Source organism: Phyllostomus hastatus, unplaced genomic scaffold (genome assembly GCF_019186645.2).
Source record: "Phyllostomus hastatus isolate PE091 unplaced genomic scaffold, TTU_PhHast_1.1 phas_scaffold_78, whole genome shotgun sequence".
NCBI lineage: Eukaryota > Metazoa > Chordata > Mammalia > Chiroptera > Phyllostomidae > Phyllostomus > Phyllostomus hastatus.
In genome coordinates this window covers 83,358,587-83,415,710 of record NW_025334041.1, presented here as the reverse complement: position 1 = coordinate 83,415,710, position 57,124 = coordinate 83,358,587, and the positions used below count along the sequence as shown (strand labels likewise).

Here is a 57,124-nt window from a genome sequence, read left to right as displayed (position 1 = left end):
AGAAGAAAACTGTCCAAGATTAATACGAATGTGCTAACATTCCCCTTGTGGATCCAATAAGCTTCATATTCACTCTTATCTTTAACAAGCAGCCAGGCAATGTCCAGCTGCTCCTCGGGGGACCACTCTTGGAGTAGCGGGGACTGCTCAGCTATAGCAGCCAGAATACAAGTAGGATGAACTGCTTCCTTCCTCTTCCAAAGCTGCCTTCCCAGGCCAATTATCCCTGCCACTCAGCTGAGAAGGCTAGAAACTGAACAGACATAGAGGGCGCGTGGACGAGAGGTGGAAGGAGAATTTCCAGACTGAGGGAACAGCATGCGCCCAGGCCGCAGGCAGAAAGAGAGCTTCCACACAGTGAAAGCAGCTCAGAGTGGCTGTGCAGCAAGCAGCAAGTGCAGGGGACCAGAGCAGGTGATGGGCACACTTGCTCTGAGTTTGCATTTCAGAAGCCCTGACCCCCTCAGAAAGGCCCTCCCCAGAGAGGCGGTTAGGTGCCCTTTTGGTGTCCTACCGTGTGCTCAGCAGTTCTTCATCCCCACTGATGACAACACGTCTGCTCCTGCCCTCCTTATTCTCCCAGCCCCCACCCCACCCCTGGCCCGAAGCTCCTGGAGGTCAGGGACCACAACTGTCTGGAATCCATACAGCCACCTAATTGTTACTTTAAAGACCTTTCAAAGCCTCGGGGTCACTGTGGACTCCCCTGTCTCCCGGACTAGTGGTGCCCAGGTGGACCCCTCAAGGGACCCCCAAGAGCTGACAGAAGCAGGTCCCTGCCTCTTCCTGCCCCTCAGGGAGGATGGACCCTAGGCCCCGCCATGAAGTTTGAAGCTGGAGCACAACTAAGGGTCCAGAAGTTTGCTCTAAAACCCAGAAGTACAGGCACAGTTAAACAAGTGGTTTCCATGGTCAAGTTCTCTGAGAATCACGTGGGAGGGGGCAAGGCGCAGGCCTGGAGGAGGAAGACGGGTGGCAGAGTAGCCTGTGGGGTGGCTCCAAGGCCAGAGAGACAAGAGGCTGAAATGGAGGGATCAAGTTGAGGTTCGTGGTTTTGGGTGAGGGAAATAGGAATGTTGGAGCGGCACTGTGGACTTGGTTGGAGGGCTCCATTTAGCTGTAATGTGCTGAGTCCTACACAAGGTGGCAGGATGAGGCCAGGTTTGTGGCCTGGCTGACCCTGCAGGAGACCTAAAGCTCCCAGCAGGGGGCACAGCAGACTACACCAGGGCACAGGCGCTGCTGTGTGTCACAAATCCACCTGAGAGAGCACCTGGATTTCCAGCTCCTGAAAGTAGCCTCTGGGTGGGGGGACCCAGTGAGAGGCTCCAGACCACGTGTGGGACACCCATGCTGGTGGTGAGCAGGCTGGGAAGGGAGCACAGGGCTGCAGGCACCAGTCCTGGACCCCAGCTCCACCTCAGAGCTGGTCAGACGGAGGCTTGAGGGGATGAGGCCGTTGGGCCTGAGATATCTGTGAAAACCTCTGAGCATCTGGGGACAGCCGTGGGGTTCCAGGGGTGGCAGATCAGGGAAACTTGCCCTTTCTCTTCCAGGACACGAATTTCCCAGCCTCCCTTCAGACCAGTGGGGGCCACGTGACGGGGTCCCAGACAGTGGGATGTGGCTCTCAGGAATTCCACGTCTAGACCAGGAGTCAACATCCCACACTCTGTCTCTGGCTGCCTTCTTCCCCTCCAGCAGAGCAGCTGGGGGCCAGGCAGATGGAGGGCATCACTGGCCTCAGCCCTTCTCACCTGGAGTCAGCCCACACTCCTCTCCAAGTTCCCCTGCCACAGGGCTCCTCAGCTCCTCTCACTGAAGACGCAGGTCCCTTTCCTCTTGCCAAGCCTGGGATGTTAGCAGGTGTGAGACCTGCAAAGGCTTCAGGAAGCATTTGCTTGTTTGCTTTACTTTGGCTCATCTGCAATCACCCTGGAACCGTGCCTGAATGGCCCTGCTGGAACAGGAGAGAGCCCGCTCACTGTCCTTCAGTCAACACCATGCCACACGAACCAGCCACCACACCCAAGGTGAACAAGGCCAAACCCAAAGAGCTGCCCGGCCAAGCACAGGCTACACAGCTGACCCACACGCTGACAAACCGAGTAAATGTTTATTATGCTTTTGTGATTGACTTTATGCAATGTTTGTGTCACTAGATAAATGCAACAGTGATGACCCAAAAAGACAGAAAGGAGCAGAACCACCCCCCACCCGCCCCCCAGGGGCTTCGATGTTTACAAACAAAAGCTTTTACTGTTACAGTGAGAACTCAGTTAGCTTGTTACTGCTGCAGAGCCCATCCTGTCCTGACAGATGCACCAGGATGCAGATGACAGCTCCCCTTTCTGCTATGGTGCCTGAGAGACCTGAGCAGAAGGGACCTGGTAAGTAAATTCTAATATAGCAACAGCAATTAGTGCCCAGCTTTTGAAGAAGTGCTGGCCCGTCTTCCGGAAGCCCATGCTCTGGTAGAGGGCTATGGCCGAGTACTGCAGCATGGTGGTGCTGAGCACAACCTCACTGTAGCCCTGGTCCCGAGCAAACTGGAGGAGAGTCCTCACCAGGGCTTTTGCTATCCCCTGGCCCCGGTGCTCCAAGGACACACTTAAGTGAAACAGCTCCAGCTGCTTCTTCTGCAGGGTGGGCTTCTCCACAGGCAGAGCTCCCACTGTGCCCACCACCTGCCCCTCAGACTCAGCTACCCAGAAGCAGGAGCCAGGCCCACTGAGGTAGGTTTTGGTGATGTCAGACATGTCTGTGTGCAAAGCGTGGGCTACATACTCAGTCCAGGGGTATTTGGCAAGGAACCTCACAGCAGCAAGGAGGGTGAGGCCAGACAGCAGGGCCAGGACCCAGGACCCAGAGACCAGGAATAGGGCGAGGGGCACCCCAAGCAAGAACACAAGTGTTCGAGGCAGCTTCAGGATGTGGTGGAAGGTCGTGGGGACGTGCTGGACCATGCCCTGGGAGAACAAGTCCAGGACACGTTGGCGGTCGCTCTCCTGATATTTGCGGATGCGGTAAGGAGCCATGGAGACTTGGGTGTCTGAATCTCAAAGTCCACCAGAGAGAGGTAGGCGCCCCTGCACCCCTTCCAGGCAGCCCTGGGGAAGAGAGAGGAAGCCGTGTGAGAACCCCTTCTCTTCCACCTCCCGGGAACCAGAGACCCTGCTCACGGGCTTGTCTTTGTGCTTCTGCCTGGCAGGAAGTCGCCACAGCCATGGGAGAGGGGGGCAGGGTCAGAAAGACCTGCATGTGATGTGGCTCCATTCCTCTCTTGCTGTGTGACCTTGAGCATGTCACTTAACCCCACTAAGCCTCTGTTTTTAGGTCTGCACCACAGTGTAAAATCAAAACCTGCCTTCTGAGATTGTTTTGAGAATTTGACTGAACAACATATACAAAGCTCTGGTATAAAAAGTACCTTCCACCTCCACCCTCTGTCCTTTTCTCTCATCTCTTCTCAGCTTCTTGGTGTATCGGGGTGACACTGTGCAGCAGCCAGGGAGGGCATGTGTCCCCTACCCTTTGGTCCCTCTGCCAGGGTCCACACACTGCAGGAACCCTGTGTTCCCAGGCGTAGGTTTCAGCACAGGCTCCTTCCCCCTTGACTGCAACGTTTTAGGCTGCTGAGGTGGCATAAGAGCCAAACACCAAAACCAGCTCTGCCCTGAGAGCCAGGAGGGCCTGGGGCTGCAGGCCACACCCCAAGCACTGTCCCTCCACCCATGTCCTCTCACCTGTCACCCCCAAATTCTCCAATGTCCAGCGTGGCCTCCTCCCTCAGCACTGACTGGCATTCAGGAAGACTGTGCAGGACCAGCACTGCCTCTGGGAAACAGGCCCTGGAGGCCACCTCACTGGGTGCGTCCTGATTTGTTAATCATGAACCCCAGTGTCAAGGAGCTGAGCCAGGACAGGGCACCCAGAGCCCATTTTTGCATTCTTCTGATCATGCAAATTTAGCTGGGAGGTGTGGGAAGCAAGGTCTGGAACACCTTCCTGGGTCCTCACACTGGGGTCTGTCTGTACTCCCTTCTCCCATGGAGGTTCAAGCCCAGAACACCCCCACCTGGCACCTCAGTGCTCTCTGGTGTTCACCCTCAGCCCTTCATCATCGAGCCTCAGGATAGACCCTCCCCTGGTGCTCTGTCGTCCATGCCGGAGTCCCAGTTGCCTTGCTGGGCACACAGTGTCCTTCACACTGGGCTTCCCCCTGTTTAGACTTTACCTGGTCTGAGAAAAATGGATGACTTGCTGTTCCCTGCACTTGCTCACCCTGTTCTACCTCTGTTTATTCTTCTTCCTTCCTTCCTTCCTTCCTTCCTTTCTCTCGTTCATGACATTATTAAATAAGGTGCACCTACTATATGCCAGGCATCCCTTCCAGGTCTGAGCAATGTTGACACACAGCTGACGGGCACCATTGCCACTGTGCAGCTGGTGTGTGTTCTGGTCACTGGTCAGATTCTGTGCTATACAACTGTCAAATAATTTTCACTGAGATGTACCAATAACTGAAATAGGCAAAAAACAAAACAGATAAATCTCTTCTTTGTGGAATTATGTGCTATACAGAGTTGGGGGGATACTTCACTTCCAAAAATCAGCTGGCACCTCTCCCTGATGACCTCCCCTCACAGACCAGATGAGTTCCTAGCTTGATGTTCTCATGGTTTCCCGAAACCAGTGTCACAGTTAGACTCAATCTTTTGTTCATCATATTTATCTAATGTTTATTTGGGCCATGCACTGAGTGGGCACTTGGGATAAAGCAGAGACCCCGACTGACATGGGTTCTTTCACTCAAGAAGCTCCTCAGGAGCTCAGGAGTTGGGAGACTCTGGCCATCTCTCATACCTGTGAGGAGGGCTCAGGGAGACGTGTGCCAGCTGCTCTGAGAGAGGATAACGCGGGCTTCTGGGAAAGACCCTGTGGCAAAACCCTGAAGGAGAGGTAGGCCTAAGCAAGGTCAAGCCAAGGGGAGCTCTTCGGGCTGAGGTAAAAGAGGCGTGAAGACCCTGAGGCAAGACAAAGGCAAGGCAAGGCTTTCGGGGAAGACGGCCAATGCTGCTACCGAGGGAATGAGTGGTGAGGGCAGCCAGAGCTTGGCCATGCAGAGCCGATCTTCCAGACCAAGGATTTGGACTCCATGCAAAGAGCACCAGGAGGCCATTCATATGATTTTAGCTGGGAGTAACATAACCGGAGCACTGAGGCAGTGTGTGTGTGTGTGTGTGTGTGTGTGTGTGTGTGGTGTGTGGTCGTGTGAGGTGTGGGCTGTGGTGTTCTGTGTGTGTATTCATGTGTGTATGTGTTACTCTAGTTTTATGTGGACAATGGATTGGAAGAGACAGGTATAAAAAAATAATATAAACAAAGTCACTTTAAAATGGAGTTGGAGCTGCAATCCCAAAGGAGCTGCCTTGTACTTCTCACGCCTCAGACCTGTGAAATATTAAATGGGGCAAAATAACCTTTGGACTGGGCTTAAGGCAACATTGTGTACCAAAGAACTGTTTGAAAAGGTAACCAAAAAAAACCCCGACATTTTGATTAATGGACTGATGTCTACCAGACTGAAAATTAAAAATGTATAGAATTAGTTTCATTGTGTTAGCTTACTGGCGCCTATAGAAATGCCTTCCTTTATTGATGTGTTGTTCTCCTGATCCTTCTCATAACTACCTTTGCCCTTTGCCTCAATATTGGAAAACCATTTGGGTTTCTGTTTGAATTAGTGGTTCTCAAATAGCTAGTCTTTTTTTAAATTTCAAATGCTTGTTGCTGCTCATTTTCGATTTTTAGGTTAACATATTTGGAGTCAGAATTGGAATCTATGTGGTCTCACCCTCATGGATGCACAACCCTGGAACCAGACACAGTACCTACAGAGTCTCTTTTGTGCTGACCACTTCCATGTACTGCTGCCTTGTTGACTGTGAAGCCCTCTTGGGTTTAACGCTGCTCTCTCCTTTTTTGGTTGAGGTCAAATGCCTTGATTTGAGATTAGGAGTTTTGTTGAGGGGAGAGATTTTTCCCTCAAGGGGGTGGGCAATCGCCCCAGGGACAATTGTCCTGGTGCCAACATGTGGCAGGATACTACAGGAACTTTCTACTGTATGGGAAAGAATCTTTTTTCTTCAGGAGGGGCTTTTCACTCATGAGAACTACCCTAGGGAGTGAACCGCTCACAAGGTTTCCTTGATGAGTGAGTACTCATTTAGTTGCATGCTCTTTTGTTTCCTTTTCTCATCTTTGTCTATTATGTTGTCATAAGAAATAGATTTCATAAAGAAAGAAATTCAAAACTTTCTGTGACAATGGAATGTATTCTTCAGTTGATAAGCAGACACTTCTAAAAGACAAAACAATTTCTCTGCAAGAATCCTAAAACAAACTTTGGCCACCTTAGCAGGTGCTTAAAAAATTCTTATTGTTTGTCCTGCCTGAAACTTGACAAGATATTTCAAAGAATTTAATAACTCTATAATCAGAAATTTAGCAAAATTAGAAGTCTAATAGGATTTTTAAAGCCTTCTCAGCAACTTTCAAGGTCCTCTTACAGATAATCAAAAATATAAACAGAGGTCACAACTGCCTGAAACTAAACAAACTAAAGGATGGGAAAAGGAATCTTTTCTTTTAATAGCAGAAATTACTTAAAAGATGCCCTTTCCTGAGTAGCACCACCTGCCCCCACTCTCCTTAAAATTTTCTTATCAAGAACAAACACAAATCTTAAAAGTCAATTAAAATTGGTAAAAGCCTTAGCCATCTGAACAAATGCTAAACTTACCTTATTCCAACTGCTATAAATTATGGAGTTTTACCTGATTTTTAAAAATGAATTTATTGGGGAGACAATAAAATTATACAGGTTTCAGGTGTACAATTCTACAGTACATCATCTGTAATCGTATTGTGTGTCCACCACCCCAAGTCAAGTCTCCTTCCATCACCATTTAGCCCTCCTTTACCTCCCCTTACCTCTCTTTCCCTCTGGTAATCACCATGCTGTTGTTTGTGTCTATGAGTTTGAGGTTTGCTTTGTTTGTTTGTTTTTTGCTTGGTCCCTTCACCTTTCTCACCCAACCCCCAACCTTCCTCCCCTCTGGACAGCTGTCAGTTTTTTCCCTGTAGCTGTGAGTCTGTTTCTTTTTTGTTTTTTAGTTTATTTTGTTCATTAGACTCCACATATAAGTGAAATCACACGGTACTTATCTTTTGCTGACTGGCTTATTTCACTTACCATAATATTCTCCAAGGTCCATCCATACTGTCACCAAAAAAAAAAACAAAACCCTTCTTTTTTAAGGCCAAATAGTATTATGTTATGTAAATGTACCACAACTTTTTAATCCACTTATCTACTGATGCACACTTGAGCTGTTTACAGATTTGGCTACTGTAAATAATGCTACAATGAACATAGGGGTGTATATATTCTTTCAAATCAGTGTTTTGGGTTCTTTTAGATAAATTCCCAGAAGTGGAATTGCTGGATCATGAGGCAGTTTCCATTTTTAATTGTTTGAAGTAACTCTATACTGCTGTCTGCAGTGACTACAACATTCTGCATTCCCACCAATAGTGCATATAGGTTTCCTTTTCTCCACATCCTCGCCAACACTTGTTTGTTGATTTAGTGATGATAGCTGTTTTGACAGGTGTGAGGTGATATCCCATTATGGCTATCATTTTCATTTCTCTGATGATTAGTGATGTTGAGCATCTTTTCATTTGTCTATTGGCCATCTGTAATGTCCTCTTTGGAGAAGTACCAGCTCAGGTCCTCTGCCCATTTTTAAATTAGATTGTTTGTTTGTTGGGTACTGAGTTTGATAAGTTTCTTATACATTTTTGATATTAACCCCTTATTAGATGTCTTATTGGCAAATATGTTCTCCCATTCAGTGGGATGGTTTTTCATTTTGTCTATGGTTTCCATTGCTGTGCAAAAATTTTTAGTTTGATGTAATCCCACTTGTTTATTTTTTCTTTTGTTTCCTTTGCTCAAGGAGACATACCAGAAAAAACATTGCTGAGAGAAATGTCTGAGATTTTACTGCCTATGTTTTCTTCTAGGGCTTTTATGCCTTTGAGTCTAACATTTAAGTCTTTAAGCCATTTTGAGTTTTTTCTTTTATATAGTGTGATAAGGTGTACTCTCATTTTTTGCACATATCTGTCCAAGTTTCCTAGGATCATTTATTGATTACTCCACTCTATAGGTTTGCCTCCTTTGTCAAATATTAATTGACCATGTAGTCTCTAGTCTGTTCCATTGATCTCTTTGTCTGTTTTTATGCCACTAACATGGCCTTATAACATAGGTTGGTATCAGGTAGCAGATTCCTCCAATTTTGTTTATCTTTTTCAAGATTATTGTGGTTATTGAGTCTTTTGTGGTTCCATATAAATATTTGGAAAATTTTTTAGTTCTGTGAATATGCCATTAGTATCTGGATAGGAACTGTGTTGAATTTGTAGATTGCTCTGGGTAGTTTGAACATTTTAATGTTGTTAATTCTTCCTACCCATGAACATGGCATATGCTTTTCCTTATTTGTATTTTCTTCAGTGTCTTATAATTTCCTGAGTACAGATCTTATTTAAATGTATTCCTAGGTATTTTTTTTTACTTTTGCTTGTTTTTGAACTTTATTTAAATGGTATTATACACTATGTATTTTTGTGTCTGTCTTTTTTTCATCAAATTTTAAGCTTATGAGATTTATCTACATTTTTTAGTGAAGTTTTAGTTTCATTGCTCTGTAATGGTGTTTCTCAACAGCAGCACCATCGACATTTTGGGCCAGATAATTCATTATTGTGCAGGCTGTCCTGTGCATTTGGATTGTTTAGCAGCGTCCTTGGTCTTTACCCACTAGATGCCAGTGCCTTATGCCGTCCTAGTTGTGGCCATCAAAAATGTGTCCCAGCAATGCCAAATGTTGGTTAGCAGGCAAAATTGCCTTCATGAAAACCACTGCTATACAGTGTTGCATTGTATAATATACCATGGTAATTCTCTTATTTTACTATTCTGCTGTTGATGGGTAATTGGGTGGTTTCTAGTGTGGGGCTATTGTAAACACAGCTGCTGTGAACATTCTTGAGTTTATGTCTTATGTCTTATTCTTATGTCTTTAGTGAGCATATTTTTTAACCTTTCTTTAAGCATATTTTATTGATTATGCTATTAGTTTTCCCAGTTTTCCCTCTTTATCCTCCTTCTGCCCTGCACCCCCACCCCTCCAGTATTCCCCCTCTTAGTTCATGTCCATGGGTTATACATATAAGTTCTTTGAATTCTCTACTTCCTATACCATTTTTTACCTCTCCCCATCTATTTTATGCCTACCAATTATGTTTCTTATTCCCTGTACCTTTCTGCCCCCATTCCTCCCCTCCCCTTTCCCACTGAAAACCCCTATGGGATGTCTATTTCTTTGATTTTGTTCTTGTTCTAGTTGTTTGCTTAGTTTGTTTTTGTTTGTTTGTTTGTTTAGTTTCAGTTGATAGTTTTGAGTTTGTTGTCAGTTTACTGTTCACAGTTTTGATCTTCTTTTTCTCAGATAAGTCCCTCTAACATTTCATTAATAAAGGCTTGGTGATGATGAACTCCTTTAACTTGACCTTATCTGAGAAGTTCTTTATCTGTCCTTCCATTCTAAATGATAGCTTTGCTGGATAGAGCAATCTTGGATGTAGATTCTTGCCTTTTGTGACTTGGAATACTTATTTCTAGCCCCTTCTTGCCTGCAAGGTCTCTTTTGAGAAATCAGCTGACAGTCTTATGGGAACTCCTTTGTAGGTAACTGTCTCCTCTTGCTGCTTTTAAGATTCTCCCCTTATCTAGCCCTGGCTGGCATAGCTCAGTGGATTAAGCGCGGGCTGCGAACCAAAGTGTCGCAGGTTCGATTCCCAGTCAGGGCACATGCCTGGGTTGCAGGCCACGGGCCCCAGCAACCACACATTGATGTTTCTCTCCCTCTCTCTACCTCCCTCCTTTCCCTCTCTAAAAATAAATAAATCGATTAAAAAAAAAGATTCTCCCCTTATCTTTCATCTTGGCTAATGTAATTATGATGTGCCTTCGTGTGTGACTCCTTGAATCCAACTTGTTGGGATTCTCTGAGCTTCCTGGACTTCCTAGAAGTTTATTTCCTTTGCAAAATTGGGGAAGTTTTCCTTCATTATTTTTTTTCAGATAAGTTTTCAATTTCTTGTTCTTCCTCTTCTCCTTCTGGCACCCCTATTATTCAGATGTTGAAATGTTTAAAATTTTCCTAGAAGTTCCTAAGCCTCTCCTCATTTTTTTGAATTCTTCTTTCTTCATTCTCTTCTGATTGAATGTTTATTTCTTCCTTCTGGTCCAAACCTTCATTTGAGTCCCAGTTTCCTTCCCATCACTGTTGGTTCCCTGCACATTTTCCTTTATTTCACTTTGCATAGCTTTTACTTTTTCCTCTATTTTGCTATCACACTCAACCATTTCTGTGAGCACCCTGATTACCAGTTTTTTGAACTCTGCATCTGATGAGTTGGCTATTTCTTCATTGCTTAGTTGTATTTTTCTGGAGCTTTGTTCTGTTCTTTCATTTGGGCCAATTTTTTTGTCCTGATATACTTGTTACATAGTAAGGGGCAGAGCATTAGATATTCACTAGGGCAGGGTCACTGTGTTGTGGCTCTGTATGTGGGGGAGGGGTCTGAGAGGGAACAGTGTTGCTTGCTCAGCTCTTGGCGGGCTTTCAGCCACTTCCCACAAGCAAATTGGGCCCTTTTGGTGCTGATTCCTGGATGGATGGTTTTGTGTACGTTCTAAGACACTGTGAGTCTCTCCTCTAGCAAGAACTTCTAGGAGGATGCTGTAGAGAATCCAGACGAGAGAAAGATCATGGCTGCCCCTAAAGGTGCCATCTGAAGCCTTCCTATTCAGAAACCAGCAGCTGCCAGCCAGCACCCAGGCTGGCGGGTGGAGACTGCCGAGGCTGCACATCTTGGCACGCAAAAAGGCACAAGGTTAGAGCTTCACATGAAGTCTGGTTGGTGAGTCCATGGGTATTTGTCCCATTGTTTCCTGTACATTTTATTTATGTTCTACTTATTGATGACAGAGATGGAAAGAGAGAAAAAGAGAGAGAAACATTGATTTGTTGTTCCACTTATTTATGAATTCACTGGTTGATTCTTGTTTGCACCCTGACTGGAGCTCAAACCCACAACCTTGGCATATGCAGACTACACTCCCACCAGCTGAGCTCCCTGGCTGGGGCTTTCTGTATTTTTTAATATTTTATTTTAACATTTCAGTGTTAAGCAAAACTTGAACTAGAAATCAAAAGAGAACAGAGTATTCTAAAGTACAGTTGCATAGTCCTTGTGAGTCTGTTTAATATTAAATCTAGCAGTCAGTTGAAGGCCAGAGGTCAGTGCTGGCCCTGCCCTCTCACCTTTGAAACCTGTGTTCTCACCAGGCGTCCGTGCCTCGGGTTTCCCCTAAGCCCTAAGCCCTGTGGCCTCGGGTGACATTCGGGCTTTTTATCTGTCCTGACAGCCATGAACATTAAAGGTGTAATGACATGAAAAGGTTGTAAAAATATACTGCCAAGCAATAAAAGGTTACAAAACTGTATATTTTCATCATTTTTTGGAGTGCTATAACTTAAAAAGAATATGCAGAGGGCAAGTCTGAGTGGTGACAGCATGTGTTGGCAGCAGCTGCCTCCAGCTAGAGCACTTCCAGGTCCTGTGCGAGAGACAGAGTCTGGGTGTCCGAGCGCACGCCAGGCTCTCACTCTGCTTTCAGGCATTGAACCTGAGGCTCGGCTCTGCCTCAGCTGCCTCTGAGCACTGGCAGGGGTGTCTGCCCTGTGGGCCGTGGGCCTCACGCAGCCCAGGATGGCTGTGAATGTGGCCCAACACAAAATCGTAAATTTACTTAACACATTATGAGGGGTTTTTTATGATTATGTGGTGCAGTATATTTAATGCTGTGGTCCAAGACAACTCTTCTTCTTCCAGTGTGGTCCTGAGATGCTTCTACCCCTGGTAGAAGAACCCAGTTAATATTGTGAACTCCTAAGGGTAAGGTGGGTGTGTTATTCTATTGGTTTTTTTAAGTAACCATCTCAATTGTGTACAATTGAGTGGCACTTAGTACATTCACAGTGTTTTGCAACCCACCACCTCTATCTAGTTCCAAAGCATTTTCATCGCCCCAAAAGGAAACCTCTTGCCCAGGAAGCTCCTTTCTCCTTCTCCCCAGCACCTGGCAACCACTTGTCTGGGCTCTGTTTCCAAGGATTTACCTGTTCTGGATGTTCCATATCAATGGAATCCTGCAGTGTGAACTTTGACTTCACATCTTCAAGGTGCACCCGTGCCGTAGCACGCACCGGCACTTCATCACTTCTCACGGCGGGACAGTGTTCCGCTGTGCAGACAGAGGGCTTTTGTTTGTCCATCCATCCACCGATGGACATTGGGTTGCTTTCCCCTTTTGGCTGTTGTGAACAATGCTGCGATGCACACATTCAGGTACAACTACTTGTGTGAACACCTGTTTTCAGTTCTTTCAGTAGATACTTAGGAGCAGGATTGGAGGGCCATGTTTAACATCCTGAAGAATGCCAAACTGTTGTCCAAAGTGGCAGCACTGTTTTAGTTTCTTGTCTGCCTCGGCACCACTGCCAGTATGAACAGTACAGACAGCTGGTATTCATGGAGGAGTCTGAGGCCTGGCACTGTGAGAAAGGTATCTTCCTACGCTGTGCTATTGGACATTCACAACAGCTTAAGAGCTAAGGTTGCTATTAATGTCCCCATTTTGCAAATGGCAAACCGAGGCCTGCAAAGCTGAGATAATCCACCCAAGGACCACGGCACGTGGCAGGGTGGGAACTAGAGCCAAGGCACTCGGACTCCAAGGCCTGCTTGTTTGCCTTCTCGGTCCCTCATGCCGACCCCACCAGCCGGCGTGCCTGACAAGTGTTCGATGAACTGTGAAACAGTGTGCAGCGCTGTGTGCAAGGAGAACCAGCTCTGTCTGGTGGGTGTCAAATTCATCCCTCAAGCCCCACCAAGCCCATCGCACCACCAGTAGTCAGGCCACACTTGGCCAAAGTCCGTGCGTGACTAAGCTCTCATCTTTCTTCAAGATCCATTTCAGCACTACCTTCTCCGCCAACACATCTGACCACTCCCAACTGGACAGATCTGGTACCCCTCCCTCCTTTGAAGCCTTTGCACCTCTTATCAAGTACTTCTATTGCTGTCAAATTGATACTTACTTAACGAGCAACTATTAACTTATTGCGATTAATTTGACCCACCATTAACCTGATAAGCTATTTTATTCATCTTTCTACTGTCCATAGACACCTGAGTAAAACATCTTTCTTCCATCTTGCTCTCTCTCTATATATATATATAGAGAGAGAGACACTCATTTCACTGCACACATCGACAGTTCGTTCCTTCCTTTTTGTGCCTAGTAGTATTCCATTGCACAAATACTTTGTTTATCCATTCACCTGCTGATGGACACTGAGGCTGCTTCCAGTTCGGAGCTATTACCAAAAAGGCTGTGCTAAACATTTGTGTACAAGTTTTTGCATGGACTTGTTTGCATTTCTCATAGGTAAATACTGGTTTTGTGGAAGACAGTTTTTCCATGGCCAGAGGTGGGGGAGGCAGGGATGGGAATGGGAATGTTGCTCAGGCAGCAGTGTGAGCGACGGGGAATGGGATGAAGCTTTGCTCATTCATCCGCCCCCCACTCACCTCCTGCTGTGCGGCCCAGTTCCAAACAGGCCACAGACCCAGGTCCATGCCCGGAGATTGCAGAGCCCTGCCCGAGTGCACCAGCACAGCCCAGAAATGGGTCAGTGAGATGGAAGGTAGACAATCAAGTGGCATTACATACTGGAAGTTTCAGGAAGAGAAAAACCAATTCAAGTTCACTTAACTTAGGCTTCTGGAAAGAATACCATCTCCCCTGACCAGTCATTAGGGTCCCCATAACCCAACTGCGGTCCTTGCCATGCACTTTCCCTGAGTAAGAGGAGATGAGTAAGAGAAAATGATGGCAAATCATTGCGGTGGGGAAATAAGGTGATCCTTGATAAGATGCTCAGAAATCCTGAGACAATAATTCCAGCTCTAGAAAAAAACAAATTCTCTGAGAAAGAGAGATAATCTCAGGTCCTGACACTCAATTAGGTGATTCAAGCAGATTTGATGGGACTAGCCATGGAGGGGATGCAGGGTGGGACAGGAACCAGGAGTTCTTGCTCAGAGGCCTGAGGCCAGGTGGCGGGAGAAGTGACAAGAACCCAATCCAAGATTCGAGTAGAGTAAGCAGTCTTGTGAGGTCCAGGGACAAAGCCAGCCTTGGGGTCCTCGCAGGGAGGGGACAGGAGAGTAAAAACTCCAGCCTCACTTTTCCTCCCTCCTATCTCCTGCTAGCCTGCCCTCTCCATACGTGTGGCCAAACCCAAGCAAATGCCAAGAGGAAGGGAGACTCTTGCTGTTACATAAAACTTTACCCATCAGATCAAACAAATTACTAGCTGAAGAACGGGGAAGGGAAGTTTGGAGTCAGCATTCTGGGTTTTCCTCCTGCTGGGCTCGAGTCCCTGACCTGGAAAATCACCATGGCCCATGCCCTCCCTGCTTCCTGGAAAACTCAGTCTCCCACATCTGCCCCAGTGGGTCCCTGCGCAAATCACAGACCTGTCCGGTGCGGATGCCCGGACGCCCTGCCTCACCTCTGTCTGCATCCCAGGGGCTGGCAGGACCCACAGCCCCAGCCCGGTTCAGAAGCACCGCCGCCAGCACGTGCGCACACACACACACACACACACACACACACACACACACACGGGCGCACACCAGCAACATCCTTCCTCTGCCAAAGTTCCAGGCCCATAGGCGCCCATATGACTTTCAGACTCCTTGGGGTCGGTGCTTTTGCTCCAACCACAGAGAGACACAGATGCCCCAGGCCTCTCCTATGGGCGGCCTTGGGTTGAACATGGCGCCCCCTCCACACTTTGGTTGCGAAGGGCGGGCTCAGCGCAGCGGCACCTCTCCCAGTCAAAACCTCTCAACACCTTTGCTCTCCAAACTTTTCTATCCTCTTTTTGGATTAAGGGGCCAACTAACTCATCCTTTCTTTCCCGATTAAAAAAAAAATAGTATGGCATTTGCCCTGGCTGGTGTAGTTCTGTGGATTGAGTGCAGGCCTGAAGCGAACTGAAGCGTCCCTGGTGTGATTCCCCTGTCAGGCAGGGCACATGCCTGGAGGGGGGGGGCAGGTGCCCAGTAGGGGGCGTGCGAGAGGCAATCACACATTGATGTTTCTCTCCCTCTCTTTCTCCCTCCCTTCCCCTCTCTCTAAAAAACAAATAAATAAAATCTTTTAAAAATTATATAACACTATTTTTAAATGTTTGGTGGCATTTAGTGCATTCATTATGCTGTACAACCATGTATATTAAGTCTCAGAACTTGCTAATCACCCCAAAAGAAAACGTGCACACATTAAGCCATCAGTTCCTGTTCCTTGCCCCCCCCTGGCAACATTTGGGAACCCCCTACACTGTCTTGACAATCTCCTTTGATATTTCCACATTTTGGTCTTCAGTCTCATAGTAACATTTCTTGTATGTCGTATCTGGTGCTTCTGTCTGAAGCCCAGTTTAATTCCCGTTACCCTTAGCCCACCATCTTGGCCCAGTCATCGCCCTCCAGTTCACAGACAGATGCATCACTCGACAGCTCTGGGCCCCTCACATGGATCCTTCAGGAAAACACTGTTTAAAAAGTGGTGGTGCATACACAGTGGATTATTACTCAGCCATAAAAAAGAATGAAACCTTACCATATGCGCTGAACTGAATGGGTGGACCTAGAGGGTATTGTATTAAGTGAAATAAGTCAGAGAAAGACAAATACCATGTGATTTCACTTACATGTGGAATCTAAAGAACAATATGAACAAACAAAACAGAAACAGACTCACTGACACAGAGAAGAGACTGCTGGTTGTCAGAGGGGAAGGATATTGGGGGCTGGGTGACAAAAGTAAAAGGATGAAGAAGTACAAACTGGCAGGTACAAAATAGTCATGGGGACCTAAAGCACAGCATAGGGAACACAGTCAGTAATATTGTAATAACTATGCACGGTGCCAGGTGGGTACTGGAAACACCAGGGGGGATCACTTTGGAAACCATATGCTTGTCTAACTGATGTGCTGCACACCTGAAATTGATACAAGACAATATTGAATGTAAACTGTACTTGAAAAATAAAATTAAAAAAAGACTCCATTGGCAGTGAGTGGGGATTTGGTCTGGGGAACATCGGCCAAGATGTAACCAGCTTGGGCAGTCAGGCCTCTGTCCCCCCGAGTTGGGCTATGCCAGCCCCTCAACCCGACAACCAGGCGGGAGGTCAGGAGCGTGGACCAACAAGGATCCTCTGATTCCTCCGCCTCAGGCAGAGAGCTACAGGCTGTAGGAGGCTGGGGCCATGTTGCATTTAGAAGAAAACTGTCCAAGATTAATACGGATGTGCTAACATTCCCCTTGTGGATCCAATAAGCTTCATATTCACTCTTATCTTTAACAAGCAGCCAGGCAATGTCCAGCTGCTCCTCGGGGGACCACTCTTGGAGTAGCGGGGACTGCTCAGCTATAGCAGCCAGAATACAAGTAGGATGAACTGCTTCCTTCCTCTTCCAAAGCTGCCTTCCCAGGCCAATTATCCCTGCCACTCAGCTGAGAAGGCTAGAAACTGAACAGACATAGAGGGCGCGTGGACGAGAGGTGGAAGGAGAATTTCCAGACTGAGGGAACAGCATGCGCCCAGGCCGCAGGCAGAAAGAGAGCTTCCACACAGTGAAAGCAGCTCAGAGTGGCTGTGCAGCAAGCAGCAAGTGCAGGGGACCAGAGCAGGTGATGGGCACACTTGCTCTGAGTTTGCATTTCAGAAGCCCTGACCCCTCAGAAAGGCCCTCCCCAGAGAGGCGGTTAGGTGCCCTTTTGGTGTCCTACCGTGTGCTCAGCAGTTCTTCATCCCCACTGATGACAACACGTCTGCTCCTGCCCTCCTTATTCTCCCAGCCCCCACCCCACCCCTGGCCCGAAGCTCCTGGAGGTCAGGGACCACAACTGTCTGGAATCCATACAGCCACCTAATTGTTACTTTAAAGACCTTTCAAAGCCTCGGGGTCACTGTGGACTCCCCTGTCTCCCGGACTAGTGGTGCCCAGGTGGACCCCTCAAGGGACCCCCCAAGAGCTGACAGAAGCAGGTCCCTGCCTCTTCCTGCCCCTCAGGGAGGATGGACCCTAGGCCCCGCCATGAAGTTTGAAGCTGGAGCACAACTAAGGGTCCAGAAGTTTGCTCTAAAACCCAGAAGTACAGGCACAGTTAAACAAGTGGTTTCCATGGTCAAGTTCTCTGAGAATCACGTGGGAGGGGCAAGGCGCAGGCCTGGAGGAGGAAGACGGGTGGCAGAGTAGCCTGTGGGGTGGCTCCAAGGCCAGAGAGACAAGAGGCTGAAATGGAGGGATCAAGTTGAGGTTCGTGGTTTTGGGTGAGGGAAATAGGAATGTTGGAGCGGCACTGTGGACTTGGTTGGAGGGCTCCATTTAGCTGTAATGTGCTGAGTCCTACACAAGGTGGCAGGATGAGGCCAGGTTTGTGGCCTGGCTGACCCTGCAGGAGACCTAAGCTCCCAGCAGGGGGCACAGCAGACTACACCAGGGCACAGGCGCTGCTGTGTGTCACAAATCCACCTGAGAGAGCACCTGGATTTCCAGCTCCTGAAAGTAGCCTCTGGGTGGGGGGACCCAGTGAGAGGCTCCAGACCACGTGTGGGACACCCATGCTGGTGGTGAGCAGGCTGGGAAGGGAGCACAGGGCTGCAGGCACCAGTCCTGGACCCCAGCTCCACCTCAGAGCTGGTCAGACGGAGGCTTGAGGGGATGAGGCAGTTGGGCCTGAGATATCTGTGAAAACCTCTGAGCATCTGGGGACAGCCGTGGGGTTCCAGGGGGTGGCAGATCAGGGAAACTTGCCCTTTCTCTTCCAGGACACGAATTTCCCAGCCTCCCTTCAGACCAGTGGGGGCCACGTGACGGGGTCCCAGACAGTGGGATGTGGCTCTCAGGAATTCCACGTCTAGACCAGGAGTCAACATCCCACACTCTGTCTCTGGCTGCCTTCTTCCCCTCCAGCAGAGCAGCTGGGCGCCAGGCAGATGGAGGGCATCACTGGCCTCAGCCCTTCTCACCTGGAGTCAGCCCACACTCCTCTCCAAGTTCCCCTGCCACAGGGCTCCTCAGCTCCTCTCACTGAAGACGCAGGTCCCTTTCCTCTTGCCAAGCCTGGGATGTTAGCAGGTGTGAGACCTGCAAAGGCTTCAGGAAGCATTTGCTTGTTTGCTTTACTTTGGCTCATCTGCAATCACCCTGGAACCGTGCCCGAATGGCCCTGCTGGAACAGGAGAGAGCCCGCTCACTGTCCTTCAGTCAACACCATGCCACACGAACCAGCCACCACACCCAAGGTGAACAAGGCCAAACCTAAAGAGCTGCCCGGCCAAGCACAGGCTACACAGCTGACCCACACGCTGACAAACCGAGTAAATGTTTATTATGCTTTTGTGATTGACTTTATGCAATGTTTGTGTCACTAGATAAATGCAACAGTGATGACCCAAAAAGACAGAAAGGAGCAGAACCACTCCCCACCCGCCCCCCAGGGGCTTCGATGTTTACAAACAAAAGCTTTTACTGTTACAGTGAGAACTCAGTTAGCTTGTTACTGCTGCAGAGCCCATCCTGTCCTGACAGATGCACCAGGATGCAGATGACAGCTCCCCTTTGTGCTATGGTGCCTGAGAGACCTGAGCAGAAGGGACCTGATAAGTAAAATGAAATATAGAAATAGCGAGTAGCCTGCCACACATGGATTGGAAGTGCTGGCCCGTCTTCCGGAAGCCCATGCTCTGGTAGAGGGCTATGGCCGAGTACTGCAGCATGGTGGTGCTGAGCACAACCTCACTGTAGCCCTGGTCCCGAGCAAACTGGAGGAGAGTCCTCACCAGGGCTTTTGCTATCCCCTGGCCCCGGTGCTCCAAGGACACACTTAAGTGAAACAGCTCCAGCTGCTTCTTCTGCAGGGTGGGCTTCTCCACAGGCAGAGCTCCCACTGTGCCCACCACCTGCCCCTCAGACTCAGCTACCCAGAAGCAGGAGCCAGGCCCACTGAGGTAGGTTTTGGTGATGTCAGACATGTCTGTGTGCAAAGCGTGGGCTACATACTCAGTCCAGGGGTATTTGGCAAGGAACCTCACAGCAGCAAGGAGGGTGAGGCCAGACAGCAGGGCCAGGACCCAGGACCCAGAGACCAGGAATAGGGCGAGGGGCACCCCAAGCAAGAACACAAGTGTTTGAGGCAGCTTCAGGATGTGGCGGAAAGCGGTGGGGGAGTGCTCGACTATGCCCTGGGAGAACAAGTCCAGGACACGTTGGCGGTCGCTCTCCTGATATTTGCGGATGCGGTAAGGAGCCATGGAGACTTGGGTGTCTGAATCTCAAAGTCCACCAGAGAGAGGTAGGCGCCCTGCACCCCTTCCAGGCAGCCCTGGGGAAGAGAGAGGAAGCCGTGTGAGAACCCCTTCTCTTCCACCTCCCAGGAACCAGAGACCCTGCTCACGGGCTTGTCTTTGTGCTTCTGCCTGGCAGGAAGTCGCCACAGCCATGGGAGAGGGGGCAGGGTCAGAAAGACCTGCATGTGATGTGGCTCCATTCCTCTCTTGCTGTGTGACCTTGAGCATGTCACTTAACCCCACTAAGCCTCTGTTTTTAGGTCTGCACCACAGTGTAAAATCAAAACCTGCCTTCTGAGATTGTTTTGAGAATTTGACTGAACAACATATACAAAGCTCTGGTATAAAAAAGTACCTTCCACCTCCACCCTCTGTCCTTTTCTCTCATCTCTTCTCAGCTTCTTGGTGTATCGGGGGTGACACTGTGCAGCAGCCAGGGAGGGCATGTGTCCCCTACCCTTTGGTCCCTCTGCCAGGGTCCACACACTGCAGGAACCCTGTGTTCCCAGGCGTAGGTTTCAGCACAGGCTCCTTCCCCCTTGACTGCAACGTTTTAGGCTGCTGAGGTGGCATAAGAGCCAAACACCAAAACCAGCTCTGCCCTGAGAGCCAGGAGGGCCTGGGGCTGCAGGCCACACCCCAAGCACTGTCCCTCCACCCATGTCCTCTCACCTGTCACCCCCAAATTCTCCAATGTCCAGCGTGGCCTCCTCCCTCAGCACTGACTGGCATTCAGGAAGACTGTGCAGGACCAGCACTGCCTCTGGGAAACAGGCCCTGGAGGCCACCTCACTGGGTGCGTCCTGATTTGTTAATCATGAACCCCAGTGTCAAGGAGCTGAGCCAGGACAGGGCAAAGAGCCTGTTCTCCGTTCACCTCTGTGATTACTAGTAATTAGTTTGGTGGAGACTAATGGTGGAGAAGGTGCTGTTAGCAGGTTCTGTAATAGCCTAAAAAGAAGGCACAGGGCTTATGAGCAGTCCCTATAATTTTCAGTGTGTTGGGGGTAGTTAATAGGGTCTAAAGACGCTTCACCTGCAGCAACTCAATTCAAGACTGGGTTGATGCGGAGCAACAATGTTCACCAGGCTAACAGAGCACATTTCCCCCACCGTGTTCCAGAGCACAGGGGAAGACAGCCAACTGTTTGCTTTAATATGTAATCCTTGACTAAGGAGCCAAATCCCCGTGGTCTACCAACCTGCATCCCTTCCCTCCCAGCACCAAATGCTCTCTAGGAACAGTTTGCTTTTGCCCGTGAAGCATTTGGACTCTGGAGCTACCAGGTTAATTAATATAAAGGAAACTGCTCCTAATTTGGCTAAAAACGACTTTCTCTAAAAGACTTGTGGAGCTTATGTAAACTTCTTCCCCCAGGAAATGGCAATGCTTTGATTTGTTTTCTTCTTGTTAGAAGGAGCTGAAAACACCGTCTATCGTTACAGAAACGAGACCTGTAAAACCGCTGTTCATACCATGCAAACCAATAAACATATGAGTTCAAGTTCATCAGTTGTCCGACATGTCGCAATGGCAAAATGCTTAAAAGTTAAAAGGCCTGGCAGGGATTTGCAAGCTTGCACTCTGCTACTGGGTATGCAAAATGGCGCAACTTTCTGGTATTAAAAGCCTTTAAGGAGTGCACATCCTCTTTCCCAATAATTCCGCTTGGGGAAGCTATCCTAAAGAAAGAGCAACATCTACCAAGATTTACTTGTTAGGGGCAAAAATAAAGGCAACACAAATGTGTAACAGAATTGCGCATGCGGTGGGTTACACAGCAATGAAACGAACACGCACAGTCCGCGCTCACTCAAGCTCCCGGAGCGGTGGCGGCCTCTCCGGCTCTACTTGCTCCTCCTCCTGCTGAGCCACTGTCCTCCTAGCACTGGGTCGTCATCTCGGTCCGGTCCGCAGCAGGAGCCGCAGGAGCCTCTAGTCCCGGGCTGCCGCCTCGCACGCCAGGGCTTTTCCCCTTGCAGTCACTTCGGGGGCCCTCCCGCCGGTGCCCCCCCCCACCCCCGCCTGCCGGTGCCCCCGCTTTCTCCCGGATTGCGGATCCCCGGGCACTGCCCCCACCCTCTTCCTCCCTCACCTCCAAGAGGACAGTCTATGTCTTACCCCTCAGACTGGCGCCCTGGCACCTCTGCCCAACAGCAGCCTTGCCCCGGCGCGGGACACCTCTCGGGCCTCCCCAAAGAAGTGGCAAAAGAAGAAAGTGCGGTTTGTCAGCACCTGCAGCAACGGGCGGGGCTCAACCAGCGGAGCGGAGCACAGCGCTGGAAGTCGGGAACTGGGCCAAAGCCTAGGCCTCAGGTCCTGCCAACTCACCCAAGGACGCGAGTCTTTTTCCTGGTCTGCTGCCTCCTGTGGCGCCTGGCCAGCCCTTGCTTAGAAAAGAGGAAAATCAGAGAAAATGATATTCCCCAGGGGCAACTTGTTCCTAACGTGCACTTGTATGAACAACCAAAGATAAACAGACAAAAAGCAGATGTAACTTACCACTAACCAAGACCACTGCTACAAAAAGAAATGAAAATAACTTTTGTCAGAATTCTGTTTTGTCTGACAGAATTCAGAAGCAGGATGGGAAAAAACCTTTTAAAAATATTTAGAACATTTTTTTAAAAAGCATTTGAAGAAATTGGCATTTCTAACTGGAGTGAACCAAAAGGAAAATTACGCTGGGGCAGTTTAGTGATGCATGTCCTCCTGGTGTTCTTTCAAAGCCATCCAGTCACTGGATGGGGAGCAGTATTGAAAATACCAACCCAAATAGGGAATTGATAGCAAGACATTTAAAAACTTGCCTAGAAGTTCAAACTTAGATCTTGGATTTCAGTATGTATGTAAAACATATTTTCCCCCAAACTTCTGGACTCTTGAATGTTAGTCAGAAATGGAAATTTTATTGTTGCAAACTACAAGTGCAAACTAAAGATGAGTTTAAAAAATTACAGCTCGTATTACATTTTGTAAATAATATATACCATGTACTGTGTGTATATTGTTCACATTTGAGAGGTACATTATAGTTTGATTATGAAGTACATACTTTGCCTTGCCCAAATGGTAGGTGTTTTGTATATACACAATGCAGATATTTTAAGTGTGTGCCAAGGCATGTGGAAGACCAATTTATTTGCACAGAGTACCGAGAAAGTTTTTAAGAAATAGCTGTCGAATCTCAAGATGAAGACCCTAAATGTGAACAGTTTACTGATGCACTACTGACATTCCAATGTGTAGCAGAATCATTCTAAGGATGGGGTTTGTCTGTTTCTCTAAATTGCTTTCTGCCTTCACATCTGCAATTACTGGAACACTTCTCATGTTTTTACCAAATGTCGTTTCTGGTTTTTTATTTATATCCATATTCAAACCTAAAATACCTCTAAGCTTAATGCCAACAAAATCTGTTGTAATCTAATTTTTAAATAATAATAATTTAGCCCTCTTCCCCCCCTATAAAAATAAATAAAATGAACATGTTTGAGAGTGATAGCATGGGATGAAGTGGTGTAAAGTCATTGATAGGGGACTTAAGAGCTAGAAAATTTTAGTTTAAGGTAAATAGTTATAAGCCTAGTAGGTATTGTGTATGTTAAAGCTTTTGTTTCAGAACCAACAGATAAGGCCCACCCTGGCTCCTGGGAAAATAGCTGACCTCCTGGGGCACTGCTAAAGATTACCGCCTGGGGACAAGTGGAGGCATCCGGGCCTTTGTGTTCCAGGGAGAGATAGATGACCACCCTTCCCTGGGAACAGTTAACTGCCCAGGACAGGAACGTTGCAGTTTCTTCTACCTAATCCTCCCTGAATTTCAAAACCCCTTACCACATATTGTTTATTCCCTGCTATATAAACATTCGCCTGGAAAGAAAAGACAAGACAGTTCTTTTGGGTGCAAACTGGCCCTCTTCTCAGATCACAGGCCATCTGAATAAAGTGTGACAGGCAGCCTGAATGCTGGTGTCTTTTCCAGTTACATATTCTAAATTGCTTTCTGCTTTCAGATCTGTAATTACTGGAACACTTCTCATGTCTACCAAATGTCGTTTCTGGTTTTTGGTTTATATCCATATTCACACTTAAAATATCTCTAAGTTTAATGCCAACAAAATCTGTTGTAATCAAATTTTTACATAATAATTTGGCCCTCTCCCCCCCTTTAAAAAATAAATAAAATGAGCATGTTTGAAAGAGATGGCATGGGATGAAGTCATGCGATGAAGTCACCAGGAGCACAGCCTACGAGGCCTTGCAGATCTGAGAGTTAACCCTGACCCCAGCATTGTGAGCTCTGAGGGGAGCTTCAGCTCTTTGAGCTTCAGGGGAAAGCTGCCTTTATAATGGAGAGGTTTGGGGGTACCATCTGGATCAAGTGATAGATTTCATTTCTCCAGTGTGGGGGACAACTCACATGTGCCTCTCGATGACGTGCAACAGGAAGGACCCAAAATCCATCTACCTACCATTATTCCAAAAATATTTGAATTGACTCAAATTATGAACAATTCCAGGTTGTGGAATTCTGAAAGACATCTACAGTACTCTAAAAAAATGTCAACATATTTTTAAAAAGGATTGTTCTAGATTAAAGGAGACCAAGAGCCATGGCAATTAAATACAATGTAGGGAGAGTACCCTAAGGTCTGCAACTTCCTTTCAGATTGTTCAGAAGAAAAGCAGGTGTTGTGTTTGTGTGACACGCAGACAGGTACTTGACACATACCAAATGCAGCAAATATTGACAGATGGTGAATTCACATGAAAGACACATGGATATTCATTGTAATATTTGCAATTGTCTTGTATGCTTGAAATTTTTTGAAGTAGAGTTGAGAGACCAAGTCTGGTTCCTCACTGGTACATCTCTTGGGGTTGTAATGAGGACTAACTGAGGGAGTGCTTATAAAGTACTTAGCATGGTACATGCAGGAAACATTAGGGGAAGATGGTGGTGAGGTAGGTGGGAGGAGAGCCCACTTCCCCCTGCGCTCAGCTGGAACACCTAGCAGATCTTCTGAGGAACAGAGTGTACAGCCAATGAAATCCCAGCTTATATGAAGTGTGGAGGCCAAAATTTTAGAGGACATTGAAAAACAGACAGTAAGGAGATTGTGTGGGGACAGTAAGATCCCTGGGACCAGCACGGGGACCAGAGCTGCTGCAGCCCCCAGCCCAGTGCCTGCCACAAGATCTTTGGAAGAGAGCCAGATCAGCAGCTCCCTCCCCTACTGAGGCAGGGAGCACAGAGCACAGAGCAGCAGCAGAATAGACCTGGATGCTTGAGGTCGCTGGGGGGAAAAAGACAAAGTGGGAGATGCACAGGGGTGGTGTTCACCTGCTTGGACTGTGGACTCCACCAGAGCAATTGGGGAGCTGGGCGACACCTGAAGAGAGGAGTTGGGTCGTGTTGGACCCTGACCCAGATAGTCTCTGGTCTGGTTAGAAAGTTGGGCTGTATGAAAAGCCAGGCGCTTATTAAGAATGGTGGGCTTAAACAAGAGGATTTTATTCAAAAAAAGGTTCTCAGTTGCTGCTTTAGGAACTCTTGTGCAGTGGTTGGCTGGCTGGCTGAGGAGGGCAGCAGGGCTCAGGGAGTTGGCAATCCACAAAAAGACTTAACTCAGCGGGGGCACTGAACTACCCTGAAGAGACTTTGAGAGTGCCTAGCACCTAGGCCAGCAAACAGGGAGAAGGTGGTGTGTGAGTTTTCCCTAATTAGTGCACATCACAGGCGGCTTAACTGGGGGGTTAAAGGCATTGGCCTGGCACAGATGGACAGTGGGGGCCTGGCAATGAACAGAGGACCCAGGCTGGAGGCTGGGCAACTGTGAATATTGCCACCCAGACCTGGTCCCCATCCTTGCAACATATCCTTGAGGAAGGGAGAAAAGCGAAGCCCAGTCCCCCTCAGTCTGCAGCATCCAGGAAGACTGGCAGAACTCCCTTGGTAGGCTTAAAGTCTGCAGGCTTTTTTTTCTTCTCCCCACCCGCCCCGCTTTACTTCCCAAGCGAGACAATAACACCCAGAGCTGTGAAAGGTCTAGAGACAGATCCAAAAGGGAGCACAAGGCTAACCGCAACATCAGAGAAACTGAGACAAATTTCATTTTGCTACCCTATAGAACTTGCATATTATTATTTGTGTTATTTTTTTACTTTTTATTTCATTAATATTTTTTCTCTCCTTTCTGTTTAGTTTTATTTGTTTAATTGCATTGTTTGACTAGTTTTCCTGGTTCTTTCATATTGTATTTTAATTTTCCTTCTTTCACGTCACTTGAGTTCCAACAGCATACTACTCTAGGTCGAGTACTTCCTATTCTTGCTATTCAGATCATATAGATTCTGTCATATTATTGTTGTTCCAGTACTATTGTAAGTAATTACTGTACCATATTATTGTAAATACTACACAGCACCCCTCCTGGATCCTAGCCCATTTCGCTATATTCCTGAGCTTTATTATTGTTATGGTTAACTCTATTCTCTCACACACTATGCCTACTTTCTATCCTTTATTCTCACTATAGCTCATCATCTGACCTTGCACAAGTTCTCTGTTTTCTGGAGTCAGCTCAAAATCCTTCTCCCCTCTAGCAAGAATTTTATCTCTTTATCACCTTTTATGGAAGTGGTTAGTTGGGTAAAATATCACAGTTAATGCTATTCTAATCCAAAGGATCCCCTATCTCTTTTCTATTTGTTGGTACTTTAAATCCCACAGAATACTCTCCCGCTGTCTTAATCCATTTTGCCTACCCCCTGCCACTGATCACATGCAAGAGTAGATGAGAGATGTGAACACCAATATACCTGCTGGAGGAGCTATACAACAAAGGAACCACCAACAAGTAAAAACCCAAGTACAACAAGAGAGCCCACACAAACAGAAGAAAGGGTAGCCCCAGAGCATCCAGACAAGGAGATCAAAGAGACCACATCATCGAATCCCACAGAATCCTACCAGAGAAGTCCACCTACAAAGACAGCTAGCAAAGCAGAACATCAGGAAGCGCAGAAACAAACAAAAAGAGTCACCTAAAATGGGGAGACAAAAAAAGAACCTGTAATCAAAAGAAATGGAAGACTCCCCACTAAAAGAGCTAAATGAAATGGAGGTAAGCAAACCATCAGATATAGAATTCAAAATAATGGTTATAAGAATGCTCAAGGAACTCACAAAGATAAGGAACTGAGTGACAACTACAACAGTATGAAAAAGGAAATAGAAACTATAAACAAACAAAAAAAAAGAAATGAAAAAGAAAATTTCTAAAATTAAAAACACACCAGAATGAATTACAAGCAGACTGGATGAAGCAGAGGACCGAATCAGTGAGCTGGAAGACAAGGTGGAAAGAAACAGCCAGGTAGAGGAGCTGCATGAAAAATGACTAAAAAAAATATGAAGATAGCTTACGGGAACTCCATGATAACATGAAATGCAACAACATTCAAATCATAGGAATACCAGAAGGAGAAGAAAAGGAACAAGGCATAGAAAGACTGTTTGAAAAAATGACAGAAAACTTTCTGAACTTAGAGAGGGGAAAAACCATGTAAGTTCAGGAAGCACAGAGGATCCCAAGCAAGATGTACCCAAAAAGGCCTGCTCCAAGACATATCATAATTAAAATGCCAAGTATTGAAGACAAAGAGAGAATCTTAAAAGCAAGAAGTAACAAGGAGAAACAAGAAGTAACATACAAAGGGGCTCTGATAAGGCTAGCAGCTGACTTCTCAACAGAAACACTCTGAACCAGAAGGGAATGGCAAAAGATAGTCCAAGTAGTGAAAAACAAAGCCCTGCACCCAAGAATACGCTAGCCAGCAAGGCTCTTGATTAAAATGGAAGGTGAAATAAGGAGTTTCCCAGGCAAAAGTAGCCTCCTCTAAACCAGCTCTGCAAGATATGTTAAAGGGATTACTATAAGAAGAGGAAGGAAAAGAGTGAGAAAGGGAGGAACACAAGTACAAAGGGGGAAAAATGAATAAGTACCTATCAATAATAACCTTAAATTTTAATGGATTAAATGCTCCAATCAAAAGAAACAGAGTAGCTGAATAGATAAAACATGACCCACACATATGCCATCTACAAGAGGCCCACCTCAGAACAAAAGACCTACACAGACTGAAAGTGAAGGGTTGGGAAAAAAAAATATTCCAAGCAAAGGGATACAGAAAAAAGCCGGGGTAACAATACTCATATCAGACAAAATAGACTTCAAAATAAAGGCCATAAAAAGAGACCCAGGACACTTCATAATACTCAAGGGAAAAATCCATCAAGAAGGCATAAACATTATAAACATATATGCACCCAACATAAGAGCACCCAAATACATAAAGAAAATCTTAGAGGACTTCAAGAAAGATATTGACAGCAACATAGTTATAATAAGGGATATTAACACCCCACTGTCAAAAATGGGTATCTCTTCCAAACAAAATATCAAAAAAGATATTGTGGTATTGAACAATGTCCTAGATCAAATGGACTTAGCTGATATTTATAAAACCTTTCATTCCAAAGAACCAAAGTACACATTCTTTTCAAATGCACATGGTACATTTTCAAAGATAGACCACATGACAGGACACAAAACAAGCCTCAACAAATTCAAGAAAATTAAAGTCATATCAAGCATTTTCTCCAACCACAAAGAACTGAAACTAGAAACCAACCTTGAGGGAAAAAACTCAAAACCGCTCAAATTCATAGACATTGAATAGAATGCTATTAGACAATGGATGGGTTAAGAATGAGATCAAGGAAGAAATAAAAAAAGTTTGAAAAGTTTGATTTGGAAACAAATGAAAATGAACTCACAACAGTCCAAAACTTATGGGACATAGTGAAGGCAGTCCTGAGAGGGAAGTTCATAGCAATACAGGCCTACCTAAACAAGACAGAAACATTTCAAATAAACAACCTAAGCCTACAAGAACTGGAGAAACAAAACCCAAGACAGCCCAGAGCAAGCAGAAGAAAGGAAATAACCAAAATCAGAGAATAAAATGACATAGAGACATAAAAACACAATTTGAAGGATCAAGAAGTCCTTAGAATTCTAAGGATCAAGAACCAGGAGCTGGTTCTTTGAAAAGATAAACAAAATTGACAAGCCTTTAAGCAGACTCATCAAGAAAAAAGGAGAGAGGACCCAAATAAACACAATCAGAAATGAAAGAGGAGAGACTACAACTGATACCACAAAAATACACAGCACTGTAAGAAACTACTATGAAGAACTATATGCTAAGAAATTTGAAAACCTGGGTGAAATGGACAAATTTCTAGAAAAATATAATCTTCCAAAACTGAATGAAGAAGAAGCAGAAAGCCTGAACAGACCAATAACAGCAGATGAAATTGAAGCAGTAATCAAAAAACTCCCGACACACAAAAGCCCTAGACCAGATGGTTTCACAGAAGAATTTTACAAAACTTTTAAGGAAGAGCTAACCCTACACTGTACAGAATATTTCAAAAAATTCAGTAAGATGGAAGACTCCCAAACTCTTTTTATGAGGTCAGCATCATCCTAATCCCAAAGCCAGATAAAGACACAACAAAGAAAGAAAACTATAGGCAAATATCACTGATGAACACAGACGCTAAAATCCTCAACAAAATATGGGCAGACCACATCCAGCGATACATTAAAAAAATCATACACCATGATAAGTGGGATTCATCCTAGGGATGCAAGGATGGTACAATATTTGCAAATCAATAAATGTAATACATCACATAAACAAAAGAAAAGACAAAAATCACGATTATATCAATAGATGCAGAAAAAGTATTTGATAAGGTGCAGCACCCATTTATGATAAAGACACTTAGCAAAGTGGGAGTAGAGGGAGCATTCCTGAACACAATAAAAGCCATATACAAGAGACCTACAGCCAACATCATACTCAATGGATAAAAACTAAAAGCTTTCCCACTAAGATCAGGAACAAGACAAGGATGTCCACTTTCACCACTTCTATTCAACATAGTACCGGAAGTCCTAGCCACAGTAATCAGACAAGAGAAAGAATCCAAATTGGAAAGAAGGAAGCAAAACTGTCATTTTGCAGATGACATGACAGTGTACATAGTAGATTCTATAGACTCCATTAAAAAACTACTCTACCTAATGAATGAATTTGGCAGAACAATGGGATATAAAGTCAATATTCAGAAATCAAAGGCATTTTTGTATACCAACAATGAAATATCAGAATCAGAAAAAAAAATCCAATTTGATATAACACCAAGAAAAATCAAGTACATAGGCATAAACCTAACTAAGGAGGTAAAAGAAGAACAAAGTAGGAGGGATCACCTAATATCAAACTGTATTACTAGGCCACTGTAATCAAAACAGCCTGATACTGGCATGAGAACAGATATATAGACCAACGAAACAGAATAGAGAGTCCAGAAATAAACCCAAGTCTCTATGGTCAATTAATATTCAACAAAGGGGGCAGAAGCATAAAATGAAGTAAAAATAGTCTTTTCAACGAGTGGTGTCGGGGAGATCTGGACAACTACGTGATAAAGAGCTTCTGCACAGCTAAAGAAAACAGCATTAAGTGAAAAGAGAACTAACTATATGGGAATACATATTTGCCAATGATACCTCGGACAAGGGTTTGATCTCCAAAATATATAAAGAATTCACATGACTACACTCTAGGAAGACAAACAACCCAATTAAAAAATGGGCCAAGGACTCGAACAGACACTTCTCCAACGAGGGTATACAAAGGGCCCGGAGACATATGAAAAGATGCTCAACATCACTAATCATCAGAGAGATGCAAATTAAAACCACAATGATCTCACTTCACACCAGTCAGAATGGCCATCATAAACAAATCAACAAACAAATGCTGGAGAAGATGTGGAGAAAAGGGAACCCTAGTGCACTGTTGGTGGGAATACAGACTGGTGTAGCCACTGTGGAAAACAGTATGGAATTTCCTCAGAAAACTAAAAATGGTACTGCCTTTTGACTCAGAAATTCCACTGCTAGGATTATACCCTAAAAACCCTGAAACACCAATTCAAAAGAACCTATGCACCCCAACGTTCATAGCAGCACAATTTACAACAGCCAAGTGTTGGAAGCAACCTAAGTGCCCATCAGTAAATGAAAGGATCAAAAAACCATGGTACATTTACACGATGGAGTACTACACAATAGAAAGAAAGAAGGAGCTCCTACCCTTTGTGACAGCATGGATGGATCTGGACAGCATTATGCTAGTAAAATAAGCCAGGTGGTGAAACACAAATACCATATGATCTCACCTATAAGTGGAACCTAATCAACAAAACAAACAAGCAAGCAAAATATAACTAGAGACAAGGAAGTTAAGAACACTGATAGTAACCAGAGGGGAGGTGGGAGGGGATAATAGGGGATAAAGGGGGAGGGGTTTTCAGGAACAAGTATAAAGGACACATGGACAAAACCAAAGGGGTGTAGGATGAGGGGTGGGAGCTGGGGATGGCTGGGGTGGGGGGAAGTGGTGGGGGTAAAATGGAGGCAACTGTACTCGAACAATAAACAAAAGAAACATTAGCTATGTGCTTCTGTACTTCATTATTTATGATCATGAGGGAAATCATTAGTTTGTTCCCTGCTTATTCCTACCTCTCCACTTTCTAGCACACTGCAGGATCACACTTCTCCACCCCTTTTGAAGTTGGAATGGTCATGACTGGCTTTGTTGTTTGTTTTTTCTGTCTTTGAACAGTGAAACATGAGCTAAGCATCATGTCACTTCCACAAGAAAGCTTTAAGAGCCACTTTGTAATTCATTGTTCCTTTCAGCTCTGCAGTGATCCATGGAGCACGTGTGGAGATGAAGCCTTCAACAGACTGTGTTCTTGAGTCACTGCAATGAGTCTTCCTACAATTCATGCTGGCTTTGTAGAATGAGCAAGGAACTTTTGTCATGTGAAGCCAATGAGCTATAGGGACCACCATTGCAGCCTAATCTACCCCAGAACCCCACAAACCATGGCCCTTGGGGCAAATCCTGCCCATCACTTATTTCTGTAATAACAGTCACATTCATCATTTATGTGTTGTCTGCAGATGCTTCTGCACTACAATAGCAAGAGTTTAGTAGATGCAACAGAGACCATATGGCCTGCAAAGCTGTAAACAGTTTCTATCTGGCCCTTCACAGAAAAGTTTGCTGACCCCTGACCTAGTCTACCTTGATGGATACAATCAAAATATAAAGCAAGAAAAAAAACCCAAACTATTTATAAAACGCAATTTTATACTAGTAGTAGGACCTTGGGCAAGTTACTATGATCTTTAGTGGCTGTGTGTAAAATGGGGGTAATAACAGCATCTATCCCAGTATTATGAGAATGAAATTAATTCTTGTGTCTAAAACACAACCAGGAAGCTTGGAAGAGGGATGCTGGAACACCCAGGAGTAAGAGCAGGGATATAACCAGTCACATATAAAACAACTAAGGCAAAATACTAGTATCTTGTAGATCTCCAATAAATGTTTGTAATTACTATTCCAATTATATAAAAATAAAATATATTTGAATGGAAATAGAAGGTTAGAAGAAAATAACAAATAATACTGATTATCTTTTAAAATATTAAAAGGTAGGATTACATTTTTTCCCTTTTGTTACACCATTCTGTGTTTTAAAATTTTCTATGATGAACACATATAAATTTTATAATCAGAAAAGGAAAATCAATGTTTTTACAAATGGTGAAAGTTTTTAATATTTCTGTAATTTCACAAAACATCTTTTGTTGACATTCTACAAATGACACTATACAACAATGTCCCAATACTTTCTTCTTTTGAAGATAGTTTATATATCTATAAAAATAAAAGACAAATTATGATTTGCTAATTATTCATGTACTACTAAATTTTAATATACAAACATGTATAAATGAAACTGTTTATCATTGAATTATTGGCATATGGTATGAAATTACAAATGTGATTAAAACATGCGAAGTAGATGGCCATTCATCAGTTATGTCAAAAATGCTCTTTAAATTGAAGTTATAGTGGCAATTCTCTAAACACAGAAACCAAATTTGTACCAGTTTTAAAAGCATACTAGACATTAACTTCATACTAAAGTTACATATTTTATATTACAAATGTACTATGTCAGCTTTATATTTAAGCTATTCTTTCTTAAAGAATGCTCTTTAAAAAATTTTAAAGATTATATTTATTTATTTTTAGAGAGAGGGAAGGGAGGGAGAAAGGGAAACATCATTGTACAAGAGATACATGATCGAGTTGCCCCTCTCACGCCCCCAACTGGGGACCTGGCCCATAAGGGAGGCATGTGTCCCAACCAGGAATCTAACCAACAACTTTTCGGTTTGTAGGCTGATCCTCAATCCACTGAGCCACAACAGCTAGGGCTCTTAGAGAATGCTTTTATAACTAAGTTTTCTTATTATATTTTACATGAATATGCATCTTCCAATTCTTTGTATCTGTAATGATTTTTCAATTAATTTTATATTATATTAACCTTTCTTAGAAGTTCAAAAAATAGCACTGGTGAGCAACAGCAAACAGCATCGGCACTATTCCTCATCTATCCCACTCTACAAATGTGGATTTACAAACCTTTTTAACTTCTGTAATATTTGTAATTTCAGGAAGATTTTTCAGAGAAACTTGATGACCTTCTACCTGAGATATTAGGTTTTCTTGATCTATTTGTTTTTCTCCATCTTCAATGTAAACAATTAGAATTGAAGAGTCATTTGCTGAGATACCAAATTTTTTCAAAGCCTCTGAAATCTAAGGAAAAAAAGACAATAAACCAATAGTTTCTATATCTGAAGGATCTCCCATTTGTTTTCTTCCCCTCTCAGATTCTTACTTTCATATCCTAAGGGTTCTCTCTACCTACAGTTTTTATTGTCAACAGTCCCTTCCCAACATCTACCTGTCCTGCCCCTAGAGGACTCTGCTCAAAGGTGCACCTCATTCCTGTGGAATCAAGCTCCGACTTATCAGCACAGTGCACACACAACCTGCTCCTCTGGCCCCAGGCAAGCCTCAGCCATGCACTGCCGCCTTCCAGCCAGTCTGGACTACTGGGAGATGCCAGCACTTCATACTTCTTTGACTATGCGCACACTGTGTTCTGTGCCTGGAATGCTCTCATCCTTCAAAGTCCAGTTCAAATGTCACTCCCCACTGCACCATCCTCCTTACAAACTATTCTTCACTGTTCCCACACATGTGAATTATTATTCCCATTATATCATTTATCTTAGGGCCTTTAAACTTCTGTCTTGTTCACTTGGTTTCCTCAGGAACGTATTTGTTTCTTCTGTTTCTAGAACTGTAAGTGGAATAGGGACAAACTCAACAGATGTTTATTGAATAGTTTCTTGAATTATTTCAAATGATCTCAATGAAACAATAATCATCTAGTAATTTTTTCCTCCAAGTACTAGGGATTCTATTACTATGCATTTTATAAATATTTCAAACATGTGTATTTTAGACCATACCACAGTTTTCTAATTTTTTGATAATATGCCTGCTTGTGTTAGTAATAGTAATACTAAAACTTAATCAGCAAAATTTCAGTTATTTTTTTACTTTAATGTGCCACATGTGGAATGTCTTTAACTCAGTAACTTTGATTACTATCAGTATCTCAATCTACAAACTCTTCCTCTGCACTGAGTGTGTGAATAAGCACGTGTTAAGGGCTGGTCTTGGTATCAGGCAGGCTTTTGGTATATGGAAAAGACAAATTCTATCCTCAAGGAGTTTATAGAGAGAATAAAAGATGCATATGATAACACATAAATATCCATGCCTGCTGTTTTATCATTTAAATTTAGGTACCATTTATAGGGATCTTCCTGACCCTATAAAGATAAAACTATCGTCACCTAATGTTACAAAACTAGTTGACCTAATAAATGAATTTGGCAAAGTAGCAGGATACAAAGCCAATATTCAGAAATTGATGGCATTTTTATACACCAACAATGAACTATCGGAAAGGGAAACTAAGAAAACAATCCCATTTACTAATGCAAAAATGAAAACAAAAAACAAAAACAAAAAAACGCACCTAGGAATAAATTTAACCAAAGAGGTGAAAGACCTGTGCTCCAAAGCTTATTTTTCTAGTAAGAGGCAGTGCTAAACCTCAACTCTCTGTCCAGACCTCTCTTCACTATTACTTTGGTTTGTTGCTAACAATAGGCTTGCAGGGATTTAGCCTTCAGCTCAACACTGGGGAACACATGTGCTATCATGGCAAGCCCAACAGATGTGAAGTAAGGAAAATCTACTATATTAATTACATTGTTATTTGGGGACAGGTTGAAAATAATTTCAGTAGCGAGAGTTCTCGTCTTCATCTTCCCTAGTTTGTAGAGATGAACTGCTTTGTTTGCTGCCACAAGTATCTGAAATGGATCGACGATCTACCAAAGAAAACAACAAGAATATTTACACACACAGAATTTGAGTACTCTGAAGACGCAGGCCCTATCTCATGGTCACTCCAAGGTCAGGCTGTTTTACCTCATCACAATTCCTATGGACTATATTTTCAAAATTGCTATATCAAGGACCTGGGTGTTCAAAAAAAAATCATAGAATTTTAAAGCTGTAAAAACTTAAGTAGTAAAAACTTGAAAATAACATTTATCAAGGACTAATATGGGAAAGGTCATACCCTAAACATTTACACTTGTATTATTTTCTTTAAATCTTAAAACTACCCTATGAAATTGGTGTTCTTATTTGCCGGCACTAGATGAGGAAATGAAGGCAATGCATCTCTGGGTTTGAATGCCAGCTCTGGTCACTTACCTATGAGGGAACTTCGGCAAATTCCTTAGTGTCTTATCTGTTACATGCAGGTAATCATAGTACTTCGCAGGATTGTTATGAAATGAGTTAGTATATGTAAAACACTTAGAACAATGTCACGGACAGAGTAAATGCTATATAAAGGTTGGCTACCATTTGTGCAAAGTCATCATAATTGGTAGAGTTGGGATTAAGCCCTAGCAATGTGATTCCACCGTGCATGCTCTTCAGGACTATGCAATGCCTCCTCTGCAGAGATTTTCTAGTTCCGGTGAGAAATAGAGAGCCAGGTGTCTGCCATTATGAAGCCAGACCTTCCCTTTCTCTCCGTGCAGGGCCTGACATTTCAGCTTCTGTTCACAGTTAAATTCAAGGTTGCCCAAACCTGACTCCACTCCAGAGCCTGAAAAAGAACTTTTCATCTGAAGGTGACAATTTTAGACTAACCTGTAACATCATGAAAAGTTAACATATTCTTAAGTGCTACGTACATCTTACTCATTCTCGTGCACTTACCACAGTAGGGTTTATTAATGAACCATCAATGACACCTTCCATGGCCTTTTTTCTCAAGTCTCCAGCATTTTTTACATCTTTAAATAACAGAAGGGTCACCCTGCATTCAGGAAATAGGTCCAGCTGATGTGTTAACTGCATTTCACAGGTAAGCAGGATTCTACTGCATAAAACCAAAAAGACCAAGACTTCATTTGTTTAAAAGTTGACATTATAATTCATAACAAATATCTTTGCTAACAAATAAAAATAACTTTAATAAGATGATAGAACTATTAACTAGAAAAATCCATACCAAAAGGACATCCTCATGAGATGTTATCTTCCTAACCTCACGGAGCTTTTGTATCTGCCTTTACTTGGGAAAGGATCAAGGCTGCTGCCTAATCCACTGGTTGTACAGATGAAGCCTCAGATACATGGTTGAGGGGCAGCAACCCCAACAGACAACTAGAGAAGAATACCAGGAATTCTTTAGACCACAAGTTTTCACTTCTACTCAGTCTTTTTAATTTTCTGATCTCACCCTTTTATTTGTATTTTTGCAGAACCTAGACACACATATTAGGAATAAAATAACTTTATAGAAAAAAGTACAACACAATTCAATGATAGCCATTTCATACATGGAATTTGAGCAGAGAGGGCACATTATTAAATAATCAATAATATTGGCCTTTTCTTAAACATAAGTTTAATAAGGAAAGAACAGGCTATATACATAGACATAAAAGAAGCACAAGAGACAATCTGAATAACTAGAAAGACAAAACCATAACCTTGGATGGAAAAACAAAGCAGTGCCAAAATTTGATCTTTTAAACAATTTCCATCAGAATCTTAATGAGATTTTTGGGTGAGGCAATTTGGTAGGTTCATTTTATCTTTCTACCTGGTAGGTTCTATTTCTAGAACTCTTTCTCAAGGAATAAATTGGAAATCTGAGAATTTATGTAAAAAGATGTCATCCTCATTCTATCAGCAAAAAGTTGAAAGCCTATTACCTAGTAACAGAGGATTGGTTGTGACTAAACAACCATTAAAAACTGCAGTCTCACAATACATTAAATAGATCTTACACCATGATCAAGTGGGATTTATTCCAGGGTTGCAAGGATGGTACAATATTCATAAATCAATAAATGTGATGCATCACATAAGCAAAATGAAAGGTGAAAATCACATGATCCTATGAATAGATGCAGAAAAAGCATTTGATAAAGAAAGTCTAGCACCCATTTATGATAAAAACTATCAGCAAAGTGGGAATACAGGGAGCATACTCCAAAATAATAAAGACCGTATATGAGAGACCTACAGCCAACATCATACTCAATGGATAAAAACTAAAAGCTTTCCCACTAAGATCAGGAACAAGACAGGGATGTCTGCTTTCACCACTCTTATCTAACATAGTACTGGAAATCCTAGCCACAGTGATCAGACAAGAAGAAATAAAGGCATCCAAAGGCATCCAAATTGGAAAGGAGGAAGTAAAATTGTCATTTTTTGCAGATGACATTATAGTGTACAAAGAAAACCCTATAGAATCCACCTAAAGACTATTTGATCTAATAAACGCATTCAGCAAAGTAGTGGGATACAAAGTCAATATTTACAAACTGATGGCATTTTTATACACCAATAATGAACCATCAGAAAGATAAACTATGAAAACAATACCATTTATTCTCGTTTCTTTTGACAGTTCCATTTACTATAGCAACAACAACAACAACAAAAGCACCTAGGAGTAAGTTTAACCAAGGAGGTAAAAGACGTGTACTCAGAAAACTATTGGATATCAAAGAAAGAAACTGAGGAAGATATAAACAAGTAGAAGCATATACAATCTTTGGGTATAGGAAGAATTAACATCATTACTTCCAGCCAAGATGGAGGTGTAGGTAAACACATTGTGCCTCCTCGCACAACTAAAAGAAGGGTAACAATTTAAAAACAAAAAACAACCAGAACTGACAGAAAACTGAACTATATGGAAATCTGATAACCAAGGAGTTAAAGAAGACACACTCATCCAACTGGTAGAAGGGGCAGAGACGGGTGCGTGGACAGAACTCGCAGCAAAGCGGTGGTGGAGGACCCAGGCAGGTAAGGCAGTGGCTGGACCCAGCGCCGGATTGTGGAGAGGGGTGAGCAAGGATACAGCTGGTGGAGCAGGCGGTCCCACATTTACACTCAGATAAACTGGGAGGAACAATTGGGGAGTGAGACAGACCACCCAACCCAGAGCTCCAGCTTGGGGAAATAAAACCTCAAACTACTGATTAAAAACCCCTGTGGGGGTTGAGGTGGCAGCGGGAGAAACACCCAGCCTCACAGGAGAGTTCATTGGAGAGATCCACAGGTTCCTAGAATGTACACAAACCCACCCACCTGGGAATCAGCACCAGAAGGGCCCAATTTGCTTGTGGAAAGCGGGGGAAGTGACTGAAAGCCGGCAGAGAGCAGAGCAAGCGTCATTGTTCCCTCTTAGACCTGTTCCCCACACACAGCATCACAACAAAGCCACGTGGGTTACCCATCCCGGGTGAACACCTAAGGCTCCGCCCCTCACTATGTAACAGGCGAGTCAAGACAAAAAGATGACCCAAATGAAAGAACAGATCAAAGCACCAGAAAAAATACAACTAAGTGATAAAGAGATAGCTGACCTATCAGATGCAGAGTTCAAAACACTGGTAATCAGGATGCTCACAGAATTGGTTGAATTTGGTCACAAATTAGATGAAAAAACAAAAGCTACGCTAACGGAAATGAAGGGAAATGCACAGGGAGCCAACATTAATGGGAAGAAAACTGGGGCTCAGATCAATGGAGTGGACCAGAAGGAAGAAAGAAACAACAAATCAGAAAAGAATAAAGTGACAAGAATTCAAAAAAATGAAGAGAGGCTTAAGAATTTCTAGGACATCTTTAAACATTCCAACATCCGAATTATGGGGTACTAGAAGGAGAAGAGGAAGAGCAACAAGTGGAAAACTTATCTGAACAAATAGTAAAAGAAAACTTCCCCATTCTGGCAAAGGAAATAGACTTCCAGGAAGTCCAGGAACCTCTGAGAGTCCCAAAGAAGTTGGACCCAAGGAGGAACACACCAACGCACATCGTAATTACATTACTCAAGATTAAAATGAAGGAGAATCCTAGAAGCAGCAAGAGATAAGGAGACAATTATCTACAAAGGAGTTCCCATCAGACTGTCAGCTGATTTCTCAAAAGAGACTTTGCAGGCAAGAAGGGGCTGGAAAGAAGTATTCCAAGTCATGAAAGGCAAGGACCTACATCCAAGATTGCTCTATCCAGCAAAGCTTTCATTTAGAATGGAAGGGCAGATAAAATGCTTCTCAGATAAGGTCAATTTGAAGGAGTTCATCATCACCAAGCCCTTATTATATGAAATGTTAAAGGGACTTATCTAAGGAAAAGAAGATAAAAATTATGAACAGTAAAATGAGAGCAAACTCACAATTATTAACAACCACACCTAAAACAAAAACAAAAGCAAACTAAGCAAACAACTGGAACAGGAACATAACCACAGAAACGGAGATCACATGGACAGTTATCAACAGGGGAGTGGGAGGGGGATAGAGGGAGAAAAGGTACAGAGAATGAGTAGCATAGATGGTAAGAAGAAAATAGACAGAGGAAGGGTAAGAACAGTATAGGAAATGTAGAAGCCAAAGACCTTATGTGTATGACCCATGGACATGAACTAAAGGTGGGGAATGTGGGTGGGAGGAGGTATGCAAGATGGAGGAGAGTGAAGGGGGGAAAATGGGACAACTGTAATAGCATAATCAATAAAATATATTTAAACAACAACATAATAAAAATAAAAACACTTAAATGTTAAAAAAAAATTAACATCATTAAAATGTCCATACTACCTAAAGCAATCTATAAATTCAACACAATTCCTATTAAAGTATCAGTGGCATATTTCACAGATCTAGAACAAATATTCCAGAAATTTGTTCTAGAATCAAAAAAGACCCCAAATAGCCTCAGCAATCTTGAAAAAGAAGAGCAAATTTGGAGGGATCACAATATTTGATATCAAACTATATTATAAGGCCACAGTAATCAAAACAGTCTGGTACTGGCATAAGAACAGACACACAGATTGATGGAACAGACCAGAGAGCCCAGAAATAAACCAATATCTTTTTGGTCAATCAATATTTGACAAAGGAGTCAAGAGCATAAAATGGAGTAAAGACACCTCTTCAATAAATGGTATTGGGAGCACTGGTCTGGTACATGCAAAAAATGAAACTAGACCACATCTTATACCACACACCAGAATAAACTCAAAGTGAATAAGAGACTTACATATAAGTAATGATACCATAAAAATCCTAGAGGAAAACATAGGCAGTAAAATTTCATATATTTCACATAGCAGTATTTTTGCTGTTGTATCTCCTAGGGCAAGGGAAACAAAGGAAAAAATAAACAAATGGGACTACATCAAATTAAAAAGCTGCTGCACAGCTAAAGTAACCATCATCAAAATGAAAAGGGAACCGACTGCATGGGAGAACATATTGGCCAACAGTACACTGAACAGGAGTTTAATCTCCAAAATATATAAAGAACTTATATGATTCAACACCAGAAAGACAAACAATCCAATTAAAAAACAGGCAAAGACCTGAATAGACCCATTTCTAAGGAGGACATACAGAGACATGGACATGAAAAGATGCTCAACATCACTAATCATCAGAGAGATGCAGTTTAAAACCACAATGAGATATCATTTCACACTGGTCAGAATGGCCATCATTAACAAATCAACAAACAAATGCTGGCAAAGATATGGAGAAAAGGGAACCCTAGTGCACTGTCGGTGGGAATGCAGACTGGTACTGCCACTGTGGAAAACAGTATGGAATTTCCTCAAAATATTAAAAATGAAACTGCCTTCTGACCCAGCAATTTCACTGTTGGAAATATACCCAAAGAATCCCAGAATGCCAGTTCAAAAGAACTTATGCACCCCTATGTTCATAGCAGTGTTATTTACAATAGCCAAGATTTGGAAACAGCTGAAGTGGCCATCAATAGATGAGTGGATTAAAAAAGCTGTGGTACATTTCTATAATGGAATACTACACAGCAGTAAAAAAGAAGGAATTCCTACCTTTTGTGATAGCATGTATGGAACTGGAGAGTATTATGCTAAGTGAAATAAGTCAGGCAGTGAAAGACAAATGCCATATGATCTCACCTATAAGTGGAATCTCATGAACAAAATAAACTGAGCAAAATAGAACCAGAGGCATAGAATTATGGAGCAGACTGACAGCTGAAGAGGCCTGGGGGAGGTGGAGAACAACTGAAAGAAGGTGACAGGATTAGTCAAAGAACATATATAAGGACCCCTGAATGTGGACAATGGTGCTGGGATTGACTATGGAAGTGGGAGGCAGGCTGTGTGGAGGGCAGCAAAGGGGGGAAAATTTGGACAACTGTAAAAGCATAAACAATAAAATATTTTTAAAAACTGTAGTCTTGAAGAGTAGATGTGTGAAAATAGCAATAAATAACATTAAATAAATATATCTGACTGGGAAACAAGTAATAAAATTTGGCATAAATCACAGGGCTTTTAAAAAGGTGCACAGATGCCCTGACTGGTGCGACTCAGTGGACTGGGCATCTTCTGCAAACTGAAAAGTTGCCAGTAGGAGGGTTCCTGGTCAAGGCACATGCCTGGGTTGTGGACCAGGTCCACAGTTGGGAGTGTGCAAGAGGCAACCGATAGATGTTTCTCTTACACCTGATGTTTCTCTCCCTTTCTCCCTCCATTCCCCTCTCTCTAAAAAAAACAAAAAAAAAAACAAACAAATAAATCTTAAGTAAATAAATGGTGCGAGCATGTGCGCGCACGCACACACACACACACCAACACTGAAAGTAAAATACACCAAAAAGTTATCTCTGACTTGGTAGAATTACATCTGACATTTTCTGTTACAACAAAAAAAATCTGTAAATAATGTTGACACATACCAGTTCAATCTTTATTGTCATGATAATGTCCAGTGGGAAAAATACAGACACAGATAGCTATAATGAATGTATTCTCATTTATGCAAAAAGATGCAGGCAGAAAACAAAAACATGAAGGAAATCCATCAAAATATGGCCATCTTGGGTAGTCAGATTGTAGACAATTTTTTTACTGTCCTCTACAAAAAAATAATTGTATGTTCTGAGTTGTCTACAGGCAGCACACAAAATATACTGAATATACATAATCGTGGAAAAAAATTGGTTTTAGTTTTTATACTAGGGTAAAAGGGACTCCTAGCACACATCAAAATAGTTTAGTTTTGTTTTACATAATTCACTCACTTGGGCCAGAAACTTAAGTAAGATGACTCTCACTTAAATAGCACATCTAATTCATAAAGTCTTGTCAGTTTTACTTCTTCGGTATTACGGTCAGTCCACTTCTCTCTCATACCCAAAGCCACCAACCTAGACAACTGTCTCTGGCCTCCTATACAGCTTTGGCCTTCTACAGTTGTGGCCTCCTAGCTGTGGTCGCCTCACAACTCCTACCCTCCTATCATCCAACCTCAACCCGGCAACGTGATCCTTTCAAAATGTAAACCAAATCTTGTCCTTCCGCTGCTGTTGGGAAAGACCCCAACTCTCTGTCAAGGCGTCCCAGATTCTAAGTCCTGGGCCGATCGCCCCGCCCTTTAAAAAAACTTGAATTGCTCCTCAATCCTTACCCAAGAACATGCTTACAGAGGGGAAGGGAAGGAGGGAGAAATACCGATGTGAGACAGAAACATCTATCGATGGGTTGTCTTTCCTACGTACCCCGAGTACCCCCACCGGGGATGGAAGTAGGACGCTCCAACCAACTGAGCCACGACGGGCACGTCACTCTCAGCTTCAAGTCATCCACTCTGCCCTTTCGGACTGGTAGTTCCCCTAAACCAATTCCCCCCTCCCTAACAGAACGCCCAGAGCCCTGGGGTCCCTATTATAAGAGCTCCTTCTTAGCCCTTGTCACGCCTTTAATGAACCGCGAGCTTATCTAAATTTTATGTGTATTCCTTGAAGTGAGACTGAGTCTATCACGTCCGTGCCGCATTCCCAGGGCCTGGCCTAGGGAAGCGCTTGGTAAACAAGGGCTGACGGAATTCCAGACATCATCGCAAAAAAACCCAGTTACAGGTGTGAGGCATCCGCCAGCCTGCGCACCCACCTCCGGTCCTTTTCCTTCCAGGCTAGCCCGGCCAGCTCTAGTGCCACGAGACTACACCGCCACCTCCCCGTCAGTCTCGGAAGCCCTTCCCCTCGGAAACGAAGCCCTCAACTTCCGGGAGCGGGCTGCAGCAGCACCTCATCCCCTCCCTCCGCCAGTCCGCAGTTTTCCGGATCCGCGGGAGAGTAAAGTTCCGGGCTTCAGTTCCATCCGCCCTCCCGTTCTTCCGCAGGTCTTTATTCCCCAGCTGGTTGCCTAAGCGGAGAGCCAAGGTGGCGCCCGTCACTTCCGGCGAAGGGGGTGAAAGGTTCTGTGGGATGGAAGCTGAGGTATGAATGCGAGTCTCAGCTTTGTCCCTAACTCTTGCTGGGCTTTGGACGAAACGCCCTCTCTTCCTATGCAAAGCATTGGCCGTGATGAACTCTACATATATCTCTGCTGGTCAAGATTCAACAGTTTTGGGGGGACAGGAGGGACTCATTTTCCTTCTTGCTCTCAGTGTGGTCATTTAGGGAGGATCTCTAAATGTTGCTTTGGATAAGGAAAGATCCATAACTACATTAATAAAATCAACCTCTTCATCTACCAGGTGCAGAAATTTGGTGCCATCCCTGAATGTAACAGCCTCCAAGAGAAGAGGTTATCCTCTAAACAGGCTGTATTTCCCATGTTCTATATGGTTGGGGCTCATCTTGTTCAACACAGGAAGACAGGTAAACAAGTATAGCTGTCTTATGGATATGTGCTATAGAGATAAAGAGGGAATGCCTCTGTTTTAAATAGGATGTTTAAGAAATATCTCACCAACAAAAGGTCTATATGAACAGTGACTGGAGGAGATCTCGACGGAAGCTGTGTATCTGGGAGAACAGCATTGCAGGCAACAATTTGAGAATTCAAAAGCCCTAAGTCACATAAGACTAAGGTCTTAGCTAAGACCTATTTAAAGGGAAAACCTATAAAATTTCCTATTAAATAGGCTAAGACCTATTTAATGGGAAAAACATGCTCTGCAAAAAAAAAAAGCAAGAATCTAAAATTGTTACTGTATGATCCCATTTCTACAAAAATCTAAGACCTACAAATAGGTCTTAGCCTATTTAAAGAATAGGAGAGAGAACCCTGTGGCTTAAACACAATGGGAATATATTTAATTGGAAAAAGTTATTCTGACAAAAGTCTGGTATGCAGATTATATAAAGAACTCTACAACTCAAAAATAATAAGAGAAACAACCTAATTAAGAATGGATGACATTTGAACAGACACTTCACAAAGGATATATGAAAGGTCAATAAACACATAAAAAGATTCTCTGCATCATTAGCCATCAAGAAAATGCAAATTGAAAATGCAATGATGTACTACTATATGCCCGTGACCAAAATTTGAAAGACTGATAACATCATGCGTGCAACATGCAGGACTGGAACCTTCATATATTGCTAGTCTAAATATAACCATGTTAGAAAAGAGTGGTAGTTTCTTTAAAAATTATATGTAACTTAATAATAAAAAATTCTTTATAAAATATTCTTACCATACCCAGAAGTTTCACTGTTATTTATCCAGGAGTGAAAGTGTCCACACAAAGGTTTACACGTAAATATTTATAACAAATTTACTCATGATAGCCCAAAATGAAACCCAGTGCCCAACTGTGGTAAATTCATACAATGAAATGTTACCCAGTAATATAAAAGAATGAACCACCAATACCTGCAACAATACTTGAAACATGGATGAATGGGAAAAACATACTCAGCAAAATAAAAAAACAAGAATCTAAAATTGTTACTGTATGATCCCATTTCTACAAAATTCTGGAAATTACAAATTTATTCTAGAGTGACTAGAAGTAAATCAGTGGTTGCTAGGGATGAGGGAGTGAAAGACAATGGAAAGAACCCCAAGGGAGCCTCAGCAGTCAAACCAGTGTTCCATATCTTGATGTGGTATTAGTTATCAGGGAGTATGAATTTGTCAAAATTTATCAATTTATGCACTTTAAGAGTATCTTTGAAAGACTATAAATTAAAATAAAATTCAGTGGCCCTGGTTGGTGTGGCTCACTGGTTTGAGTGCCAACCTGTGAACCAAAGGGTCACTGGTTCGATTCCTAGTCAGGGCACATGCCTGGTTTGCAGGCCACCTCCCCAGCAGGGTGCACGCAGGAGGCAACCACACACTGATGTTTCTCCTCCTCTTTTTCTCCCTCCTTTTCCCTCTCTAAATAAATAAAATCTTTAAAAAATATTTACAAAAAATTAAGTAAATTGAAAATAGACAACAAAAAACTTGTCTCAGTTTATAGCAGCTTGTTTGTAAGTGTCAAAAGCTGGAACCCCCCCCCCACAAATATTCATCAAGTGAATGGATAAATTGTATATCCATACAATGGACGACAACTTGGCAGTAAAAAGGACCAGCTGTTACTACATGCAATAACATGGATGAGTCTCAAAATAATGACACCGAATGAAAAAAGCCAGATATAAAAATAGTACATGCTGTATGGTTACACTCATATAAAATTAATCTATAGTGACAGCAGACCAGTGGTATGGTAAGGGGTGTGGGGTAGAAGGGGGGATTACCAAGGAGCACAAGGAAACTTTGGGGTAATATGTTCTATCTTAACTGTGGTAATGATTTCATGGATGTATACATATCAAATGTATCAAATTGTACACTTTAAAAATGTATGTTATACATGTCAATTATATTTCTAAAGCTGTTTAAAAAATCACAACAGGCCAACACATCTGTATTAGACTAGCTGGAATACAAGGAAAATGGACAGCACTGTGCTGGTGAGAGCGTAAGTGGTTCTTGTGCCTTGTTGGGGATGCACAACTGTACAGCCATTTTGGAAAAGTTTGGCAGTTTCTTAAAAAAATTAAACACCCACTTACCCCACAGCAGCAACCCCACTCCAAGGGATATAAACATGTTCATAAAATCTGTACACAAATGTTTATAGAATTTTCGTTCGAAGTCAAAAACTGGAAATAATCCAATCTTTCAACTGGTAGATGGATAAACAAATTGTGGTATATCCAGCATTAGTAACAGTATACTGACTCAGCATTAAAGGGAATGAACTCAGTGACAGGGATGAAACTCAAAAGCATTATGCTAAAGGAAAGAAGTTGCATTCAAAAGGCTATATATACTGTCCAATTCTACTTATGGCATTCTAGAAAAGGCCAAACTAGAGGGACATAAAACAGATTAGTTGTTGCCGGGGTAAGGTTGGTGGGAGCAGTTGGTTACAAAGTGACATGAGGAAATTTTCTGGTGTGATGAGACTACTCTTAAATGTAGTTACAAAACTGCATGTGTTTGTCGAATTTTACTGTTATTCAAAAAGTCATCTCAGAGGTAAAGATGTTCCTTATACCTATAGCTGCAGAATAGAAATCATTATGTACCATAACATTAATTTAAAAACTGATCTGATGAAGGGTTAACTGAGAACTTTCATAATATCAACCTTGTTCTCCTCTGCAACACATAGACCTGCATAAATATGTATGACTGTTATCATCTATTAAAGTGAATCTAACCTTGGAAGTCATATTTGAACAAATGGATCATGGAAGACACCCAGACTCTAAAAACTATCCCCATGCCAGGTGAAAATAATTCATACTTCTTGAAAACTATTACCTGGGATGTAACTGACATTTCTGTATTCCTAAAAGGTACAGATATTTGCAGAATCTCAACGTCAAATTGGGAACAGCTCTCGTTTTTCCAGCTCTCGTATGCATGGTAGAACAATTAAAATTATGACTGCAGATTTATTAACAAATACTCTAGAAAACAGAGCCTGAAGCAAGTATTAGAGTGCTGGTGTTTTATTTGGGTGGTGAGGGTGAGGAAAAAAGAAAGTGAAGCGAGGAAAGATGTAAAGTATGACACAATAGATTACCTCACTGGCAGATTTCACAATGAGGCAGAGCCAGCACACACAGCTCATTTGGCCTGTGTGTTCACTCAGCAGGCTGGACTTTCTCTGGAAGGGCTGAAAGAGAAAACCATGCCTGAGTGGTCTACAGAAGGGGGAAAGGAAGGGAATTAGCCTGCCAGGCTCCTGCTGTCTTTTGTGTTCCATTAATTAAGGCTCCCCACCCTGGGAACTGACTCTTGCACTTCTGATTATCTCACCCTTCAGTAGCAGCTCAGAAAGCCAGATCCTGTGGCCTGTAGTGTGACATTTCCCCTGTCTCTAAAGTGGAAGGGTGACAGAGGCCAGAGGGCTTGATGTGGGCACTATAAGGGCCACACAGGTCCAGTGTAAACCGGAGTTCTAGTCAGGCTGGGGAGCAATAAGTTTTGCTGGCAAGGCAAAAAAGACGACAGTGGTCCAGGTGCAGAAGATGCCTGCAGGAAGGAGGAGGGGGTTGAAACACTGCAGGAGTGTTTGTGGCTGACACTGTAGGACCAAATCATGACTTAGGGGACTCAATGGCCTACACTCCCAGGAAATGATGCATAAAAACCAAGCTTACCAGACTGAAGATAAATTGAAAACCCAATTTTATTGGCTCATTTTCAGTCTCATTACACTGGCTGTATTGATCTCATGCCTATTCTCTACTCCCTACCCAAAATGATAGTTTACAGATTGAAAACTCACAAGAGAATGACAGGAATGACAACGGATAGATGAGAGAGAACAGTAAAATTATCAAAGATGGGTAACAGTCAGAATGGAGAAAAATAAAACCTAAATGTGTACAGCAAGGGGAAAGTAAAACACGAGCCGAGCAATCACCTTATTACAAATCTACCACAGCATGGCCAAGGTTTCCATCCACTTTGAGTGCCTCAATCAGAAGAAAGAAAGATGGTACAGATGATCAGACATCTCAAGAACATCTCCAATATGAGAGACAGGCATCAACAAACAAGAAAAAAAGAAAACAGCTGGTGCAGGTAACAGAAAAATCTAAAAATAATTGACATTACAGAGAAAAAAATAATACATTCATTAAAAAGAGAATCAGTTCACAAATGTGTTCCTACAGTATGTACATCATTGGCCTTGTATATCTTTCCTAAAAAAAAAAAATTAGTTGAACTTCAAAGAATTTTCAGAATATGCAAAATTAATAAAATTATCTGATGTTTTAAAAATATTTATTTTCAGAGAGAGGGAGGGAGGGAGAAAGAGGGGGAGAGAAACATCAATGTGTGGTTGCCTCTCGTGCACCCTCTACTGGATACCTGGCCAGCAACCCTGGCATGTGCCCTGACTGGGAATTGAAATAGTGACCCTTTGGTTCCCAGAGTGGCACTCAACCACTGAGCCACTCCAGCCAGGGCTAATTTTCTAATATTTTAAAGAGTGAAGTAACTGAAAAAATGCCATTTGAAAAATAAGAGCTAGCTTTTAGAAATGAACAACAGTAGAAAAAATATATGTAGCAGAAAATTTAAATAACATACTTCTAATCAATAGAAGGATAGAAAAGTAAAGCAAGGAAATTCTGTTTTTTAAAAAAAGCAAAAAGGTTAAAATGGAAAATTTAAAAAATTATCATAGAGGTACATTTCAGAAAATCCAACATTCAACTAGAAGTTCCTGAAAAAGAAAATAGCATCAAGTGAAAAGAAAATTTCTGAGATGAGTATAAGGGACTAGACTGAAAGGGTTCACTAAGTATCTAACATCACAATGATTCCTGCACTAAAATGTATCGTGAAATGTCAGGACATTTGAGATAAAGAAGATCCTAAAGCTTTCAGAGAGAAAAATTACAGGTCCCTAGATAAAAGCTTTGGAACCAGAATAGCACAGCAGTGAATGTGGAAAAACAATGAGTAAATACATTTAAAAGTGTCTACCTTCAATTAAATAGCCTACCAAATTATTAGAGCAGTGAAAGAATAAAATAAGACATGCAAAAGTCTCAAAAATTGATAGCCTATTAACCCACCTTGGGAGTCTACAGGATATAATCTAGCCAACAGGGAAGTAAACCATGAGAGCAATAGCTATGGGGCCCAGAGAATAGAGGTGAGCAGAAGAAATGACCAGGCTGAAGGTTAGTAAGAAACCCCAGAACCAGAGCTATGCCCCAGGTGTAGAGATGTGCTCAAGTTATAGTCGTCCTAACTCCCAGGACCTCAGAACTTGACCATACATCGAGATGGGTCTTTAAAGAGAAAGTAAGTGTAAATGAGGTCATAAGGGTGGGTACTAATCCGGTGTGAATGGAAATATGAACACAGACAGATGCAGAGGGAAGACCACATGAAGACAAAGGGAGAAGGTGGCCATTTATAAACAATGAAGGGCTTCAGAAGAAACCAACCATGCTGGCAGTCCGTGGAACTTTGTTATGGCAGCTGTGGCAAACTAATGTTTAACACCCAGCCTGAAACAGGTCAGGATTCCAGGAAAGATTTCAAATAAAAAAGAATCTAATGTGTTCATCCTATTCACATTTAAGAGAAATGTTACACACAGTGCTGGCAGAGATCTGGGGGATGGATTAGTGGTTAAGTCCACAGGAAAAGAGGCAAACAAATGAGGCAAGAACGAGGGGGACAAAAATGGCCTAAGAAAGGAAATGTAACAATGGTATACCAGGGCTCAGAGTGAATGGTGCTCACTCTGAACTCAGTATACTGGTTTCAGTGAAAGCTGGGAAATAACTACACTGCAAAGTTGAGGTTAACAGAAGTGTGCATGTGGGTACATGATGTGAAAAGCTAAATTCTTGTCTTCCACGGTAAGAAGTTAGTAGATAGCACCACAAATTGAAAAATCAAGAAGTGGCAATACAAGTACAGTATTTAAATAAAGCAGCAAATATTAGGAGAGAACACAAAAACACTTAGTGACTGCCTTTGGGGAGTGATAATTGGGTATGGCGGGGTGGGGGCTAGGGACTATTCTTTGTCAGGCTAATCTTAGTAGAACTATTTGAATTTTAAAATACTCACTTTTTAAAAAATAAAAATAAATTTTTAAAGTTTAAATAGGACACTAAAGACCTTTTAAAAAGGGAGTTGCTGGTCCCTTTAGCTAGAAAACGTTCAATGGTGTAGTACAAGTCGAAGCCAGAGCTATGGAGTATAGAAGAGTAAATGACACACGAGAGAGCAAATGGAACCTAGTTTTTAACAAGCCACACTGATAACTAAAACAGAAGTGGATGGGGACAGGGGGGCAATAGGGTAAAGAAAGGTCTTCTGAAGGTGGCAGTGTTCGGATGACGGCCCTTCTGCTGGCAATGTCCTCCTGAGAAACTCCTTGCCAAAAAAACTGCTCAGAGCTGTTAGTCTGGCTGGACTGCCGTCACTGCCCCGCTTGTTCTTTTTTGTCACACCAGTTATCTTCCTCCAATTTCTTCCCCAGGGAGCCTTCTTGAGTATCCTGGGGAATAATTCCCCAGAACCAGCCTCTTCGCAACAGCCCTTGTATCTCTGTTAAATGTGGCAGGCAAAGAAAAACCCTTATGAGCCATCATTTAGATGAAGGATTAGCAACTTGAGACACAGGGAGTAATTGAGCTGAAAATTTCCTTAAGGTCAGGTTCAACATGTCCTTCACATGTAAAAGAGAACAGATGAAATAACTATCACATTTGGTAAAAGACACTCTGATACAAATGTTCAAAATAAGAGGCTTTGAAAAATGAAGCCAATATTCATAAAATATCTACCCAGGCTTTGATGACATGAAGGTGTGACACTTTCTTAAGCAACAGTTTTTGCCTTCTCTGCAACTAAAAATAATCAACACCCCCCAGTGATCCACCTGTGTGATCTAGAGGTACAGCAGCAAAAGAGACAACTTAGAAAAGTCAAAGTCAGAGCACTGCTCCACTGTGAGAGGCAAGTGGAGAGAAACCCCAGTAAGTTATGTTCAACAGAAAAGAACAAACATAAGGAGCCACACAAGTCTTCCCAATATCCCAGGCTTTAAATGTTGTGTCCTATTCTGTTCATTAAGCAACCTTTACAGTCTGTAAAAGTTTTCAAGTTTTCTGAGTAATTTCACAGTTTGTAACAATCACCCTGTCAGGTAAATTAACCAGCATTCTGGTTTATCAGTCTCTTGCCCAGTTGATAATCCCTAAAAGCTCGTCCATTCCTGTTTAGACGGCATACATGACAACTCAGTGACAGGAAGTTGGTCAAACCCCACAGAAGACTGCCAAAGAAAGAAATGCCTAATCGCAAAATACCACCACTAACTTGCAAATAGTGATTAGGTTCCAAAGAGATTGTTTCCTAGGTATATTTCAACAGAAATCTTGAACAGTTAGGGAAAAAAAGAAACCTTAATGATTGGGTCAAAAACAGAAAAAGACAAAATAGAACATAACTAAAAATTTCTGTATGCACACATCACAAGTTCAGTCAAAAGGAAATACATAGAAAAGATAGCATTTTTAAAAATTAGGTACATGGGATATTCTTTATTATTTTTTCAGTTCTAAAATAACATTTTCTTTTAAAAAATTTTAAGACTGGAACAACACATTAATTCATCCAGTATTTCAAATACTGCAAATTTATCAGCAAAGAGTCAAGTATTAATATAATTTTTCCTTAAGTTTGAACTTAAGGGAGGAAAAATAGATTATAAACCTCGTTTGACCCGATCTTAGAGTCATTCCAGCTGTCTTCAGTCCTGAGGTCTCCAGATAGATTTTCAGGGTTGGCTGGTGTCACTCAGTCCATCCATAATAGGCTGGATAGGAAAACCCATAGTAACTGCCAGGACACCACCTTTTGTTCTGGACCACATGATTGGCGTCCGGCCTTACGCTCCAAGAGAATCTCCTCCGTGAACAGTCCTCTCCAGGGGGGCCAGGAGGAGGGTTACGATGTCTCTGGTAAAAGCTTTGATTCTGTGAAAAGTTTCTTAAAACAAAAAGTAATAAACCATTATTAGTTTTTTAAATATATATATTTTTAAAGATTTCTTATTTTTTTAAGATTTTATTTATTTATTTTTAGAGAGAAAAGGGAGGGAGAAAGAGAGAGACAGAAATATCAATGTGCAGTTGCTGGGGGCCGTGGCCTGCAACCCAGGCATGTGCCCTGACTGGGAATCGAACCTGCAACACTTTGGTTCACAGCCCGCGCTCAATCCACTGAGCTACGCCAGCCAAGGCTAAACCATTATTAGTTTTAAAAAGATATATAATAAGCTTTGGAAATAACACATAAATACACTGGTTCTAATGTTCTCTACCTGTATGACCTTAGCACATAAATTACCTAAATCTTTGGATTTCTTTTTTCTTTATAAAATAGAGCTAATAACACCTTCCATCTTCATGAGTTGTTCTGAAGTAAAGTAAGACAATACAGATAAATTACCTACCATAATGTCTCAGCACACAGTAGATTCCCAGCAGCCTTTCTCTCCTTCCCTACAGAGGTAAATGCCCATACTATTCTAATCAGATACTTTCCTTCCAAGTCTGGCAGACTGACATGAGAGAGAATAAGCTATTTATTCCTGACAACATAAAGCTGCTTTCATTTTATAAATAAATATGTATGCATATATTAATTATAAAGTATAGAAATTCTAAAAATAGTATATGCAAATTTGGAAAATTAAGATTGTAAGCAAGATCAGTAAATCTAATATAATCATACAAAAGAAAATTTGAAATCAGAAAAGAAAAATTAACCTAATCCTCTCTCAATCCTACCTAATCTAATTAGACTGGTTAATATTTTCTTTTTGCTCTTCTCCTCCAGCATCTTTTTTTTTTGAAACTGTTAAATCATAACAGACTATTTTTACTTATCCTAAGTGAGCTATCAGTTTCAATGGCTTTATAAAATGTCATAGTATGGACATACTTTACCCGACTATTCTTCACTGTTAGAAATGGAAGCCGCTGTCTACTTTTTCACTGCTATAAATAACGCTGGGCCTGACATCTCCCAATATCCTACTGTACCCTGAGCACCTACTCAAATGTCTGATATCTAGGAGAAAGGTTTTAGAGATGTGCTGATTAAATGAATATAACTCTTTCCATATTTTAAAGTATTTCCTTACTCAATGTGGAATCAACAGGTATGTGCATTTTGTATGGAATTCAAGTTATCTTTGCAAAGGATGATACAAATTTTCAATGCTATTGGCAACACAAGTAACACTTTAAAAAAAGATTTACATCTTCTAAAAATGCTAACATCTCTTTGAAAGTGTTTATAATGTGCTCAAAATACTTTTTTAGTTCATGTAATAGTCTACGTCAATCCCTGTGAGGTAGGTTTTATTAAAATTGTCATTGGAATAATGAAAAATTAGAAATTTAGAAATCTTACCCATGATCATATAGCAAGTGAAGGGCAGAACCAGGATGCAAATCCACATCCGGCCTAACAACCATATTGCACTGCTTTATTGGAAACTGTTAAGTTAATAGGTAAAGCACAGAACCTTGCTATTTTAAGTGTACTGAGGGTTTTTTCATTTCCCAAGTAAAAAGTCTCTTTTGATTTGTTCAAACCCTTTGCAAATTCCTCTATTGGAATTTTTACTATTTCCCCTATAATTTGTACCTACTCTTTAAATGAACTTTCCTTATTCTGAAAACTATACCACTTTGAACGTAGCCAAAGAATGCAAGACCATTTTCGGTAGTCATATCAAGTTGCTGGCTGAAACTAAGTTTATAAACAATGAAAATTTCTAAGTCCCTTTCTTAGTTGCCTCTGAAAAGTCACATATTTCCCATCCTACACCTGATTTTCCAGCCCTAAGGGCAAAATATGAAGAAACGATACCTTGCAGTTGGCACTGACCAACCAGAAAATGTCAATTCCTCACCATTATCATAGCGTGTTGACACTAAGTTATCACACTATTCACCTCTCTTTCAATTCTAGACAAGAGGGAAAGTAGACATACCTTGCTGACTGCTGCACATCTGGGGCCTGGGTGTGGAAATGCCAAGAAGGTGTTGGGTAACCTTGGGTCCAACGTCTGTTATTCCCAGGTCCTTGGTGAACAGCTTTATTAGTGGTGTGGAGTGTTTCCACTGTATATGTTGAGTAGTCACAACCCCTTGATCTGGATACACTGGGTTCCCGATCCCTTAAAGAGAATGATTTTTACACACGGTATTACTGGTTTCCAAATTCAGTAGCCAATTTACTGCCTATATTTTGGCCAACGAAAATAGCAACCCCATTCTCCCTCCATTCCTATTTGTTTAGGTTTCCCTGAGCAAGTAAACAAGTGACAAGAAGAATGGCTATATGTAACTTAAATGACATAAAAACAGATCTCCCTAACCACAAACTTCACATGTAAAATGCAACTCACCTGATGGGACCATTCTGAAGGTCTTCGAGGTAGTTTTGCCTTTCTATGCAATGTCCTCGGCATCGATTGAATACTAAGGAGTGGAAGAACTGTCAAAAATAGCTGCACAAAAAGCAAATCTTTTCCAGAGAAAGCAGATCAGAGCTGAAATCCATTCACTAATCATTCAGGGTGTTATATCTCAATATTTCCAGATACATCCCTGTATAAACTTTTGGCAAAAGATTATCTTAGGTCACAATGAATGAATTACAAACTTTTCTCTTTTTCCAAAATTCAAAAAGTTCATCCACATTTCCACCTTCCACTTTTATAAAAAGGAAAAACAGCGATAACCCTCATACTCACATTCAATTGCATCATCTGGCCTCATGCCTTCTACATCAATCAAATATCTAACAAAACAACATAAAAATCAAGTTTATTGCAGAAAAGTTCCAATGGCACTTACAGATATAGATATAAACATCCTAAGGAAATATTGCACATCTAATCCAGTAATTATTAAAGAATGACACACCATGACCACAAAAAGCCTTATGCTAAGGATGTAGGGGTGAACCACCTTTAGAAAATCTATTAATAAAATGACTTACATTAATACAACAATTTAATTAATAAAAGAGTAGAAAACACAGAACCAACTCGCCAGGTGTTAAAAAGATGTTGATAAAATACAAGTAATTTTTAAATAAAATATGATGAGTATTTATCAGAAATCAATAGCAAAAAACAAGTTGGGGAAATATTGATATCATATCTCAAAAATGAGATACTATGAACCGACTGCATGGGCAAGAAACTTAGCATTCTCCATCACTGCCAGCCATTTCTTCCTTACCCTCCTTTTCATCCCACCACCAGCCCTAGCAGTGATATCACATATATACTCTGGAGTGTGTCCACACCTTCCCGCCAAAATGACCTGCACACCCTGGATCAAGCCACCATTATGCCTCGACTCCTAGAAAAGCCTCACTTGTCTACTTGCTTCCACTCTGTGCCCCTGCAGTGCAAACTGATTATCCTCTACACTAACTCACCCTCAATGAAGAGAGTTAAACAGTTTTCTACTGCTCTTAAGTTAAAACGTAAAACATTCAACACAGGCCTGCATGACCTTGTTTCATTTTGACGCCATTCTTCCTCCACGGCCCAGCCTCCCTAGCCAGGTCTTCCAGCACAGCACATGCTTTCCCGTTATAGGGCCTGTCTTGCTCCTTGTGCCCAGGATTCTCTACCCCATGTCCCTACCTTGTTAATACCTACTTTCCCTTAGATATCAGATCGACTCTCCCCAAGAAAACCTTCTCTGATCTCCATGATGAGGTCAAGTCCTCCCAATTGATATGTTCTCTTAATACCATGTCCCTCTCCTTCTGGGCACCTGTTCAAGTTGTAATTTAAATGCGAGTATGTGATCAATTGCTGGAATTATGAGTAATTGCTGGAATTACTTTCTAAATTGCTGGATCCTCAAAGGGCAGGTCACGTCTCTCTGCTCACAGTCTCACAAGTCTCTTTGCTAGCACCCAGGATAGTGCTTACACATAACAGATGCTAAATACGTATTTTCTGAATAAACAAACACACATCAGTACATTGTAGCAACATCCACAAGAAAGCATAAGGACAAACTTTTTGATTCAAAAAATTCCATCCTCAGTGAAATTCTCTCTCAGACAACAGCATATATATCCAAAGATGTACTCAGAGGAATGTTTATTATTTCAACATTTTATAACTTTAACCTTCTGATTTTTATGTACATCAGTAAGGGAAAGAAAAATGCAGCCTTTTAAAGGAATGAGGTCTCCAAATACTTTCAAAGGAAGATGCCCATCATATATTAAAATGTAAAATAAAACTATAAAACAGAATGTCTGAATATTACACCATTAAATTACATGTATATGCTTATATCTGCAGTTTTAAAGTCTGACAAAACATGTAGTCAATTATTACTGCTGGCAATCCTGGGTGGGAGGCAACACTGCTTTCTGCTTCATATATTTCTATACTAATTGCATTTTTGCAATTAGTTTGTATTGCTACTTAAAACAACTCAGGCATGGTTTGCCTCTTGGGGTTGGCAACTCACCTGCAGATGAGGTAGCCAGTCCTGTTTAAACCATGGGTACAGTGGACACCAATAAGTCGGTCTATGAAACAGGGAATGTAGAGTTAAATAAATGAAGTCAATGCCCTAAAAACAAGTCATACACTTTTCTGAGGAGTAACATGTATTAGTTACCACAGCAGTACCACTATCTGAAAAGAAATAATACCTGAGGAAAAATGGGGTTTTTAAGTAACATACTATAAGGAATGATGTAATATAAAGTCAAAACTCACCATCTCTGGGAACTTGTGCATAGTCCCAGTTAGACACAACAGTGTAACATGGGGAAGGCCAAGCACTTACAGCAAACTCCACTGAGAAAACTCCTTTTCTCTTAACTTACAGGGTCTGGCCCAAATAATGCCCCTTTTTATTACAAAA

The 57,124-nt window shown here is 42.5% G+C and overlaps 3 protein-coding genes across 16 annotated transcripts in view; all 3 read right to left on the bottom strand.

The window, feature by feature from the left end:
* Window positions 1–2,102: 2,102 nt before the first annotated feature.
* NAT8 (N-acetyltransferase 8 (putative)) lies at window positions 2,103–21,978 on the bottom strand. Of its 9 annotated transcripts, none has more exons than XM_045828553.1 (2): window positions 21,764–21,978; window positions 2,103–3,110 (listed from the first exon to the last, which is right to left on the bottom strand). In XM_045828553.1, the coding sequence occupies exon 2, from the start codon at window positions 3,036–3,038 to the stop codon at window positions 2,355–2,357; it is 684 nt and encodes a 227-aa protein (XP_045684509.1). In that variant the 5' UTR covers window positions 3,039–3,110; window positions 21,764–21,978; the 3' UTR covers window positions 2,103–2,354. The 9 variants fall into 9 exon arrangements, with proteins under 9 accessions (XP_045684509.1, XP_045684510.1, XP_045684511.1 ...); XM_045828554.1 differs by lacking the exon at window positions 21,764–21,978 and adding an exon at window positions 21,443–21,641; XM_045828555.1 differs by lacking the exon at window positions 21,764–21,978 and adding an exon at window positions 21,456–21,641.
* Window positions 21,979–32,398: 10,420 nt separating this feature from the next.
* On the bottom strand, window positions 32,399–43,560 carry TPRKB (TP53RK binding protein). Of its 6 annotated transcripts, none has more exons than XM_045827971.1 (6): window positions 43,299–43,560; window positions 42,086–42,264; window positions 36,041–36,203; window positions 35,011–35,133; window positions 33,302–33,478; window positions 32,399–32,524 (listed from the first exon to the last, which is right to left on the bottom strand). In XM_045827971.1, the coding sequence occupies exons 3-6, from the start codon at window positions 36,179–36,181 to the stop codon at window positions 32,438–32,440; spliced, it is 528 nt and encodes a 175-aa protein (XP_045683927.1). In that variant the 5' UTR covers window positions 36,182–36,203; window positions 42,086–42,264; window positions 43,299–43,560; the 3' UTR covers window positions 32,399–32,437. The 6 variants fall into 6 exon arrangements, with proteins under 6 accessions (XP_045683927.1, XP_045683922.1, XP_045683924.1 ...); XM_045827966.1 differs by lacking the exon at window positions 42,086–42,264 and adding an exon at window positions 36,336–36,490; XM_045827968.1 differs by lacking the exon at window positions 42,086–42,264 and having other exon boundaries at window positions 36,041–36,200; window positions 43,299–43,559.
* An 8,075-nt stretch (window positions 43,561–51,635) lies between these two features.
* Window positions 51,636–57,124, bottom strand: part of DUSP11 (dual specificity phosphatase 11) — a 15,848-nt gene continuing 10,359 nt past the window's right edge. Inside the window, exons 5-9 of the mRNA XM_045828496.1 lie at window positions 56,723–56,783; window positions 54,970–55,016; window positions 54,622–54,694; window positions 54,205–54,390; window positions 51,636–52,187 (exon numbers count right to left, since the gene is read on the bottom strand). Coding sequence (XP_045684452.1) covers window positions 51,992–52,187; window positions 54,205–54,390; window positions 54,622–54,694; window positions 54,970–55,016; window positions 56,723–56,783 — 563 coding nt within the window. The 3' untranslated portion in view covers window positions 51,636–51,991. The remainder of the gene's footprint in view (window positions 52,188–54,204; window positions 54,391–54,621; window positions 54,695–54,969; window positions 55,017–56,722; window positions 56,784–57,124) is intronic.

Excerpts from the sequence above, each read along its gene's own strand:
- TPRKB (XM_045827966.1), bottom strand. Across the intron at positions 35,134-36,040 it reads CATTAATAAACCCTACTGTG|ATCGTCGATCCATTTCAGAT; the intron begins GTAAGTGCACGA and ends TTTCTTTGGTAG. Across the intron at positions 32,525-33,301 it reads ATATTACAGAAGTTAAAAAG|ATATATAAACTATCTTCAAA; the intron begins GTTTGTAAATCC and ends TTATTTTTATAG.
- NAT8 (XM_045828547.1), bottom strand. The coding sequence starts at position 19,605 with ATGGCTCCTTACCGCATCCGCAAATATCAGGAGAGCGACCGCCAACGT.